This window comes from Trifolium pratense, linkage group LG4 (genome assembly GCF_020283565.1).
Source record: "Trifolium pratense cultivar HEN17-A07 linkage group LG4, ARS_RC_1.1, whole genome shotgun sequence".
Lineage (NCBI taxonomy): Eukaryota > Viridiplantae > Streptophyta > Magnoliopsida > Fabales > Fabaceae > Trifolium > Trifolium pratense.
The window spans coordinates 38,301,593-38,373,681 of NC_060062.1; the positions used below are offsets into that span (position 1 = coordinate 38,301,593).

Sequence of the window (72,089 nt, forward strand, 5' to 3'; positions counted from 1 at the left end):
CATAATAATTTATTTTTAATACCAACAGTATAGTTCTGAATCCCGTGAAATGATATGTTTTGACGGTCTATTGTTTTATAGACTCAATTTGGGTTGATTGGTAATAGTTTATAAAGTTAAGTTAAGTATTGCGGTTTGGTTCAGTTTTCTGAAATGAATGCCGCAAACCAAACCGTGCGGTTTAGAACAAAAATTATTTGTGCGGTTAAAACTAAATACTTTTTTTTGCAGTTTTGGTTTGGATTGGTTCGGTTTACGGTTCTTTGACAAAAACTACATTGGTTTCGTTAGTCGAAATAATCCACGACGTTAGTTTTTGTCAAAGAACAGTTTGTCAGTTTTTGTCATCACTATCAAACGGTTTTTATACAAAAACTAACGTCGTGGATTATTTCGACTATCCAAAATTACATTGAGGAATTTAAAAATGTTTTTTTCAATAATATTTTTTTCAAAAAGTATAAAATAAATAAAAATATACATAATTGTGGAGAAAAAAAAAGAAAACAGTGAAGAACAGCACACAAAAAACAGTATTCCACACAGTAACGCGGAGACAAAGAGAGAGAACCAACCATAGTAAAAGAGATTACTCTCTTGGTTGGTTCGTCCTTTGTTTCGTTATTATTATTATTGTTGTTGTTGTGTTCTTTGTAGAACGTATTATTGATCAGAATCAATGAGTGCACAAGGACAACCACAAGTTCAAGTTCAAGGGATTGAAGAGGCGGTGCTTGATGACATTATCCGGCGACTCACGGAGGTCCGATTAGCCCGACCCGGAAAACAAGTTCAGCTATCTGAGGCTGAGATCAAGCAGCTGTGTACTGCTTCTAGAGATATCTTCCTTCAACAACCTAATTTACTTGAACTTGAAGCCCCTATCAAGATTTGTGGTACATTCATACATATATAAGCCCCCATTTTGATATTGTTTTATTTTTAGGGTTTAAATTAAATTTTTTATGATGTTCATGCTTTTGGGTATTTTTAATTTGTTGCATAGAACCTTTTAGTTTTAGGGTAGATTTGATTTGATTGATTGATTATTAGGGATTGGAGAATAAAATGTGGTTTGAAATATGTTTTTTGGGTTTAAAATACATTTTTTTAGATATTCATGCTATTGGGTATGCTTAATTTGTTGCAAGTTTGAAGCTTTTGTTTTTAGGGTGTATTTCATTGATTGAACAAAAAAATGTGGTTTCAAATATATTTTTAGGGTTTAGAATACAATTTTTAAATGTTCATACTTTTGGGTATCCTTGATTTGTTGCAAGTTTGAAGCTTTTGGTTTTAGGGTGTACTTGATTGATTAGTAAGAAATAAGGATTGTAGAAAAAAATGTGGTTTGCAAATATATTTCGAGGGTTTAAAATACAATATTTAAATGTTCATGCTTTTGGGTATCCATAATTTGTTACAAGTTTGAACCTTTTAGTTTTAGGGTATATTAGATTGGTTGGTAGGGATTGAAAATGATAATGTGGTTTGCCCTTTTAATTGTTAGGGCATATAAAATTTGTAGGTTTGTAAGAAAAATTATGTTTGTGAATTTTTCTCTAAGTGTTTATTGTTTTTTCTATCCTTAATTTGTTGCAAGTTAAAACCTTTTAACGTTAGGGTAGATTTGGTTGATTGGTAGGGGTTGAATAAGAAAATGTGGGCTGCCCTTTTAATTTTAAGTGCATATAAAATTTGAAAGTTTGTGAGAAAAGTTATGTTTATGAACTTTTCTCAAATTGTTGTTTTTCTTTTTGATTTTTAGGGCTTATAAATTTTGTGGGATGCCCTTTTGATTTTTAGGCATGCAATATGCATTGTGTTGTAGATTGCTGATTGTTGTTAAGGTTATTTTGAGCGAGTATGTTTTGGGATTGAATTGAGTTTACTAGTTTATTATTCTGTTATGGTTGAGTTTGAAATTGGTCTTTAAATTTTCAGGTGACATTCATGGGCAGTACAGTGATTTGTTAAGGCTCTTTGAGTATGGAGGTTTGCCTCCTAAAGCTAATTATCTCTTTTTAGGGGACTACGTGGATCGTGGGAAGCAGAGCTTAGAAACCATATGTCTGTTGCTTGCTTATAAAATCAAATATCCTGAAAACTTTTTCCTTTTGAGGGGAAATCACGAGTGCGCTTCCATTAATAGGATATATGGATTTTATGATGAATGTAAGAGAAGGTTTAATGTGAGGCTTTGGAAAGCTTTTACGGACTCTTTTAACTGCCTTCCTGTGGCAGCTCTTATAGATGATAAGATATTGTGCATGCATGGTGGTCTTTCTCCTGACCTCACAAATTTGGATCAAATCAGGATTCTGCCTCGTCCAGTTGCTATTCCCGACACTGGTTTGCTCTGTGATTTGCTTTGGTCTGATCCTGGTAGAGATGTGAAGGGTTGGGGCATGAATGACAGAGGAGTGTCCTACACTTTTGGCCCTGATAAGGTGGCTGAATTTTTAACTAAACATGACTTGGACCTTGTTTGCCGTGCTCATCAGGTCATTATGTTTTTCGCTCCTCCCTCTTTCATGTCATTTTCTTACCTTCTTTGAGAAAGAGTTAACATGCGATGATTTACCAGTAACTGAAACTGTAATCTTTCTTTAGGTTGTAGAAGATGGATATGAATTCTTTGCAGACAGGCAACTTGTGACAATATTTTCGGCTCCAAATTACTGTGGTGAATTTGACAATGCTGGTGCAATGATGAGTGTGGACGAGAACTTAATGTGCTCCTTCCAGATTCTTAAACCTGCAGAGAAAAAAAAGTTCGTGATGTCAAACAAGATGTGATGGTTGGCACATCACTAATCCTTAATTAACTAAGGTATGCTTTTTGTTACATTTGAATTTTATGGTCTTATACAGGTGTTAATCAACATACACCCCAAACTGCAATATATTCGTTGTTGTAGATTTATGGTTTTTGAATGGGATAGTTCAGCTTTCTTTTACAAACGAAGATTGTTTTATCATCTTCGCTAAAATAATTACCCATTTCTATACTATTGAGGTTTTAAATTCTTTTTATTTTAAAACTGTTGATATTATAGAAATCGAAGGTCTACTTAATTTTTCTTTTCCAGCTTTACACTTATTTAACAATTACATGAATAATCATTCCAAGTAGAATTATAGATAGTTTGATGATGTTTGATTTTCAAGAGGTTCTTGTAGTGGATCATTAATGAGTATGTCAGTAATATCATCCGATCATTATCAAATTAGTTTAGTTGAAATCTCTACTTATGGACCATAAGTAGAAAAACCAAGTTTCCATTGTCCATAGTTACCTTGGTAAACCATATAGAACAAGAATTGCAGTAACTTCACATTTTCTTGTCAGCTTTTGAGGTTGAGTTCTCATTCCAATAAGTCTATGACCTCCAATAAGTCTATGTATCTGAAACAAGATGAAATCATGAAGTAATGAAAATTTCATCAATCAATTGTAACTTTTCTTCATTGTGGCTTCCTCATTCTAATCAAATAAAACACTGAACATTTTAAAATATGATATACACTGGTTACAGTCTGTTCTTCTGAAAGGCATAAACCCCTTGTTTCTGGCAAATGATGAAATCCCTGATAGAAACAATAGAGAAGAATTAAGAGGAATTGAACTATTAATCAATCAATCAACTATAACAAACAAATTAAATTTTCATTACACTCTTCTCTCCAACAATAGCATCATTAAGTGCTTCTCTCTCAACAAGAAGCATTGGAACTTGCGGATCTATTCTCATATACGTTCCTTCATAATAATCTCTGATTGAATGGTATAAAGGCTGACAATCACCAGTATCCATTATAGCAGATTCCATACACTCTAAGCACAAGCTTCGCCCGTCCTCGAGTCGATAGTATTTTATATTTCGAGGCTTCAAGGCGAAGATAAAAGTAACAACAAAAAGGGATTCAGATTAAAGTCATTCATTAACAGACGTTAATGATTTGGATTGGCATGCAAGGGGGTTGATATCAGAGGATTTGTTTGACTTGAAAAATTGTAGCGTTTGATATTTAAAAAAAAATTGTAGCGTTTATTATTTTAGCAGAAAATTTCTATTGTAGAAGTCTAGTTAAATTACTCAATTATTCAATTTCTACAGGAAAATGTGAAAGCGTGTGTATTATTTGACGAGTATTCAAGCCTCCATGGTTATTCATAACGAATTATTGACTGAAAACTGTATGAAGTTCCATATTCTTTTCTCATGTATATATGTTTTGAGGGAGGAGCCGAGATTCCTTTTGCATGGATAATTTAATGGTTAGAAATACTAAGTTTTTGTTTCAAGATTTATAATTGAAATTTGTTGATGCACATAAAGTTCTTAACTGAAACCCAATAAAGAGAGACCATTGCAAACACTAGTACAGAACAAGAGTTTGATTATGCATTCAAACCTGTCTACATGAAAACATCACCATCCATCCAACTTCGAAAAGAGAATAGTGTGAGAATAATGTCATGAAAAAAGTGGAATGAAAAACCAGAACTTGCGAACCCTTAGCTTCGTAGTTATCTGGTCTAAGCAGAGTGCAGGGAATCCCCTCAGTCTGCCCTTATTATTTGAATGCTAAAAGATGCTCCTTTATTCTTCTTGTTTTTTAAGTTAACACCCATATGCTCAATTTTAATGCAAGTTACTAACACTTGTCCTTTTGTATTTTGTTTACTCTGGCACAGATGTATTCGTCAGGTTAAATTAAAAATCTGAAGACGTAGATTGCATGGTCCGTTATATCGATTCCAAGGTGATGCTGATCAAATTTAACGCTAAGTCCATCTAATATTCAGGCAGTGGTTGTAGTATACTGGTTATAGGATGTTAAAGCACCAATGATTGGCCATAAAAGCGAAGTTTTTTATTTATTTATTTATCCTTTTATTTAGCTTTTTTAAAAATTATTATTCTACAACACGATATGTATATACATGTGTTGTCGATGACTATGGGAATGACCTACTTTGTTCTCAAAGATAGTCTGATTATTAGACTATCATTTGTTGTGTTGTGATGATTCTCACCGATTTTATTTAGATAAAGATGTCATTGGTGGATTATATAGTTTTCGTACCGGTCTCTACTTTATCTGTCAACGTATCAGGAAACTTCTATGTATGCATGATTCAATACTGTTACTGTATTTTGTTCTTTTAAAAGGTGTGAGAAGTCGAGAAGAAAGAAAATTGATATTTTGTTCCGAAGCAATCTCATGGAGCTTCTATATGGACCGGGAGTGATTTCACTGTGGAAACAAACATGTGCATTGTTTAGTGTGAAGGAAGTTAAAGTCACTTAGATGTGTAGCAGCCGCACTCAGCTTTCATAGTGGTTCCTTAACCAATATGAACATGAGCGTGGCTGGCCAAGAGCACTTTGTTTGTAGTGAGCTCAGTGTCGAGTTCTCCCCAAAACCATTCTTCCAATCCCCACTTATATATCCTGCAATTGTTTCCTCTTTTCTAAATTTTAATCTTAATTCTGCAAACACCTATTCTGACCCTGACCGAAGGGCCAATTGTAGTGCCGGTTTCATGCAAAGAAAATTTTAGGCCGTTTCTTTCAATTTCTGCTAGTTCATGTGTTGCGGTCCTCTTCCATTTTCCACCAAACTAGAACTACCTTAGATTATTTTCTACTTTGAATCTCAAATCTCAATCTGTTTCTTATTTATCTCATTTTCTTGCAATTTCAATTATTAAGTTGAAACATCATTGTCGTGGAACCAACCAATGGTTCTCTTATAAGGAGGATATGACTATAACGTGATGGCCCATTTGCAACGAAAATTGCTCTTTAGCCCCCTTGTATTACTCCCAGGCCCCCCAAACCGATGGCGGAATTGCCCCTAAGGTAATTTAGGAAGTTAGGATCCGAAACTAATACCCCTTTGTTAGATAGGATCTGAAATGCACTTCTTTTTTGTTTTTGACTTTTATGTATAAATGAAACTCTGCTTAGCAAGAAAACATTCTATACTCACTTTCAGCTTCATAATCTAAACTTTCTGTATTTTCATACAGTGCAAAAAGCCAAAAACAACTTCTCTTGAAGCAACTTATTGTTCCAATTGTTCCAATCTTCACACCCTTTTACCTCTTCTTGTTCTTTCATTGATTCAAAGTAAGCATCAAGACCTTGTCTCAAGAAAGAACCAATACTAAGATTCTTCTTAGAGTCCAAGTTTGAAGAAGTTTTTGAAGCCATGTTATAGTACTTAGAAATTTCAATTCACAAACCTCTTCTCCCCTTCACCATAAACTCAATTCATGGAACACAAAAATCTCTTCACCATAAAATCAATTCATGGAACCTCCTCACCTTTGTATAATATGTACTAGCATTTAAACATAGAATTAATGAAAACAAACTCCAATTCAAACTCTTATATGGTATCACGAGCCTATTGTGCATAACAGGAACTGCATAAACAACTACAAGGTGATTTCGGAATGTATATTCCGAAATTAAAGTGATTTCCAAACGTCAGTTTGGGTTTTTAGGGGGTCCGAAAGTAACGAGGGAGGTCTAAATAGCAATTTTCATTTGCAACTATGTGAAACACAAATACTTCAAAGTTGGTCAAGTTGGCGTCTGATGTTTTAACTCTTACGTCGTAGCTCAAATCAATTGAGCTAGCCACCTTCCCTTAAAAATATTTATACTTATACTTTGTCATTACTAATTTACTATTTATGAACTATAAACACAAATGTTGTCTTACTATTTATCGATAATACATAAACATTAAAATTTGTTAACATATATCTTCCTGGTCGTTTGATATTTGAATATTTTAAATTTTTTCATTTCTCCATATTAGCGTTGTTATGTTTTACATATTTGGGTTTCTTAGATTTGCAATTTTACCAAACTTTGAACTTAGTCAACAAACATATTGTGGCATCTCAATCCATCTTCCATAGTGTGAGACATCTTAGATAGTGCTTCACCTTAACCAACCCCATAATGAGAAGAATATTCCACTTTCTCTCCTTTCACTATGTAGAGAAGTTAACTTTTGAAAAATAGTTGACGTTTATCAAAGTAAAAAAGTTTTATACCGGAATAAAATAAATAAACGCGCTTCATTCTAAGGAGTGAAGAGTGAAAATAGGATTCATTGCCATGAACGTTAAAGAATCTTCCGAGGTGCTGATCGGGAGGACGCTAAACGTAATTCTAGAAAGGTGTTACCACAAAAAAATTCTCAGTCTTTACTTGCTTACTTGTTAGAGTTTCTCGATTTAATTTAGCTAATCGTTTGGTAAAGGCTAGGAAAAGGTCCGGCATAAAATTCCTTGTCAGCAAGGGTTAGCCACAAACCTTCTCTTCTCTTCATGGGATAAGGGAATTCAGTCAATCTTTCCCGTATTGTTTACTTTTTTACTAAATTAATCATAATTATTGAACTATAGAACTTTTTACTTCTAAATTTAAACATATGAATGGTTGTGGGTATACATAGCGATGTTTGTCGTTCGATTTGGATTGATTTTGAGACAACAATTTATTCGATTTAAAGATAGAATTGTTCGTGATTTTGTTCAGTTTTAGATGGCTATAATTTTTTTAAAAAAAATCGATCCAACTTAATGCGGTTTAAATTAGATTGGTTTTTGAATATCCAAATTACATTTTTTTAAAAATATTAACATTATGAAGACACGATAAAATAATAGGTTTTATATAAATATAACATAATATATTAAAAAAATATAATTACGGAATGATAATTATCGAATATATTTGAAACATATGAAATAGTAAACATATAATATATTAAAAAATTATGTTTTATGTTTTACTAGCGGGCCAGACAGGCGCGTTCCGTGTCTGCCTGTGTCTAACTTATGTAAAAAAAAATACATGCCTTATGTTATGGTGAATTTGTTAATAAAAGATTTTTATTGCTAAAAGAAATAAGGGTATATTGGTATTATGAAAGTCGACATCAAAAATATTTGTATCATGTTTATATGTTATAGATGTAATATTAAGTTGGTAACCCTTCATGTATAGGCAACTCATTTGCCACTTATTCACATTTTTATGATTTGATTTTTTTAAAAAAAAAAACCAATTAGTTAATGGAAGTTGCGAAACTAATTCAAGGGTAAAATAGGTATAATGAAAAATCCATCTTAAACTCATGTATCCTTTTTATAGATTAGTTAACAGAGCATGATACAATTCTTCTCTCCTTAGATTGGTCTTTACACTCAATAAAGTCTAATCAAAAGTCTTAATTTGATCTCCCGTGAATTAGAATTAAAATAAATAAATAGGAGGTCAATAAACAAAAGAGATGTTACTTAATAAAATATCAAATTGATCACCACGTCGGTATTGTAAATATGCCGTTACAGATAATCCAGCCAAAGTAATAGAAAAACTTCAATCATTTGAGATTGGTTGAAATGAGAAAAGTGGGGGGTAATATAAGTGGTCCACCGTAGACAAGTGGTCTACCGAATATAAATTTTACGAAATTCACTGTTGGATTGAAAGTTTATATCGTATAGATCATCCATAAATTTTTTAAATTTTTTTGAAAATCATTCGATATGTTATTGATAGAGGTGGGAATAGGCTAGGCCGAGCTAGGCTTTGCCAAGCCTGAGCCTGGCCTGTCAAAAAATCGAAGGTCTGAGCCTGGCCTGTGGCCTATCATAGGCTTAAATTCTAGGCCTGAGCCTGGCCTTTTGAAAGTCTGATGTGGCTTGTTAGCCTGTTTAAAAGCCTATTTCATATGAACATATTTAAATAAATAATTATATTTATTTTGAAATATACTTATGAACTAATAAAATAATGTTCCATTTGATATTTTAGAGAATTTGACTATATATGTCATCATATTTCAATTCTAGTTTATAATAATACATTTATATATGTTAAAAACTAATGTAGATTAATAAACTTAAATTACTTAAAAAGTTAATAGATTTATAATTTAATCAAAGTATAAATTTTAATATATAAATAATAATCGTAATAAAAAAATTATTCATGTTAACTTAAATAGGCCGGCCTAGTAGGCCTCAAAGGCTTTTTTAATGGCCTGCGGCCTGGCCTTTTTAGCTAAATAGGCTTATAAAAAAGCATTGGCTTGCTCTATTTAAAGAAATAGGCTGGCCTGGCCTGAGCCTATGTAGGCTAGGCCATGTAGGCCGGCCTGGCCTGTTCCCACCTCTAGTTATTGAGACCCATCAAGATTTACGTTATTTAATAAACCGTTAATCTTGATGTGTCTCAATAACATATCAAATGATTTTTAATTTTTCTAAATTTTTCTATGGATGATCTATATGATATAAACTTTCAATCCAACGGTGGATTTTGTAAAATTCGTATTCGTTATAATGTTATTCACGACTAGTCCACTATTGACCACTTGATGAAGTGATCCATATTAGAATTTACCGTAATATATATCCTAAAATAGGAATCTGAATGACACAATATGATAAGGTACTATAGAATATCTAAAATATTCCACAATTTGTGATTCATCTCAAAATTTCAAATCAAATAAGTCGTATCTTATTCATACTGATAAAAAGAGAAAAAAGAATATGCACAGACAATGTAAAATAATTTTACACCGTCAACCAGTCACAATCATATTTTCCGCCACGTCACCCCACTTTCTTAATATGACATGACAAAATGATAGTTGCTTATTGGATGATCGTGTAAAACTATTTTACACCGTCGATGCATCTCTATTAAACTCTAAATAAATTTATTTATCTCCGAATTTAATAGACATGTTACGTCAGTGTAAAGACTTAACGGGGTGTATTTTTTCTTGAATTGATTTTCATCACCAATTTAATCTGGTTCGAACATCAGTTCTGATATCAAGTGGTTCCGGTTTTTTATTTTTTCGTATGATATTTAAATGAAAGAGTAATGTATAATTCAATTCATAATGGAAATTCAAAAAAAAGAAAAAAGTTAACGGGTAATTGAGAGCTGGGTACCCTTTTACACCCGCTCCCCAACCATATAAAGGCGCTCAATCGCTACATCACCATCGTTCAAAATTTTCAATTCCCAATCTCGAATTTCATTTTCAATCTTAGGGTTTCTAATTTCGTAATTTCTAAATCCATTTTCAAACACTTTCTGTTATAACATTATCGGCAACAAATTTTTCCGATCCGTCATCAATGCCGTTATTGGCCGCCAGTGGCGGCGACACCGTCAAACTATTTGACGCCTCCGACCGGCTTTTCGACTCCTCTGTTAAACCTGGGGATCCTTGTACTCTTAGTTTCACTCCTACTTCCGGTTCTCAAGTGAATTCAGTCAAGTGGAATCACACAAGTTAGTTCATTTCTCTCTAAATTTTGTTCTTTTATTTCTAGGGTTTGAATTTCCCCAAATAGTGATTTGTTAATTGGGAAAAACAAAAATTCAATAAGTGTTGATTGTGGTGAATTGTGTTTTTGAACAGATTTGGTTGTTGCAAGTGCTGGTGATGATAAGAGGATCTCTTTGTGGCGAAAGAATGGACAGAGTATGGGAACTATTCCTGTTGCTGGTAGTGATAGTGTTGACAATATTGAGGTAATTTATGAATTTTGATGTTGGGTTTTGTAATGTGTAATGCATTGTGAGAAAGTTTAAAGCCTTATATGGGATTTAGTGTTGCTTAAACACTTGTTTTCTATGCATTTGTTTGAAGTTGTTGTATTAAGAGTATATGTTAGGATATAGAATGAATGGAAATTAAACTAGTTAAGAGTTGGTATAGAAGTTGGTTAGTTAGTTATCTTAGTTAGTTGGGTTTGTTTGTTAGTTGTCGGTCAGTTAGTTTTCTGTTTTAGGCCAGTTGTTATTGATCTTTGCCCCTCTCCTTGTGTATAGGAATTCTATAAATATAGACTTCCATTTCCTTAGAAAGCATCTTTATGAAAAATATTGTTTTGACTGGTTTCAAACCAGTGTACAGAGAGTATCTTCACTGGTGTATATTTATATTTTTCTTATCAATATTGATATGTTTTTGGAATCCAATTATTGGGTTCCTAACAATATAGGACAGATTAGATGCATTGTTATTAAGCTGTTCAAAAACAAAAGATGCAATGTTATTAATAGAGTTATTTTTGCTTGTGAGATTTTTGGCGTAAATTTTGTAGTTTTTCTTTAAAGTGTTGGAGATAGAAAATGACATTGGAGAATCTCCTTGAACTTCTCCTGTGGGAATTAGTTTGGCTCTTGCTGCTGATAGAATGGGAATAGCTTTCTTAAGCGAATAGGCTTTTAGTTGTTGTCATCTTTCCTTTCTATTTGATTTCCCAAGTTTAATAAAAATAGTCTCCTTTGGTTCAATAAACAGACAGTTGAACTTTGAAAGGCATGAGGGAAAGACTACTATGTTATGTTAGCTTTTTTAGACCAATCAACAAGACACGGAAGCTCATTTGTGTAATACTTATATTTTTTTTTCTTTGGGTATACAATGTTTTCATGATCGAGATCTTGCCTAGGATCAAGAGGAGGTAGCAAGATTGTATAAAGGTTGGTAAGATCCTACCGAAATGATTACCTATGATCGGGTTGAGATAGCAAGATCTTAAAACATAAGATCATAAGAAGTATTGTAAGATCCTGCCAAAATGAAAATTTTAGTAATAATAATTCATGCAAAACATGTCATTTGCATGAGTTCATAGGTAACATACTAACATACAAAGCATGTCACTAGCATGAGTTCATAGGTAACATGCAAAACAACCTAACAAGTCTTAATCCAAAATCACATACCAAACATGAGGCTTTCTAAATTCTAAACATAACACAACCAAGTCCACACAAGAAAATACTCAATGCTTAAACCATGGTAATCAAAATTGTGTGTTGACTTGTCAAATCATACGATATTACGATGGTTAGAGGGCTTTGTGACTCAGATCTCACACATAATTGCGCGTTTTGGCGAAATCGAGCCAAATTGCCACTGAAAATCTAAAAAATGTATGATAGTTCGTTCTTATGTATGCAATAGCTAATGCAAGGTTGGGCAAGAAGGCTGGAAGGAGACCACAAGATTTAATTCTGATGATGATTGGTATGCGGTAATGCGGATGAGGAAGAAAATGCAGGTGTAAGCCTTTTATATCTATGGTTGATCTGAACGATGATTTGAGTCGTATTGAAGAAGCTGATGTAGTGCTACATCAACTGTACCTGTAGATGAATTGGTTGTTCCTAATGTTGAAGAAAGTGACAATGAAGTAGGAGGTGTTGATGGACAAGATTGTGGATATGATGTTGAGATTAATGAAGATAAATATGTTAGTGTTATGGAATATGGAAGATGATATGGTTGGTTGGTGCATTATCAATTTGATCTAGGCTTGAAGTATTTTCTTTTGTGGACTTGGTTGTGTTATGTTAAGCTTTGATTAGTCTCTTTTATGTTTAAACTGGGTTGGTTTATGTTTAAGCTTCAGAAAGCTCTGTGTTTTTGTTTGTGATTTTTGATTTATTAAGACTTGTGAACTAATGCACTATATTAGTATTATTTTCGTTTGGGTAGGTTCTTATGATCCTTGTTACTATCTTTTGTTTTATGATCTTGCTACCCCTTACCGCTGATCCTACACACTTATTTTGGTAGGACTGTTAAAACAAAAAACTTATTTTGGTAGGATCTTTCGTTCCTTGTTACAAGGATCTTTCGTTCCTTGTTACAATCTTACGTGTCAGCATTGGTAATTGAAGTCAGTCAAGTCACCTTGCATAAGAATGTTCTTTTTCTTTCCATTTATTTGCTTCAATTATATGCTCACTCCTTGGTATTAGTGGCACTGATAATTGATGGTTGCATGCTGACTATGTTAGACTATTGTTGTTGCATTGATATGTGGTCAAAGATCAGGGAGATGTTTGCTGGTACTACAAGAATCATGCCCTGTTTTTTGCTTAAAAGTGTCACCCAAAACAAAGTTTTTGATCCAGGCATAAGTTCTCATATTTCACACAATACTCTATCATTGTACTTCAAGTTATGGACAATGGAAGATACTTATTTAATCCATCACCTTGAGGGCAAGGTGAATTTCAAAGGGGGGAGTATTGTTTGACTATTATTATTAAATAAGTATATTTTATAATAGCTCTTGAATTCCTGGAGGGGAGACAACCAAGGCTCTCGAATTTCTTGGGAACCCATTGTAAAATTACTATTAATTTGTATTTTGGTACCAGTTTCTATCAGACTAGTCACTTAATTTTTGTTCTTTTACTTCATGGTTTCATGCTGATTTATTATTTATTGGCAGGAGTCAATATTGGCTATCAGTTTCAGCAATAAAGCATCCAGATATATGTGTTCTGGAGGAAGCGGTCAAGTTGTAAAGATATGGGATTTGCAAAGGAAGCGCTGTATTAAATGGCTAAAGGGTCATACTAATACTGTTACAGGTGTTATGTACAATTGTAAAGATGAACATTTGGCTTCTATTAGCCTCAGTGGGGACCTTATACTTCATAACCTTGCTTCTGGGCAAAGGGCAGCTGAACTCAAAGATCCCAATCAACAGGTATTTCTCATTTTTTGAACTTGAACTTTCTGCTTGGTGACTGGCCTTGCATAAGTGTATATGGACTAATCTTTTATATTTGAAACTGTAAGACCAGATGTTGAGAGTTCTTGATTATTCTCGGGTTAGTCGTCATCTTCTCGTGACAGCTGGTGATGATGGGACAGTACATTTGTGGGATACAACTGGACGCAACCCTAAGGTATGCCATATGCTCACTTATAATTATATACCATACTGCAAAATTCTACAATTTTTATTTTTTTTTTGAAAACTTGGTATCCGGTCTTAGGACCGACTAATCCAAGGGGACCAATCCCACCGCCCACTTGCGGGGGACCCATTTAAAGCAAATTCTACAATTTTTGACTTGGTTGATAGTTGAAACATCTATGCCATCTACATCATTCTTAATCATGTCTTTATCTCGTCTTAATTATAGTTTAAAAACCATGGTTTGTCAATTGTCTGAACTGAAAAGCAACTTTTTTGCATTACCACTTGAGCCATGGTTTGAGACCCAAACTCATGTTCAAACATACCCAGCCATAGTTTTACCAAACATGTTATTTGGGGATGAAACTCTGTTTTGGGTGTGTAAACTACAACCAATCGTATTACTAGTAATCAGTTCAGTATTTTTGTTTTTCAACGAGTTACCTCCTTCTGCAGGAGTTTTCTCTTTCTTTTACCTTTTTTATCTTTATTATTCCAAATAGATATTTTCAAGTTGACAGCAAATATTTTCTGGAAATTATTAAGGTTTCATGGATGAAGCAGCATTCTGCGCCTACTGCTGGAATTGGCTTCTCTCCGTCCAACGACAAGGTTTTTTTTTTCTTTCTTTTTTTCATGGCTTGTTTTACATTTATATATGTAGTGAGGCTGTTTCATCTTGCTGTGAACTTTTTTACCCTTTCTTTAGTTACAATAATTTTGCTTTCTGATTTCTTTTTCCAATTAACAGATCATTGCTAGTGTTGGTCTTGATAAGAAATTATACACTTATGACTCTGGATCTAGAAGACCAACATCTTGCATTTCTTGCGAAGCTCCTTTTTCTTGTTTGGCCTTCAGAGATGATGGTTGGATGCTGGCCGCCGGAACTAGCAATGGGCGTGTCGCTTTCTATGATGTCCGTGGAAAACCACAACCTTTTGGTGTTCTTCATGCTTATGGTAGTTCAGAGGTAATTCTTTTGCTTCATTTACAATTTTTGTCTTGATCTGCATGATTTATTGCACTTAAACCTTCAGTAGGGGATATTAGAGTGTGGCTTGGTGGTTGGGGTGAGGTGAGGGAGTTATGGAGTGGAGTGATAAGGTGGTCAAAGGTTCGATCTCCACCCCTATTATAAAAACTAATTAGTAACATTTTCCATTTCAAAAAAAATAAAATAAAAGATCAGCTGAGTGCAAATCACTCAACCATTTTAGAAATTTCTTTCTCATATTCTATTATGTTCTTCAACTGAAAGCATTAATATCTTGATGCCAGGTTATCGATTTATGTTTCTAGTTAGTGTCCTCTTTATTCTAAATTATTATACCATCCAACAGGCTGTTACAAGCTTATGTTGGCAAAGATCAAAACCAGTTATTGTCGATGAAAGGAATTGCTCTGCTGAGACTGCTCTTATCGGAAATTCTGTGGAAGATTCAATCCTTATGCCCGATCCTTTACCTTCTGCAACTTCATCAAGCATTTCCACATCAGTGTCTAGTACTTGGAATTCTGGTCGGCTGGGTTCTTCCATTGATACATCTTCACTTGCAACATCCAGCAGTGGATTTACAACAAGCCTACAAAATGTGTCTACTGGAGAGGAAACACCACTCCGAAACCATTTATGGCCAGGTGGAACACTGTCCAGGTTGCATGCTCCACGTGGTAGTTATAACTTCAAGGATGACATGGAGGTATTCTCCCCTCTTGTGGATGTTACACCAATAACACCTTCACTGTGGGATTCAGATAGGAAACCTGTGATGTTTCGATCATCCAGTCGAAGATTCCCAAGTTCAGAAGATGCAAGCAGTAACTTACTCAGCGACCATGTAATAGCTGATTGGAAGTCTAGCTCAACTGCCAAGCAGGTTATTGTCTCCGTAATATTGAGTATAACTTCCTGTGAAATGTTGATCTACGAATAAACCTTCAATTCAAGTTGCAACAAATCTTATATCCTGCCAACCATGCTTTACGGAATAGTGTTAATGTGTAGGACATGAAACTATGAGATTTCAAGGCATATTATGTGCAGGAAAACATACTACATAATATCATCTATTAGAACAATTTTTTGAATTCATCCATCAAAGTCAACCCTAGGTTTATTTATTTACGAAGGGTGCTATAGTTTATTTATTTAACATAAAATCAAATGCTAAGTTGCTAACAAATCTGATGACATGATTTCTAAAATTATAGTGCTGATGTTGATGGAATTTATACAATGAAATCAATTCCTATTTTTGAAAATTTCAGACATTACAAATGAAATCTCATTTTTTAACATTTCATATACACTTGATATTTATTTATTACAAACCAAATCCCATTTTTTTAAGATTTCATGCACGTTTGATATTTTTTTTTGACCAGATGGGTAATTTAATCTTCTTTTGACTTATTATACTACCAACTTGCTGTAGGATATCACTAATTCTTCCTTTCCACTTGTGGGGTTAACTCCTCCTCCATCTACAAAGAGTGAAGAGTCTTCCATCACTCCTCCAGAAGCCTGGGGTGGTGAGAAGCTACCTGATAAATATACTTACCCACGTCCGGCTGTAAATGCACCATCTCGTTTTGGGATGTTGGCTTCCAGCGGTCAGACGGCAGGATCAATGCTTTCTGGGTTGCAGGATACATCGTTATCAACTGGTATTGGTTCCTATACAAGTTCAAGCCTAAATTTTTCCAATTTACGCACCAAAGATGTTTCTACTGGCCAGGAGACTTCATTGGGGTTTACTGATCACATGTTCTCTACTTCTATGCCTTTGTCCTCCATCAATACAAAAACCAACCTTGGACAGACAAACATTGACTCCCCAAAATTGTCTGATTCTCCTAAAACGTCAGCCTTTTCTAGAAGAATTTCTAGCTATGCAGAAAGAATTGGCATTGCATCTTCCTTAGCTGATGGAGCATCTCTTTCTGTTGGTTCACCTAAGATTAAGAAATCAGGAGCAGAAACCAGAGAAGAACTTCTAAATAGCTTGCTATTGAAGTCTGATATATCTCTTCCAACAGATTCAGGCTCTCTGACAAATGTATGTTAATAGTTACAACTTAATTAGATCTGTTTATTGAATTGCATGTATTATATTTTGCATTTAAAAGAGAAAAAGATATTTCTATGTTCGCTGATATCTGTTATGGTAGTCTTTAGATATGTTGTTCCTTTAGTTTTCTAATTCTAATGTATTGATTTATGTAATTTGATGATAGGGAACAATACCCCAACAGAAACCATCTCAGTCAGATGCACAAGGATCGTCATTTACACTACAGCTTTTTCAACGGACACTGGACGAAACTCTAGATTCCTTTCAGAAATCCATACACGAGGATGTGAGAAACGTCCATCTTGAAATATTACGACAGTTTCATCTGCAAGAGGTATACATATGGAATAAGTGAAGGCCATATCTGCATTTTTTCATTTCTTCTCTAACTAATTGTCTTCTTCAACAGATTGAAATGTCAACCGCGATGAACTCAATTCTGGAAAACCAAGCTGAGTTGTTGAAAGAAGTGAAGTCTCTGCGTAAGGAAAACGAGCAGCTTAGACGATTGCTTTGATGGACATGTGAATAAGGTCGCAACATTTTTCTTTAACAGAGTGTCTTATCCCGTTGGATCTGTTGTATCTTTTACAGAATAGCAATTTATCTTTTGATTTGTTATAAGCTATTGTGTCTCGGCTTTTAGATGGTGGTGGTTGGAAAACAAAAAAAAAAAATATTACAAGTGAATTGCTTGTTACTGGAATAGGTATTGAAAATGTATAGAGGTGATGATTTTCTAATTATGGAAGCTATTTGTTGGGTGTTGGGGTGATCTATATTTGGAAGATTATATTGTGGTGCCAACATAGTTGGGATGTCAAGTTTCTACAACTGATGCGTTTGCACTGCACTGGCCTTTGTATAAAAAAAATATATTTGGAAGATTATATACTTGAGTTCTTGCTTGGCACAAAACTACCTTTGACATTTCTTTGCAGCTTCTAATGCAAAGAGTAAAGCTCATTTCTAAACTTCCACCAGAACAGAACTACTAATTTCTACCCCAGATGTTCATGGGTCAAGTTGAGATGAATTACACTTGTACTTCACATGGTTTACAATTTTGGTTTGGTCAAAGTTTGTAGTCGTTTTAGACTTAAACCTAAGTTAAGATTCGGAAAAATCTAATGATACTTGAGTTTGGTTAAGATAGTACGCACATACAAAGTTCCAAAAACACAATATATAGTTAGTCAAAAAAAAAAACAATATATAGTGGATATTAATTACCCAGACCCTGTTTGGATTAGCTTATTAGCTTATTTTTAAGCTTATGCAAACAATATAATTTTTATGTATTATTATAAATTTCTCAAGATAGTTTATGATAAAATAACTTATAAAAATACAATTTTCATTAGTGTGAACTTATAAAATAGCATAAAACTTAATTTATATTGCATAAGCTGTTTGCATAAGCTCAAAAATAACCTAATTCAAACGTTTTTCAGACACAAACACATAGATTGTTTTTTCTTATAGATTCTTTTCAACTGAAATAATTTTATTTGAGAGATTGTGTACACCAATTTCCAAATATATAATTATATTGTTTAATTAGAATTCAAACATAACTAAAAGTTGAATTGAGCTCTAAAGCCGTCACTATGTTGAATTGAATATTTGGCTGACCTATAAAAAAAGAGATCGATGTTTAGACCCGTAGATGTTCTAGTGTACGGGTGGATATGAGGCAATCATGCTTGTGTGGACTTGACTAAAGTTTTCCCACTTATGGGATTGAGGATGTGAGATTTTATTGTGGGACAAGCGACCCTCAAAGCTGTTTTAAGCAAAGTGGTCAAACATGAGAAATCGTGTTCTTACAATTAACATGCTTTTTATACCGTTCGTGTTTGACACTTTTGGCTTCCTAGCACAAAATGTTGTTGATATTTTGAAAAGAGTCCAAAAGGTCATGCATAACAATGTTATCTCTCAGAGGTCTATGGATGTAGTTTCCAAAATGATTGCTTTCGCCATTCAGAAAGGATTAACGACGCAACTTATTACCTATTTACCTTTCATTCATGTGTAATTATTTTGAATATTTATAAATATAAATAAAATTATGAATAGATAAATTATTTTTGTTACAACAAATAGTTCTATAGATACATTAATTACTCTGTCAAAAAAAAATAGATACATTAATTAGATAGAATTGAACAAATACGTTATTTAAATAGTCCAATAACAAAAAAATTTACCTGAATTTCGAACACCGACTCTTACTTATATTATATTATGTAATACATTATTTTTTTTTGTATAGTAGAGGGCTAACGCCCGCAATATAATACAATGTATATTTTTTTTGTCAAGTCAGTATAATAATACAATGTTATTACCGGAAAATACTTGTATAAGAACAAATATAAATGAGTAGTGTTAGACACACTCACATAAAGTAAAAAAAATTAAAGTAAAGTAATTAAAGTGATATAAATTGATGTGACAAATTAATTTTTTTTTGTTTTTTGATTTGTGTGAGTGTGACTAAAAATTTGTGCATACCACCACAAAAAACAACTTTTTCTATCCCCTTTTAATCCTTCAACAATCTCGACTCCACCTTCCATTTCCACTCTCCTCTCTACTTCACAATTCATACACAAAACTCTTCCTTTTTCATTCACAGTTCAAACCTCAAAAGCCATGTCTGAACAAGGTATTATTCCCTTATTCATCTCTATTTACACCTTCAAACTTCATTTTTTTTCATTCCTTTTAATCTTATATTCATTCTTTTTCTTCTGGGCTGCTTCAACTCAAATTAAAAATTTGATTTTTAATATTTTTTACCATTTTTTCTTTTGTGGGGTGTTTTCCTTTTTGTAGAAGGTGGTAATGGGTCATCGAAATCGTCATCATTGACTAACTATGAAGAAGCATTAGAGGCTTTGTCATCTTTGATCATTAGACGAACTCGTGCTGATGGTAGCAATTTTGGTGATCAATTTGATGTTTTATTTGTGTACTTAAAGGTAAAATTTTGAAAAGTTTGTGATTTCTCTATGAAACACAGACACAAATAGTAGACATGACATGTAACTTACACATGGACATCGATAATAATTTTAAGTAAATAGAAATAATTGAATATAACCACATGTGTAAGTATTGTGCCGGTGTCAGACATTGACATATGTTGGACACCGGATATACTTAGCCTGTCAATGCTACATAGGCGTGTCGGTGCTACATATGTGAATTGGCCAATTAGGTTTTGAGTATTTGGTGATTTTGTTTGGATGGTTGTTTTTAACATTGAAGTATGATTTTCATAGATGCTAGATTTGGAGGAGCAGATTTCAAATATGAAGATTATCCATGTTGCTGGTACCAAAGGGAAGGTAATTTCTTTTTTACTTTAGTGGCTTTTTGGTTGCGTGTAACTGAAGCCATCATGAGTAGTTCAATTTTGGTTTTTGTATTATTTATATGTAGCTTGTAGTTTATGGCTTCTTGTGGTTAGAGAAACGTGTAGCTGTTGTGGATTTATAACTGGACAGAACTTAGAGATGCAGTACACATTGGAATAGTGTCTATAGTACTTTACCTTAGTTTTGTCCTTTATAATTCTGTGTTTATATTGTAATTAGTAACTATATACACATTGGAATGATGGATATTGTTATTTTGCATTGTGGTGCCATAGGGATCGACATGCACCTTCACAGAATCTATATTACGTAACTGTGGTTTTCGTACTGGACTTTTTACGTCTCCTCACCTAATTGATATCCGAGAAAGATTTCGTTTAAATGGGTGAGTGCATCAAATTTATTTGTTGATTTATTGCCTTTTCCTAATGCATTCATATACTTGTGTGTTTTTTTTGTTTGTGCTCATATTGGATTCATTTTCTGCTTTAAATATGCAGTTTGAATTCTTTGAATTATATTACGTATCTGTCATATGCTTTGTCAAAGGTGCATTCTAATTAAGTTTATGAACTCTGATAATTTTGTTAATGTTGAACTTGTTTAGCCATGAATTTATTCATTAGTATTAGTACTTTTTCAATTTTTGCTAACTTTCGTAGATCAAGGAAAAATACATTTATATTGTACCTTTTGTTGCAGCATTACTTCATTTATTTGATTATTTAGCATTATTTTTGTTGCTTCTGCAGTATAGAAATCTCTCAAGAGAAATTTTTAGCATACTTCTGGTGGTGTTATGATAGACTAAAGGTATGTTTCCATGCATATGGAAGAAAGGAGTCTAGTGTTATTTATTTGAGAAAAAGAATAAAAACATTGCGTGTTTTGAACTTAGAGGTGAACTATTGTGTTCATATGCTTGCTCATGCTATTAAGTAATCAGTTTGTCATTTCAACGGTGCACAGGAAAAAACTGATGATAATGTTCCAATGCCTAACTATTTCCGTTTCCTCGCTTTACTTGCCTTCAAGATATTTGCAGAAGAGCAGGTTTGATCCCTGTGATTTGAATTTCTATAGAATCTTTTGTTTGGTAGATATACTAATTTATATTGGTCTAACGAATAATTTATTTTTAATCTCTGTCTAGGTAGATGTTGCTATCATGGAGGTTGGATTAGGGGGAAAATATGATGCAACAAATGTGGTATGTATAGTTTTTATTTCAGCAGAAGTATATTGGTCTAACATTACATGAATGCATGAATATTGAATCTTGGTATTTGTATCTGTTTTACCTAGAAGTTAATATCTTGGAAAAGGCTCATGTACGTTTGTTTCTATTTCAGGTTAAGGAACCTATTGTGTGTGGAATAACTTCCTTAGGGTATGACCACATGGAGATTCTTGGTTAGTTTTCTATTTTTCAATTCTAGGTAATCACAAATGTAATGCATACTTATATAGGCTTATAGCTATTTATATGTTTTAAAAATTGATATGATATACGCGGAGTATCAGAAAATGGTGAATGTGCATGTTTTGATGCCACTAATTTGTACTAAATTAACAGGAAATACTCTTGGGGAAATTGCCGGTGAGAAGGCTGGTATCTTTAAGGTTTTTTCTTTTATGCATATTATTTTTGGCTTATTTTCAAGAAGAAAAGTTCTTTTTTGATGACTATAAATAATGTGCACTTTCTGATAACTTCCTTGGAATTATTTGTTCATTTGTTCTAGGATCGGATTCCAGCTTTTACAGTGCCACAACCGGAAGAAGCCATGCATGTACTTGAAGATAAGGCTTCTAAGTTAAATGTATGTTCTTTCATGATGATATTTACTACTTTCGAAATAAATCTGAATGAATCGTCACTTGGCATAGTCCTATAATATTGACACGAATATCAAGTAAAAGGGTACAATTTTGCTCCGTGCTTAATTAGGATTAGTAGTTCAATCAGCTAAGCAAATCTTGCAAATTCCAGGTACCTCTTCAAGTTGTACCTCCATTAGACGCCAAATTGCTAAATGGTTTAACACTTGGTCTTGAAGGAGAACATCAATATTTAAATGCTGCTCTTGCCATTGCACTGTGCTCTACATGGCTGAAAAGGACAGGGAATATCGGAGACGCATACTTGGAACGAACGGTATGTTCTTAAAGTAGTTATTTATTTTTATGCCTTTTTTCAGTCCTTTTCTCTGAAGTGGTTCATCTACCTGCATGAAGGATACTTTACCAGAACAATTCATAAAAGGGTTAACAAGTGCAAGTTTGCAAGGAAGGGCTCAGATTGTTTCTGACATGCACTTCAAGAATGACCAATCAAACGAACTTGTTTTCTTTTTAGATGGGGCTCATAGTCCTGAAAGCATGGAAGTATGTGCAAGGTGGTTTTCTCTTGCCATCAAAGATAACAGTCCGGACGAAATGTTATTTCATCGGCAACTTGATAATCCTAAATCCTCACATGATGTAGTAAAGATGCAACATGGAGAAAGAGGAGCGCAGAGAAAATCCGCTCCGGTAGAGTACATAATTAAACCTTTACTTTCTAGATATAAAAAATTATAAACTTGTGAGATAAGAGCAGAACTGCTTCTTCTTTTAATCAGAATTGATGATTCATATTTTAATTGAAGCTCGAGTTAAAGTTGTCGAATGACCTGCAGATATTGCTGTTCAACTGTTTGACTGTCCGAGATCCTCAGTTGCTTCTTCCTCGCCTGATGGAAACATGTGCTGATCATGGTCAGTAGTCCCTGGATTTCGCTAGGACACGGTTATAAAAAAATGGTTTAGTCCAATGATGGTTAAGAACTTCCTACGATTAATAGTTTTTGCAAATCAGTGGCTTTTTCCTCTATTACTTCTCTGATTATTTATGTTTATTATTATTTTTTGGTGAACTTATTTATGTTTATTAGGAGGAAAAGTAATGCAAACTATTTTTTATATCGACAATTCTTCTTCTAAAGAAGGCTTTAGTCGTGCATCAAATAAAGAAACAATTAATTTGAAATTGTAGGAGTTTATTTCAAGAAGGCACTTTTTGTACCAAGTTTATCTGTGTATAACAAAGTTGGATCTCAAGCATCAACAACACTGACTGATTCTCAAGTTGATCTATCGTGGCAGATCGCTCTTCAAAGAGTGTGGGAAAATCTCATGCAAGGCAAAAAAGGTATTGATTCATGACATACAAATTGTGTTGTCAGAACTTAGACTTCTCATTTACTAATTATTTGCGATGATTTTGTCGCTGTGGAATGACATTAGAACCGTATTTGTGATTATTGTATGACCTAACTCTTTGACCCTTGGTTTAGCAGGTACAATTACTGACATTGTTCCTGAAGAACTAAAAGATGATATAGAAATGAGTGCCAGTAATTGTGAACACAGCGCGGTGTTTTCGTCATTGCCAGTAGCAATAAAATGGCTTAGGGACAGAAGTCAACAAAATCAGTCAGTTCGTTTTCAGGTAACATTAATTACGCCAAAGAGTAGCAAAATATCTGATTTCAAATCACAAGATAATATATTTAATGATAGAATAAATTGCATTTTAATGTAATAGATGCTCTTGATACAGATTGTTGTATGTTTCTAACTACACACTCTCTTTTCAACATGATATTTGTATCTGAAATTTACGCGGGTCAATTGTTCGGTATGGTGTGACCTATGAATTTCAAATTGCACTACTTTGTGTATTACTCTAGAAAGTATATACGTCTTGACTTAAAAGTGGTTGCTCTTTGTCAATCTGAATTATAAATTTGTGCTGGGTATCGAGATCTAACATGCAAAATTGTTTGGCTGGTACATCAGGTTCTTGTGACTGGTTCTTTACATCTTGTTGGCGACGTTTTGAAATTAGTCAAGAAGTGATTTGCTGCGCAAATTTGAAATTTCCTTCAAGATGGTTTTCCAAACACATCAAGTGTTGATATTCATGACTTTCTTGAGAAGTCCCAACACATGGCATTCAAGTCAACAGCCCTGGACTCCATTGGTTCATCATCCTTAGGAATTAGGATGGTGACTTTCTACAGAGAAAATTTTGATTCATTTCAAGATGGTTTCGCTGTTGTTTTTTGTTGTATTTATGTTTTTTCTTGAAGAAAAGAAAAAGTAACATTTTCACAATATCGAAGGCTTTGCAATTTGTCCATACTCTTGGGATGTACGTAGCTTACAATATTTCAAAATTTCAGCACTATGATTGGTTCCTTCTGAATGCCCTGTAAAATGACACACTTAAATAATTGTTACACTCTTCACAACAAATATGACTCCTTTACATTAGCTTGTTTTGTTTTAAGGGATGAAACTTGATCTTAAATTAATTAATTTTGATTAGAAGTGAAGCTTAATATAATTTATACTTGGATACGTTTGTATAATGAAGAAATTAAAAACTAGAATTATTTTCTTTTTTTTTTTTTTGGTAGAATTCTTGTATTGTTGTTGTAAACTAGAATTATTTTCTATTCGACAACTTTAAATATGTTAAATATTAATCATGTCAATGTTATCTTGTTAAAATTACTTTTATCTTTCACAAAGATAAATCCAAATATTGACTATAAAAAGTTAAGATAAGTACTATAAAAAAGGGTCAACGATTGTTATAGTGTGCCCATACATTAATACATTATAGCTAAAACAAATTATACGATGAACCATTTTGATAAGTGGTCCACTGTGGACCAGTAATAGATGATCACAATCAATTTACATGTTTATTGGTAGTTTAAAAATAAATGTTGAATAGTACTAAGCGGGCGACAAAATTGGTTCTTTGTGGTGGAGGGACTCAAAAACTGTCATAAATTTACCGGGGAATCATGGGGTAGGCTGGTTTGGCGACAATTTGAGGAAGGAGGTAGGGGAAGGCAAGAATACTAGGTTCTGGTTGGACCCTTGGGTGGATGGTGTTTCATTAAGTCATAATTTTGGTAGATTATTCGAACTGGCATAGACAAGGGAGTAACAGTGGAAGACATGATAGGCGAGGAGGGAGGGGTTAAGTTCGTGAAGTGGAACGGGCGAAGGAGGCTGTTCCGTTGGGAGGAGGAATTATCAGAAGTGTGCAGTTGTTTTGTTCTTGGAGCTATCAATCTGAATGGAGGGGAGGATTGTTGGAAATGAGCAAAGTCGGATTACACTGTTAAAGAAGCTTATACTTGTTTGGGTGAGGATGAGGTTGATACAGTGGGTTGAACTAAATAAGTGTGGAATCCGTTGGTCCCGTTGAAGATGTCAGCTCTAGTTTGGAGGCTTCTTCTAAATAGACTCCCAATTAAGGACAACGTGTTTGGTTGAACTCGTCCTTATTGTGTGTCACCGGCTGTGGTAGGATAGAGACTGCTAGTCACGTATTTTTCAACCGTCTTATCCTTTCCGTTTGCTGGAAAGAGTCATTGAGGTGGTTAGGAGTATCAGCTGCCTTTCTGGAGGGATAGAGCACTTGCGCTGTTTCAAAGGCTTGGTGTCTGGTGGAAACAATGTCGGCGAGAAATTAGGAGCCATTTGGTTTTCCATTGTCTCATATACGTGGAAAGTGCGAAATGGTTGATCTTCAAGTTGGATGGATTCAATTGGGAGAAGGTGGTGGAGGAATATAACGTCTTATCTTGGAGGATTATTAGATATAGATCATAAGTATTTATGTGTAGCTTAAGTCATTGGTTAGTGAATCCTATTGATTGTCTGGAGTTGAAAAACCCTCTTAGGTGCTGTTTCTGCTGGCTGGCCTGTTAATTGATTCTAGGTCCATGTGTTTTGTCCTTGTTTCGAATTGTTTTCTTTTGAACACGGCCAGATTTTGGAGGCGTTCTTGCATTGCTAGCGTAAAATCAAGTTCAGTGCGCGGACCTGCTGTTATGATCTTCGGTGTTGCAGCTGTGGTGTTTTATTTTGCAGAACCTGTTTGCGTGCTGCTTATTCAATGTTGGTGCTGCTGACAGATAGCATTTTCTGCTTTTGTACAGGATGTGCTCTATCAGCTAAGTTGGTTGATCAGTTCATGTGTTTTGGCTGGACAATTTCTTTGGATATTTATCTACAGTTTTAGTTAATATCTTTATTGGCAGGGTCGTTTGTTTTTTGTATAATAAGGGATTGGAGTGTATGAGCTTTTGAGACTTTCTAATGGCTCCTAGTGTTGATTTTGGGGAAATGCACACATTTTTAAAACAAACTCATTTTGGATTGTTGTTCCTTTTGGCTGGTGATGAGGAACATGATTTTGAGGAGAATGTCGGTGTTGTGTTGGGGACAAGATAAATGAAGTAGAAAGTGATGATGATCGTTGGCATTCTGAAGAACTTAGGAGTCCTATAAGTTCTAATGACGAAGAAGATGGAAGTGAAATACTTGTGTTCTATCAATTCAATGAAGCGACAGAGTTTGGTCATAACAGTCTCGAGATTGGTTAAAGGTCTGAGATTCTACTTTCTGATATTAAGGGTGTATAATAATACACAATAGGTGCAATATTTGGACTGTATTTTCTGATTCTTATTGTGTCAATGTACATAATGCAATCTTGATATAGTAGATTTCATTGGAATTTGAATTACTGCATATTGAAATTACTTTTATTTGAATCAAATGGAAGATTTTATTTGAATTCATATTCCTGCAGCATAGCATGATTAGTTCTATAGCCTTTATCAATTGTGATTTTCATTTATACTGAAAATCTCTCCACTTCTGAATAGTTTAATTTCTTCGACAATATTTCCAAACACAGACATAGACAATAATGTCTATGGCCAACTGTAAGGGACTTGTGATGAGACAAATATAAAGAGTGAAATAATTTAAATGAGTATGTCATATTCATATAGACAATTTTCACCCATTTTCCCAATAAGGGAAAAGGAAAATATTTACAAGCGTAAAAGATGCCTGTTGTACAAAATGTCACTACTAATCTATGTCAGCCTCTTGCAGTTGCAGAATTATACACCATTGAAGCGAGAAGTAGTATTCAAAAAAAATCTTCCGTGCACGGAATTGTGAGACCACCCATTGGATGATCATATCCGAATTCTTCTTCTGTTTGATCATATCCGAATTCATATGATGTTACAAGACATTCAAGCGAGAAGCTGTATGTAAGAAGGCATATCTTCATTGCAGGGAATTGTAAGACCACCCATTAGATGACTGTAACCGAATTCCTCTTCAGATTGGCTTAGAAATTCTTGAAATAAAGGCTCGTTCAAGAATGATACTGGAATCAAGAACCTCTTCATTTTATACACTGCAAGATATCCTTTTGGGACTTCCATTTCCTTCCTAATCCAAGTTTAATGGAAATTCAATACACTTAATGGACAATAAAGTGGGAAAATGAAAAACAAAAACTGATTTTGCCCTCAGTGGCTGTCACAGCCGATAGCATGGTCTCGACATGACCAAAATGTGATGTTTTTCAACTTCCCAACTTCAAGTGACTGTTTCTTGACATTATGACTAGGAACCAACTTTGATTTTTATTTATTTTTCACAATTAAGTGTCTTCACTAGTCATAAAACAATATAGTCATATTCGTGAAATTTGCAATTTTATACTATCAACATTGATGTTATGAGTTTATATATCTATCAATTTAAATGAATGAATACCGTTTATTTTTAGAAAGGCATTCCAGCTTCAGAGGCAGGTGAACCAGGTCAGGAAGGACTTTGACTGCCGGGATGGGGTCATGTATTTGTACTATATTATTGTCTAAATACAGCAATTCTAGAATGAATCTAAAAAATGAAATATTTCTTATATATAAAATCGGAGTAAGTAATTAAGATTTTTTTTGCCAAAGTAAATAGATGGATCTTCCGATGTACTACTAAATTTATTTATACTTAAAAACTTTATATATAAAAAATATCCTTGAAAGTTTATAAGAGATATTTGGACTATATTGAATTAAGTGTTTTATTTACTTAATTATATCAATCCATCAATAAATTAAAAATATGGCATTTAAAATTTAAAATAAAGAATAATCATAGATTAATTTTATTGGGTATGTATAATATTACAAAAGAACTAGAGGAACTGTTGTTTGCTGTTACATTTGTTGTATTTAAAATTACATTGGAAGAATATCAACAAACATACATTGAAAGATTATCATCCATCAAAGTGAATACCAAAAGAGTGAAAACACCAAAAGAGAAATAAGTATATTAACAAATTATGTTCAAACTGTGTCCTTCAATCATTGTTCCTTTGTAAGCCGTCAAAAAATTCAACTGTGTTGCTCAAACTTGTTGCTAACAAAGCCTTCAAAAACTCCAACAATAGAACCATGACTAAAAAAGCCCAAGCCATTTGCAAAGAACTAAATACGATTTAATCGTCCCATTTAATATTCTAGATGCCAAACATATTTCAAATATATTAAATGATTGAACACAAAGAACAATCTACAAAATATCCAAATGACTACTGGATTTTGCAAAAAAATATTCATAGCGCAAATGATTATTTCCTATAATGAATATTGTGGTAAATTGGAATGTTATATAGAAAAAATCAAACTAGCCTCAATTATACTATTTTAGCCGTTTAACCTAATTCATGTGTGACCAACCCACTACTTTACCAAATTCTACCTAACAGTTTCGAAAAAGAAAAAAAAAATAGATTGAAATGAGTGTGCGGCATAGTTACTAGTAAACACCTCAATGTAATAATCAAATGGTGGCATTTATCAGCGAAACTTCCAACACTTAATTTTGGCCTCCCATGAATCAGTTAAGCACTAATGAAAACATTCAATCTTACCTGGGATTATGAAGGCCAAAAATCAATAAAAAAAATTACATTAAAAAGACAACTAAAAAATCAGTATTAAGATAATAATCATAATCTCATATTTAAAACAATTAAGGCACATCATCAGGAAGGAAAGTTCATCTCATCCACAACATTTGTTGTGTAGGAAGGTGTCCTAAGATTTATTCCAAACTCATCACATGACCCAACAACATAAAACATCATTACATAACAACATATGATTTATCCTAAGGAGCATGAAACTAAGTAGACAATGTAGATTCAGAAACATAGTAATATATCTTGCATCACTAAATCAGATCAAGTGTTGGATTATATATTTTGATTCATCCTTATCTACAATATATATATAGCATAAATGATACACATTCAAATAATAATAAAATAAATATATTTATAATAAATTGAGAAATTTTGTTCCCCGACGTCCAATTACAGCATTAGAATTGCTGTAGTGGATAGCGAGGGGAACACAATTATAGGCTTCAATAAAACATTGCAAACACATTACAAAAATATGCAAGCATTAATAAATTCATGATTTGAAGCCACTAAAACATATTAACTAATTAACCGTAATATTACAAAAAAATTAAAACAACTTAAATATTAAAATTAAAATTGGGAGAAGAAATAGTTAACTCAGTCCCTTAGATGTTCAATAAATCTGCGATCATAGCCGCAAATCATTACAGGTCTGTGTCTGTATGTGACTCATCACAGTTAACTACCAAAACCCCATTTACTCAAATGATTAATTAAAAACAAAAAACCCATTAATAAAAAAACGATTTTTCACAAAAAAATTTAAAATTTAGTTGTTCTAGCGTGCTCCCAAAACCAAAAAAAGGGATTTTGGAAGTGAATTGAAAGAACAACACATATTACTATTGCTTCAAGGGAACGAGTCTGAATGGGAATTGAAATGATCCACATCGACCAGATAGTGAAGCCTACTACTAATTCCGAATTGCTAAATTATAAACATGCTAAGAAAATAAGAAATTAAGAAAATTGAAAAAAAACCTAATTGAAAACCCTAATTTGAGAAAAGGGGCTAAGAGGAAAAGAAGTGGATGAAGCAGTGTTTTAAAAACCGGACCGGACCGGCCGGTCCGACGGTTTTGAAAAACCAGCGGGTCAACTGCATTTTTTTTTTCTGAACCAAACGACTGTCGTTTTGCTTTTTAGAAAATAACAGTAAGAAAGATTGGAAAATAAAACAGAAACGGCGGATCTTCATCTTCTACGTCCACCGCCGTCGCTTCATCACCGTGCTCAGGGGCGGATCCATGTACAGGTGAGATAAAAACTGAAAAGAAGTGAAGTAAACGTATAACAAGCACTAGAAAAAAGAAGAAGACGGGAAGATGAACTACAGGGAAGATGAACTACAGAGAAGATGAAGTAGAACTTCTCTAGAAAAACTGAAAGTGAGAAAAGAATAAACAAGAAGAAAAATGTGACGGCGGCTAGTTTTCTTCAATTATATTTGACTTAGGGTTATGCATCTATGTATCTCAATGGGCTTGGGTCACTATCATTTTGGGCTAAGAGTGATTTCTTTTGATTTTGGACAATTTGGATCAAGGAAAAATTAAAACGGTGATTTTTTTTTGCCACTACTTGCATTTATATATGCATTGATATAGTGGTGATAAATATTAGGGTCGGCGTACAGACTAAAAATATATTTATCCCTATATATATTATATGTTGGTTGTATAGTTGTTTTCTACTGATTTTTTTTTAACAGTTACTAACTTTATTTTTTATTTCTTTATTTATCCCTTTTTATCTAATCAAATAATTATATTTAATCTCAATTTCCTAATTCATGTCTTATAAATATATTAATGAAGTAAAAATAATCGTTCTTATTAATAGCATCAAATGTGTATCTTTGGGCCTTCACAATAGACAACCTATAATAACTGATAGTTTTTTTTAAAGTCAAGTTCACAAGGACAATAATTGATAGCATCTAATAGAATAGATAAATACCCATTTTTATATTTTTTATGGTTTTTTTCAAAGATCGGGTTATCTTATTCGACCGATTTAATAACTATATAATTTTATTATAGAGACCGGTTCATTCTATCGGTTTAATCCGATTTAATCCGGTTTGTCATGCGATTGAACCAGTGACCCAGTGGTTCGACCAGTGAACCAATGCACTCATCGGTTCAATGTCCGGTCCGATTTTTAAAACACTGGTATTTCTACAAACAACAAAAAAAGGAAAATTATAGTATTCGATCTCATTTTATACATCCATCAGAGGAAAAGGAAACACATTTCTTGTCCTTAATGAGTCATGAAAGAAATTGAATAGCAATAACCATAGTTTTTTTTGTTTTTTTTATTAGCAATAACCATAGTTAAAATATTTAAAACTGCAGTTAAGACACATAGGTGGCGAATCAACGACATACAAACCGGTCAAAAGATATTAATGAAAAGGAAAATGTTAAACAGTGCCCCCAGAGTACTGGTTAAGGGAGTAAAAATAGTAATTTGGCATTAGAGTTTGTGCAGTCAACTTCTCAAAAGTTTAAATAGTGTTATTTTCTATTCAAAACTTTTTTTTTTTGTTTTTTTAACCAGTGCTCCGGGGCACCGGTTAGCATAACCCTAATGAAAATTAAGTTCTCTAATTTTTTGGTATTTCTAATTTTTTTATAAAATCTAATCTTTTGGTCTTGGTCACACCAATTTGATAAAATAAAAATAAGAATTCTAATTAATAAAATATCAATCGTTAGTTGGTCATGTGATGATTGACGCTGAACTTAGTAAATAGGACCACATTTTGATCCCCGTAACTGCGACCGGATGGAGGCCTGATACTGTGGTGAAAAAAATAAAAATGGATATGGTTAGAAATTCATTTAATTTTTTGTACACAAAATAAATAAATAAATAATAAATAGGGTAATAAATCAATCAAATTACTTTGCTCAAAATATTCATGATTACCTGCAGTGGACATCACACACAGTTTCACGCAGTATTGAATATTAATTGTTGATTTGACATCGGACTGTCAAAATTGCACTGTCAAATTATACGATAAAATAATATAAGTCATCGATTTAAATCATAACGATTGAAAGTTTTAACTACATGACACAAAAGATATTAAATGATTAGTAAAAAAAAATATTAAATGCCGGTCAAACATATAAAATAATATGGTACGTATTATAAATCAGGCAACAAATATTTTTTTAATGCAAATAATAAATAAAAAATTAAGGTTTTCCGATTATTACCAACATTTTTTTCCTATAAATAAGTATGCATTGCTCTAACATATCACTCAAAATAAAATATCTGCTTCGTACTTTTTACAAATCAAACTTGATTATAACATAAATTATGTTGATGATGTTCTTGAAGTTTTTGGTGTTTCTTGTTGCTATCGCAGGAGCATTAGTTGGCAATGTACAGGCCTATCGCCAATGTTGTGAAATAGGAGAAATATGTGAACTACCTCCTTGTAAAAGGGGCCAGCGCATATGTTGTGAGCCTCCTTCTACATCATTTGAAAAGAAGCCATAAACTTTTCTAATTTTCTTCTAGTATTTACACCAGTCATGTTGTATTTGAGAAAATACTTTATCATATCTAATAATCGCATTAATAAGATTGGTGAATAAGTTGCTTCAAAAATATTTTATGTACAAATATTTTTATGGGTAAATAGGGTTTTAACCCCTGCAAAATAGGCCATTTTGTGTTACCCCTGTAAAATTTTTTTTGTGTGATTATCCCCGTGTAAAATGAAGATTCCATGATTTTACCCCTCTCAGTCGACAACATGGATGCTGACTGGACAAAATTGATGACGTGGGATGCATTTGTGGCTTTTCATTCATTTTTTATTAATGTTTTTGTGCCACATAGATAAATAACTGATCGCTGTCGTACGCGGTCAAAAATAATTAAAGTTATAAAAATGTAGTAACAAGGTAAGTTAACCTTGGTCGTCTCACAAAGACTCTTTAAATCAATTTAACAATATTATAATCAAGTAAGAATTGTAAAAAGGGGGTTTGATTTTGGTTTCGATGATTAAGAAATAATGAAAATAGTTTGGTTGGAAACAGTTATGACAAACAGATTAATTCTCTTTTGATTATAGAAACGATTAGCAAGTGTATTCAATTCTATATGAATTATATTCCTTTTGTTAGATACCGAATTAAGCAAACGATATAACGAATTAAGCAAACGGTTAAGAACACGTGAATTAACGAATAAGCTAAGTAAAGCATGATTACTTAAGAAATATAAATCAATCAAAAACTAACAACCATGTATATGTATATGAAACTTGCATTAAGCAAACAAAAACAAGGACATAATTGAAAAGAATTAAATAAAACTAAATAATATAAATAACCTCAAGGTCTTGTAGAAATCCCCTTACAACATATCAACCTAGTGGTTTAGCAAGCCATAGAATACTAGAGGCTACAAGAGTTTCTCAGAAACTAGAATGAATAAAATATGAGAATTAAGGCTCTATTTATAGGCTTTTTCTGACTTAATTTTTAAGCTGGATCGGGATGTGTTGGATCGATCGTGGCGCGATTATTGGTACTTGGTCCCCAAGATTGGCAGATTCTATGCAGATTTTCTCCATTCTCATTGTGGTACGATGTAACCCATCGTGGCACGATGTAAACTTCGGAATTTGAATTTCGCTCCAACATGAAAGTTGTAGCTCTTTGTCTTAGCTTTCCAACGCATGGTCACGGGTAGAGGTGGGAACAGGCCAGGCCGGCCTACATGGCCTTAAGGCCTAGCCTACATAGGCTCAGGCCAGGCCAGCCTATTTCTTTAAATAGAGCAGACCAATGCTTTTTTATAAGCCTATTTAGCTAAAAAGGTCAGGCCGCAGGCCATTAAAAAAGCCTTTGAGGCCTACTAGGCCGGCCTATTTAAGTTAACATGAATAATATTTTTATTACGATTATTATTTATATATTAAAATTTATACTTTGATTAAATTATAAATCTATTAACTTTTTAAGTAATTTAAGTTTATTAATCTACGTTAGTTTTTAACATATATAAATGTATTATTATAAACTAGAATTGAAATATGATGACATATATAGTCAAATTCTCTAAAATATCAAATGGAACATTATTTTATTAGTTCATAAGTATATTTCAAAATAAATATAATTATTTATTTAAATATGTTCATATGAAATAGGCTTTTAAACAGGCTAACAGGCCACATCAGACTTTCAAAAGGCCAGACTCAGGCCTAGAATTTAAGCCTATGATAGGCCACAGGCCAGGCTCAGACCTTCGATTTTTTGACAGGCCAGGCTCAGGCTTGGCAAAGCCTAGCTTGGCCTAGCCTATTCCCACCTCTAGTCACGGGCCTTGATCCGACCCACGTAGCTCTAGTTATGACCTACAGAGTGAGAAGAGGTCAAAATGATGTTTATTCATGAAATAAGTACTTAAAACAAATTAAAAGCAAAACTATTCTAAACTTAGGAAACTCATTGAAAACACTAGAAATAAGGGCAGAAATCATATAAATGTCATAGCATAAGATAGAAGAAAGTGCATTAGAAATGCACCGATCAAATACCCCCATACTTATTCTTTTGTTCCCTTGAGCAAAACTCAAGCTTAAAAGCTCAAAATTTATTATTATTATTATTATTATTATTATTATTATTATTACTAGAGGGTCAGACAAGCGCATTCTGCGCCTGCCTGTGTCTAACTTATGTAAAAAAAAAATATGTCTTATCTTATTGTGAGTTTGTTAATAAAAAAAAATTGTTGCTACTAAAAAAATCAAGGGTATTGTTGGTATTATTGTTTAAGTGTTATTTCAAATTATAGTGAAGGGCAAAATGGACCAAAAAAAAGGCAGCCCAAACTTCCCTATCCCCTTTGTATATTGTTATAGATTATTAAGTGATAACAAAGCATGCTACAACGTCATAAGCAATCAACACATTCTAAGATTCAAGCTCAAACCATGGATTGTATTTCAAAGATTTGTATAACTCCTGTATATCAACCGTCAATGATAATTAAGCGTGTGTGTGTACTGCTTATTACCGTCAGCCAAAGTCATGACATGATCCTTCTCGAAAACTACACAGTCAGGATACTAAGCCACCTTCTCTTTCCTACAACTCAGAGTTTGGGTTTAGATTTCAGCTTGAGGGGAAGCTATGCTTTTCTTGTTCTCACTGGCTTTTTGATTTTTATACGCAGGGACACTACTTAAGTTCATTTTAGTTATGCTTTAGGTGTTACTCTACCTTTTCACCTGACGGGATCTCACTTGTAATGAGTCAAACGTGTTACTCTGAATAGAGCACCATACACAACATTTTGTTCCTCCAGTGTTAGGCACAAGAACTCCACATATTCGCTATTGTTCCTCCAGTTTCGGGCACATGAACTTATTCTATTTTTTTATTTTTATTTTTTTTATTTTATTGTTAAATATATATGCCATGTAGGGTCCCACCATTTAATCTAGCCACGATCCTACAATAAAGTAATCCAACTTTCCCCTAACTTAGTCCTAATCATACCTCTTCATCATATTCTATACTCAGACAACTGAGGGAGTTCGTTAAAAGAAACAGTAACCCTCGACCATAAGCTGCTGAAATAAGTGCGGTCGAGGAGGCACAACCCACACCTGTAACACCCAAACCCAATATTAGCCTTATTCTACCTTTAGAATCTTATTTTCAAAAATTACGCAGCGGATCAAATAAAGTCAAAGACTTAAGTCAAAAAGATTGATAAAATATTGGTTCGAGATATTACAAATTACTTCAAAAACCTTATTAATAACATTAATTGGTATAATACGAGTTTAAACCAAATATTTGAATTAAATAAAGTATTATTAATTATACAAAATAATTAAGACTAGAGGACTCTACATATATAAAACTCCTTTTCCCGTGTCACAATTAGAGCGGAGCTTCATCAATACTTGAACACAGGACCTGAGATCCTGGACCCCCAAAGGTCCAGCACATACACAAAACAGAGAGTTAGCAAGATATCCGACTAAGTGCAAGTAACTCGATTACTATCCACACTTGAGTAAATAAAAGTAAGGCATAAATATATATGTTCCTACACAATTCTATCTAATAAGCATACTCATTAACAATATAGCATAGCGAATTAGATAACAAATACACACATAATTATCAAAGAAACACTTATGTTAAATCAATGACAATTATCAAGTATCAAGTACAAATGACACATAATTCCTAAATGTACACTAATGTCAATTAGAAATGTATGTCTCCTAATGCATATCTAATGCATGTGGTACCATTCCTTTTTGGATAAACTTATATCCTTCTGCATCTCTCATTTGCTTACCAAAGCGGTTATGCATTTGACCAATTACATTGGATTTCCAACCTTACCAAAGGCCAATCATACAACATGAGTGCATGAAATATTCACATAGCAATTATATGATATTTACATTTACACATATACCAATATGTATGTACACTATCAATCATAATTAATATTCCAATTAATTATCAACTCCATGATAAATTAACAATTCATATTATGATTCAATCACAAACATCATTGTCACACATAATGCATTTATTCCATCAATCAACAATCCAACTATCATTGAATAGAATACTAGCATATATTCTTAATTGTTCAATCATTTGAATTCATAAAACTCATTTTATTTCCAAATCATGCTTCTAACATAAGAAATTATTAACAAGCAAGCATTATTCCAGAAAACTAACTTCAGATTCGGAATCTACACATAAAACTGTGAAAAATAGGTTCCGGATGTATGAACCATCGAAAAGTCAACAGTCAAACTATCAAACCAACAGTTGCGTCGGTCATAGCGTCGATAAGTTTCGACGCAAGGACCTGTTCATACTGCATAATTATTATGTAGAAGAAGTAGCGACGCCATAGCGTCGACCTATTCGACGCACACACTGTATGTTGCAGATTTCCAGAAAAACGCGTTTTGAACGTGGGTTTGATCCAAAAGTGCTTATTTTCACCAAAATCACTTATTTGAACTTAGGAAAAGCACATACATTTAATACCCAAGATATAACTCATATAAAATAACTTAAACATAAGTTAAAACACCAAATCATCATGATTAATCATTTATCTTCAAATTATTAGATTTTATCATAAATCTCAAAACCCACAATTTTTGCAAAGCTTGAGCAATCAATCAAAAGCAATGACATCATATATGCATCAATAAGGAATATAAACACATTCCCAATTCCCAAATTAACCACAACCCATAGAGATGAAAAAGTTTGGGTATGGAGAAGAAAGGTTCTTCTCCCCTCTTTATGAATCATCTCAAAATGAATAAATTACTACTCTCATACCTTATTGATGTTGGATTCTTTAATCCTTCATCTCCTAGCTCTTCTTCTTCAATATTCCCCTCTACTTAGCTTTCCTCTTCACTTTTTGTTCTTTCTCTTCTTTTCTCTTTATCTATTCTTTCTCGAGAGCTTCTCTCTCTACCTCCATCAAAATCATAATTTATGACAACCTCTCTCTAACTTGGTCCTTATATAGTTAGGTTTACCTGCTTCTTCTTTTACCAAAATACCCCTCTATTAAATGGGCCTAAAACATATTCTAACACATCACTTCCCTCATTCTATTCTTAATGAGTTATTTCTATTAAAAAACACGTAAACCAACAATTAACAGATAATTAACTAATTACATTAAAAACCACAAATAAAATAAATGCAAATAATCAATTAATTACTAATAATTAAATTTGGGTCGTTACAACACCAATCGGGCACAATAACACCAAGCAGGTGGCCATGTGCATATCGCGACCTGAAGACTTTACCATCCCCGACTACTTCGGTGACTCACATTGCTCCCAATTTGAACGAGTGGGAAGATTTTCTGAAGCAATGGTCATATCCGGCGGATTTGACAAACACACAATCTTGAGGAGCTTATCGACGTGTCCTCGAACATGAGCGCCACTCTGGACAAGGCAAAGGGACGCTCAATGCTCTTAGCCTTCAATCTAGAGGAGCTGCCCGGAGGAACGACGAACTTTCAAATTCCTCTCTTCGTTCGAGCATACATGGCCAAATGGATGTTCGTCGAGTCCTGATCGACCTAGGAAGCTCGTGCGACATCATGTACGCCCATCTATCCCAGACTTTGTAGCTCGACGAGACCCACTTGACTCCTTATCTGGGCTCGGACCACACATGGTTCAACAGGGCAACCACAAAGCCATTGGGGTTTGTCGACATCATCGTTACATTTGGCTCTAAAGAAACCGCTAAGTCGATCAAGGTCAAATTCTTGGTCGTAGAATGCTCGTCCCTCTATCAGTGCATCATCGGTAGGACGACCATCGCAGACCTGACTGCTGTCCCGTCAACCGCCCATCTCAAAATGAATCAGATGCTTGCCACGCGATGAGATCACAATGTGACACATAGTATTATACACTTACATGCATTTTACGATAAAGTTGAGAGATAAAGTTTTCCGATATAGTGTTGTTTTGGCACCACACACAAATTTCAGTTTATATTATATTTTTGGTTAACTACACATTTTCTCCTTTATGTTTATTTTAGGTTTCAATTTGGTCCCTTACGTTTAAAAAGTATTAATTTGGTCCTTTACGTTTATTTTAAGTTTCAAGTTAGTCCTTTCCGTCAATTTTGTCACATGTGGCAGCCAATTTGCATATGTGGACTGCCACGTGGCACTTGGACACACTGACACGTGTAATGGTCAAACGGTGTTAGTGGCAAAACTAACGGAAAAGACTAACTTGAAATCTAAAATAAACGTAAGAGACCAAATTGATACTTTTTAAACGTAAGAGATCAAATTGAAACCTAAATAAACGTGTCAGTGTTACAAGTGACTATACCAGTATTCAGTCAAGCAAGGTGACCATTCTTCATCCAATTATTTGCACTTGTACATTTTGAGTTGTAAAACAGGATGCACTTTTGAATTTTCTTGGAGCTTTAGCTTATAAGAAACAGGTCCAATCTGTTCCAAAATCTTGGAAGGCCCAAAATACCTTGGCACCGACTTCTGGTTGATCCTTCGAGCAATTTTGTGCTCTCTCATTGTGGCCAAAAGCTGATGAAAAGAGAAGCATAGCAGGTCTCAACTCAGTTGCAGAATCTGCACACAGACAACCACGAATGTGAACCAGAAAGCGAAAGAGATCTACAGCATATGAAGGCCCAACACCAATCACTAGCCATATACTTTTCTTTTTGTAGAAGTAGAAAATAATGTTTGTGAGTGGACCCGTCTTATCAAAATTAACTGAACATAAATGTAAATAACATCCAGTCCTGTCTTCTTTTTCAAAATCGTTGGATGATGACATGATGGAGACAAAGAAGAAGAAGACACATGCATGATGAGGAGTAGATGTATCTATCTACCTCAAGAATTGATAATCCAAATACTCTTGAGGTTACCTGTTAAGTCTCTCTTACGTTTCAAGTGTGTTTGTAAGTGTTGGTATTATTTTCTCATCTCTCATCCTCATTTTGTAAATTCACATTTTCAAATTACTTCTCCAACACACACTAGTAGAATTTTGTAACAAATTTGATGCAATATGGTAGAAAGAACCATTGGTATTGCATTTCAAAAATCAAAAGTATCATAAAGAAATGCATAATCAATGGAAAAGATTTGGCGTGTTATTGAGTGAATGAAGTATCACAAAACATTTATTATTGTGTATGCATGGGTATGCAAGAATGTATTGTTTGTATGACTACAAAAATCAAATTATACTACAATATCCTTTAGCAGAGGAACACTCTAATGATTAGAAAAGTTAAATTGCCAAACTAACTAATTTCATTACAATATTAGAAGATGAAAATTACCATTAAACCATCGATGAATTTTCATACATAATCCTTGGTAGTTTATATAACTTCCATCTAAGTAATTGTATTTATACAAACTTGCACTCTTGACTCATGTTATTGAAGTATCTCACTACAAGAAAATGTATGATTTGCTACCAGAAGTTTGCTACAAACTACATTTCTAAGTATTAATTGGGAACTAGCTAAGATATTCATTATATTAGTTGCAAATTAGCTAGGAAATTTTTGGTATATGATTTGACGCCCAATCCATGCTACACCCTATACGACAGCTAATTCACAACAAATCTATAGCCAACTCTGTTTTACTAGAGATGAGCTACGAATTAGCTACAAATACCATCGTAGCTAATCCCGTATTTTCTTGTAGTGTCTATACTAATATAAGAAAAGAAGATGTTGTGTAAAATACCAAATTGCCCTTCATATCTCTTAGTTGACAAGTGTCCTAAAATGAATAGTAAAATTTACCACTTTTCATAATTTTAAATTCCCTCTATTTTCTTCATTTTTCTTTTGTTACTAATATTTTTGAGACATTTTCATTGGATATTTTAAAAAAAACATAGTGAAAAATTTAATTTCAACAGTTTTATTATATATTATTATTTTTTTTTTGTAGAAAGATTCTTCTAAAAAACAGTTTTATTTTTTAGATAAAGAACACAATTTTAATATAATTGTAATTTATAATGATATATTGTAATCAAAACACAATTTTAATACAATTGTTTGAAATATTTTTGCACCAATTAAAAATACTTTAAAATATGATATAATGGGGCTATCCGTGACACCCAAATATTTTTAACTTGTTTTATGTGTGCCTTGATATTATTTTTACTTTGTGTAGACTGATAATTAATTTATCCTTTAGACTGCGAATCTAAGAAAAATAATTTTAGAAATCAATTATGAAATATTTCAGTAGGCTGTGATAAAATTTCAGGCTTAAAATTCTACCGAAATTTAGACAGTGCCTTAATCGACAGTATAAAATTATATCACTAAAAAATGAAAGAAAAATATTTTTGGAATCACAAAAATATGTATGTAAAGAGAGTGTCATTAATTTTATCGTTATATTTAAAATAAAAATAGAAATAAAATAAATGATTAATTATGCGTTAAAAATTTCACTGTATGGGATAAGGATCACACCTAATCATATTAGCGTGGCTAATTATTCTTCACAAACTAAAAGCGAAAACGTGTGCTTAAAATTAACCAAGGAGAAGTGGAAGGGAAGACCTATAAATAGGAGTGTAACTTTCATAACTTTTCACACAATTCACTATTAAGAAAACTCTATTAAAATGTTCGAATCTTTCCTTCTTTTTTCTCTAAGTCTAATATTTCCTCTTTTGTTTGTTTGTAGTCTTTTAGTAAACTTGTCTTTTTCATTCATTCTAGAACCTTGGATGCTTTCATTTTCAATAGCTTTCAAGACTTCAATTCATATGTAGCTATCATCATGTTAGAATTTTAACTTACTCAAATGATTAATTCAAGCCACTGATTTTTAACTCCACTTGATCTTATGTCATTATGTTACACTTTTGATCCATATCATATACATTAATTCTTTGAGTATTAACTAAGAGTACATTCAATCACTTCATTAATTAGTTATAAAAGAAAGAAATGAAGAAAAAAATTAAACAGGATAGCAGGATCTGTCATTTTGCAAAGAAAACTTTAGAGTGGTAAACTATCAGACCTATTAATTGCATGATCTCAAAATTTTCTGAACCTATATATACCTAAGAAACAATGATATGTCATTTTAACATCTTACAATAATGACTTTCCATGTTTTATTCTTAGAATATAAGTTCTTGTGACTTATTTTGCATCTCAGTAATGTTAGAATTTTGAGTATAATGATAGTAAGTTAAGAGTAGTTATTTTGATGAGTGGATAAGTAACATAGAAGAAGGAGATTGCACAAGTTATTCTGAAAATCTCAAAGGTAAGGGGTTATACTAATAATAAGTTGGTGACCACAAGAAATGTGGTAATTGTGTATATATTATTAGTTATAATTAGGAAGTTGTGTACTTAAAATTATAATTATAAGGTAACATAGAATGAATTAAATTAAGTTAATATGTTAATATGCATGGGATGATAGTCTCTGTAACATTGAATTGTTGAGAGTTAGAACTCTATCTTTTAATATATGTGGTATGTGAATATAATCTATATATGATCTTAACTCATTTTCTCATACTGTAAAACAATATGTTTAATCAGTTAGAATGATAATTCATGACACATTCTCTATATCTTTGATTTATCTATTGTGTACTATGGGTGTACTTGAAGTTGCTTATGGTAAAAAGTTGAGGTGAACATGAGCTACGGATACTAACTATACCAAATTGACTGATAACAAAATAAATTAAAGTTGAAGAGTTAAATAATTAATCACCTTAGATAGGTGAGGAGCAAAACAGGGTGTTTCTTACACTACTATAATGTATGTAAGACTGAGGATAGGTTCGGTTGGGTCGCCTCAAGACCTACTGGGGGTCACCGACGATTTGAACTCCTACCAATAGTCAGTGATAGCAACTCTGACTGGAGGAAATCATACAACCCGACGTGGTGAAACCTGACTGTGCAGGACTATCTATAATAAGGTGTAGCGCTCATGCCAGAATGGTTGAGACATATTTGATATATGCCTATTGCAAACAACCATGATATGACAGTTGAAACGGCCTTACGCTCATAATAAGAGTCTCCATGGAGTAGGTGTGTCAAAAATAAATACCAAATAAGTTAAGTAATCTAACTTTGGATAATGAATTATGATAAGAAAGTTTCTCTCTGATTATCATTTAAATTCGATGATGACTAACAAATTTTGGGTGGTGGGAATAATTTGACTAAGTTCTATAATGTCTTGAACGTGAATAATGTTAAGTGATGATCCTAATGTATTAAATTATTGATACATGCTTCTGAGATGAACTATTAAATTTAATTTACCATGATACATGCTTCTGTGATTAGCCATCAAATGTTCTGTGATATATGCTTCTGTGATTAACTATTAAATTTTCTGTGATACTGCTTCTGTCATTAACTGATAACATGTGATTCTTTGATTCAACATAATTTAATTTATGTCTAGATATGTATAATAATTAGAAGAAATAAAATGCATGTAAGTGTATAATACTATGTGTAATCTTGTGATCTCATCGCGTGTCAAGCTTGTGTATGAGTATTTCACCCTTACATTACAGATAATGCTGAGGGAGCCACTGAACCACTCGGGAAACCGGAGGATTGAGTGTCAAGCAAGGTGACCATAAATACTCAAAAACAGATTAAAAATTTACAAAAAAAAAAACACTAGAAAAGACTCCCGGGAAGCAACAAACCGCCAAAATCACTCAAATCAACCCTAAAAAAAAGGGAGGGGAAAATCCAGTGTTGGATCTACAATGTGCGATATCCACCTTATTTATAAGACGATAGTTTCTTCTCCCTAAATTGATTAAAATCCTCTCATGTTCTCTTATTTACTAAAAGATATTTTCTATTAGTATAAATTTTATCAAAAGATATCTCTCATTAATATTATTATTTCTTTTGAATAATGTAAGAGGACTAACAACCATTTATTCATAAATAGACTACACCAAGGATCTTGAATTCACAATTACAAGACTAGTCATAAAGTTACCGGTTATAACTAACCTATAAATATATATATATATATATCTTATGATCTTAATTTTAAGAGAAATGCTTCTTATCATGACAAGACCGATCACGAATATATATCACGAATGAGGTGGCCTCTTTGTGGCACCAAATAAAAAAATTGCAATAATGGCTAAAAAATGAAAAATGAAAATAATGGCTAAAAATAAAAAATGAAAATAAAATCAACTAATCAATATATACTATGAAAACTATTGTCTATTGTGTTACAGAATTTTACATAGTTACAGATTTTTTCAACGAAGCAAACTTTTATTTTGTTTTGGTTGCAAAAAGTTGCAAATATTTTACAAAATTTGGCATAGATTGAAATGAAGCAGTTTGCTTGTTTTCTTTTGGGTATATAGATGTATATGATTAACGATTTTAAACTGAAATTGTATATAATAGTCATTCAAAAAGACGATTGAAAAGTATAGGAGGTTGTAAAAGAAAGAAAATGAACTTCAATCTTGCCCACAGAAAAAATTTATAAAAGAAAAAAAAAAGTCTTGAGGGTTTGAGTGGAATTGTCAGACGACAAAAGTATTTATATTTTCAACAAAAAAGTCTCTCAAAATCCATTCCACAAAAGAATCCATCAAAATCGCTATACTTTTGAATACCTAGAGATATTTTTAAAATCATAAGAAATCTCAATTGAATATCGACTGATTTTGTTGCCCAAAAAAAAAATCTTAAACAAGATTTGTTTATATTTTATAAAAGTCTTGATTGAATACCATAAGATTCTTTTTCCACAAAAAAGTCTTTTAAAATCCTTTGAAATCTCAATTCAATACACCCTCTTAAACTTTGATCAATATCACAAGCCATAATTTGAACTGATCGAACATAATTTGATAGAACAAATAGGATAGTTCAATTTCACTACTTTATCCCATAATTATTTAGATTCATTGTAAATTGATGCATCTAGACAATAATATAGTCTAAATACATGCAATGAAATCATTCTTCATTAAGTGCATCGACGGAAAATTATAGTATTTCTACCAACAACAAAAATAGGAAAATTATAGTATTCAATCTCATTTTATACATCCATCAGAGGAAAAAAGGAAACACATTTTTTTTTGTCTTTAATGAGTCACGAAAGAAATTTAATAGCAATAACCATAGTTTTTTGGTGAGCACTCCTGTACACATCTTATGTGGACGTGTACCGGTACACTGTTAAGGTGTATAATTTTAATTGGTCCACATGTAATAATAATTTAACATGTCATTACTTCTTTAAATATAAATTTCCTAAATTACTCTTTTAATTTACAAAAATTTTAAAATGGAAATTAAAGAAATTTCCTAAATTGCCTTTTGTCAAAATAAAAAGATATGTTTTGTAAAAAAACAAAATAAAAATAAAAAGAGATGAAATGTTTTAGATGAGATTTTTAATTTACAAAAATTTCAAAATGGTTTTTTTTTTTTTACAAAAGGTTTTTTTTTTTTTGTGAAATTGACAAAAGGGTTTTAATATGTGTTTTTTTTTTTTTCTTTTCATCAATTTCTATTATTTTTTATACTTATAGCACCACTCGTTTTGAAGCATTTCTTTCAATTTCTCGTAAAGTTCATATTTTTATTTCATATATGCAATTTCGAGGTTTTTCAATTTCCGGCGGTTGGATTTTTTTTTTTAGGTTGTGGGTATCATTCTTCTCTTTCCTGAATAAAAAAATTCTTACTAAATACCCCTTCCGATCCTATATGTAAGAAAAAAATTATTTTTAAATTCAATGTAAAGTTGATGTATCTAGACTCTAATGTTATCTAGATACATCAATTTTACAATGAATCTAAAAAATAAACTTTTTCTTATATATAATATCGGATGGAGTAGCATTTTCCTTTAGGGTATGTTTGGTTCGAAGTAGATGGAGGGAAGGGGAGGTGAGGAAATATTTGTAATAAAGAGTAATTTTGGTAGAAACTCTCAAATATCTCAAATGTTATATACTTTTTAAAAAAACTCTCTCAAATATTATACATACGGTACTTTTTTTTTTTTTTGAAAACTCTCAAATATATATATTTTTTTGTAGAAACTCTCAAATATTTTTTTTTGTACAATATTTGAGATATTTGAGAGTTTCTATCAAAATTACCCTTTACTAAAAATATTCCTTAAATTTTTTTTTAATCAAACAAACTTAACGCCTTTCATTAACTAGTAAATGTTCAATACATAAGGGAATAATCTCAAATCTACGAAAACTAGGTAAAGAATTGGTCGCCCGAGCAAGTGAATGAGCAACCATATTCGCTTGTCTCCTAACAAACTTCACTTCAAAGTTTATACACGATAACATAATTTGGATAATATCAGCAACAATTAAACTAAATTCCGAATTACCACTACGCCTCGTTCGAATAGCTTCAGTCAACACATGTGAGTCGCTTTCAAATTGAACCCTATCAAGACCTCTATTAGGTAAATGAATATTTTTCCCATATATTAGATCATTAAATCATTAGGTAAATGAATATTTTTCCGAAAGAAATCATTTTTTATCATTTAAAATATTATAATAACTAAATACTATTTATCAAAATTATAAAAAAAAAAAAAAAATTATCACTCATCTTAGTCAATATTGATTTTTTTTATGACAAAATGTAAAAACGTTTGTGTATTGCTTATAAAACATTGAAATTGTGTCTTTTCTTATGAAATTATTATCTCTGAAATAAAATAATCGACAAATAATTTTTTAATTTAATAAATAATTATTAATTTATCAATTAATTGATCTAATGTACCGGCAGATTAAATTTTTTCACATGTACCATAGAAGCCCCCTAATAAGTTTGAGGGCTTTTCTTACTTAAGCCCTCAACAAGTTTTATTAGAAAATTGAGGTTTTCATGTAGTGTGTGATTCTTAAAAAAAAAAAACAAAAGTAATTCTACCAACTATAATTAAGGGTGCGTTTGATCTGCTAAAACTTAAGGGACTTGATAGGACAACTTCAGTTGTATTGTACGCATTTGATTTTAATTTTTTTTCTCAAACAATTCAATACCACCTAATTGGAAAGAGACACATGACATTTAAATTTTTAGCAATATAACATTTCGATGTCAACTAATTGGATTACATGTGAATCAAAAACCTAGTTATTAGAAAAGGATTATTAAGTTGCTACAAATTCTACCGATAAGAACTAAAGAAATAAATTGACCAAATTGAAACGTAAAACACTTAAGAATTTAAATGTCAACAATGTAACAGTTCAACATCAACTAGTTAGATTAACTATGACTTAAGAAACGTAATTCATATGAAATGAGTGTTAAGTCTCAACTAATTTTCTCAACTGCGACATAGGGAATCAATTCATCTCCGTTAATCTATTCAACTTGACCTAATTGAAATTATAAACACTTAAAAAGTTGAATTTCAACATTCTAGCTAACAGTTCAATCTCATATTGTTAGACGAATTATTACACCAGACACCTAGTTATTATGAAATGATTGTTAAGTCACAACCAATTAGACTGAAAGGAACTAAGGAGATCAAACATCATCAATCTCACTATTCAACTTGACCAAGTGGGAATGAGAAACACTTAAGAATTCAAATTCTAAAATCAAACTGAAATTCTGGCACACTAGTAACACGATATTGAACACGATGCTCCAACACTGTATGTTTGATCTGATGATCCAACACTGAACTAGACGAACAGTAAGGAAATGTAAAATGCACGAAACAGAATAACACAGTTATTTGTTAACCCAGTTCAGCATAACAGCCTACTCTGGGGGATACCAATCCAGGAGTGAATCCACTATGATAGTATTAGTTCAAAGCCCTCAATAAACGCCCCGTTTATTGACTTCTCACCTAATCACCACCCGTGCTATATTCTACCTAAGTCACACCTAGGTATGAGAACCTCCGCTCAACTCCTCTTAATCACAGCCACTGTGATCGTACACGTTACAGTTTACAGATGAAGACACACTTCTTAAAACAACCACCAATTCCGTACTTCAAAGCTTAGGAATGGTTCATACACACTATCTCCTTGCTTAGAAGCTCCGGAGATATTACAACACAGTAACACACAGTCCTTAATCTTGCATCAAGGTAATACAAGAAGAGGAACACAATTAACAATACTAAAACCCTAAACACATGCTTTGTAAAACTCAATTTCGGCTTCAGTGATTTGCACAAGGGTTCAGTCTTCCTTTATATAGCCTGAGCTAGCACGAGCTAGGTCTTGAATTGGGCTTCAAAAAACGCAGCAGGTCCAGAAGTTACTTCAAGGAATATTCTTGAATCAAATGTTTTGTTTCCATAAATAGTTGATGCATTCTGAAACAAAACTAGGTCATGGCCGCCTTCTAGAACATTAGGAAAGGCGTGCTGCTTGGTGCACATGTAAAAAGGCGAGATTTCCATAAATAGAACTCCACGCGAGATTAAAAACATCAGGCCCGGCCCACTGGATGTGGTATCCAATGTTGAAGCATTCTATCCAACATCTTGCTTGTACCTGATGTTGAAACATTCAGTTCAACATCTAACTTGAATATTTGTTTTAGCAAAATGAGGCCAACATAAAACACCAACACAAACAATTCAACCTCAACTAGTTAGATTTTTTTTTTTTGGTTATATACTAGTTAGATTAACTATGACTTAAAAAAACTTAGTTCAATTGAAATGACTATTAAGTCTCGACTAATAATGCCGATTGTGTCAACCGAAATCAAAAAATTTAGATCAAACCCTTCAACTTGAAACATAGTTCATATATAAACTTAAGTAATTATACTTACTTTATTAAGGAATTCAATTTTTCTCAATCAAGTCGTTCAATATCACTTAATTGGACTAACAATAACTTATGAATTTAAATTTCGACAATCAAGCATGTCTAGAACAATATCAAAAGTTCATTTACAAAACTTTAGTATTTTTTAATATGAGACGAATTAAATATGAATTTTCTAAATCAAAATATCAAGATAAAAGTAACGAATATTTTGACCTCCAAATCAAATTTTGTGCTCCTTACTTTTGGACAAACTTTTTATAATGCAAAATCATCATAAATATACATCAACTTTACAACATGACCAAAATTGCATGCATAAACATTTTGTGGGGATCAAAACATGACATTTTCTTAGGAAGATGAAAAATTAAATTTAGTAATTTTGTATCGATAACAAACTTATTTAACCCTGTAAAATATAACGAATCACTAAAAATTAATAGTATTACAATAAAATATATAAACATATTAAAAAATTTAAGTTTTTTTTTACTAAAAAATAAATATTTTTTAATAACTATATGCACTAATGATTAGGTGGTAAATGAATATTAATCTTTATAAACTAATAATATTAAAAAAAATGAAAGGTAATAATATTGAAATATTAAAATCATAGTTGGATCAATCATATTAATAATTTTAAAAGTTTTTTTTTGTTCGAATAATTAAAAAAGTTATTAAAAACATATTTTAATTTTTAATAAAATTCAAAATAGTAAAATAATATTATTTATAAGATATTAGAATAATATTAAAATATTTGAATTTGTTGAAAATCATATATAAATTGAAAGATATGATGCATGATTTGATTTATTGTGGAAGGATACATTTGCCAATATTAAAAAGTAGTGTTTAATATAAAAAACTTAATAAAGAAACGAAATCTCCATTAATTTTTTTTTTGACAAATCTGCATTAATTACTATATTACTTGTTAACCACATCAGCGATGTACCGGTACACATCCACATAATATGTGTACTGAAGAATTCACCTTTTTTTTATTAGCAATAATCATAGTTAAAAAATATAAAACTGCAGTTAAGACACATAGGTGGCGAATCAACGACATACAAACTGGTCAAAAGATATTAATGAAAAGGAAAATGTTAAACACTGTCTCCGGAGCACTAGTTAAGGGAGTAAAAATAGTAATTTGGCATTAAAGTTTGTGCAGTCAACTTCTCAAAAGTTTAAATAGTGTTATTTTCTATTCAAAACTTTCTTTTTTTGGTTTTTTTAACCAATGCTCCGAGGGTACTGGTGAGCATGACCCAAATGAAAATTAAGTTCTCTAATTTTTTGTATAAAATCTAATCTTTTGGTCTTGGTCACACCAATTAGATAAAATAAAAATAAGAATTCTATTTAATAAAATATCAATCGTTAGTTGGTCATGTAATGATTGACGATGGACTTAGTAAGTAGGACCACATTTTGATTCTCGTAACTGTGAATGGATGGAGGCCTGATACTGTGGTGAAAAAAATAAAAATGGATAAGGTTAGAAATTCATTTAATTTTTTGTACACAAAATAAATAAATAATAAATAGGGTAATAAATCAATCAAATTACTTTGCTCAAAATATGAGATCATGATTATCTGCAGTGGACATTACACACAGTTTCACGCAGAAGTGAATATTAATTGTTGATTTGACATCAGACTGTCAAAATTGCACCGTGAAATTATACGGTAAAATAATATATGTCATCGATTTAAATCATACGGTTGAAAGTTTTAATTACGTGACACAAAAGATATTAAATGCTTAGTAAAAAAAAATATTAAATGCCGGTCAAACATATAAAATAATATGGTACGTATTATAAATAAGGCAACAAATAATTTTTTAATACAAATAATAAATAAAAAATTAAGGTTTTCCGATTATTACCAACATTCTTTTCCTATAAATAAGTATGCATTGCTCTAACATATCATTCAAAATAAAATATCTGCTTCGTACTTTTTACAAATCAAACTTGATTATAACATAAATTATGTTGATGATGTTCTTGAAGTTTTTGGTGTTTCTTGTTGCTATCGCAGGAGCATTAGTTGGCAATGTACAGGCCAATTTTCGCCAATGTTGTGAAAGAGGAGAAATATGTATACTACCTCGTTGTAAAAATGGCAACCGCATATGTTGTGAGCCTCCTTCTACATCATTTGAAAAGAAGCCATAAACTTTTCTAATTTTCTTCTAGTATTTACACCAGTCATGTTGTATTTGAGAAAATAATTTATCATATCTAATAATCACATTAATAAGATTGGTGAATAAGTTGCTTCAAAAATATTTTATGTACAAATATTTTTATGGGTAAATAGGGTTTTAACCCCTGCAAAATAGGCCCTTTTTGTGTTATCCCCTGCAAATATTTTTTTGTGTGATTATCCCCGTATAAAATGAAGATTCCATCATTTTACCCCCCTCAGTCGACAACATGGATGCTGACTGGACAAAATTGATGACGTGGGATGCATTTGTGGCTTTTCATTCATTTTTTATTAATGTTTTTGTGCCACATAGATAAATAACTGATCGCTGTTGCACGCAGTCAAAAATAATTAAAGTTATAAAAATGTAGTAAGGGAAGTTAACCTTGGTCGTCTCACAAGGACTTTTTAAATCAATTTTACAATATTATAATCAAGTAAGAATTGTAAAAAGGGGGTTTGATTTTGGTTTCGATGATTAAGAAATAAAGAAAATAGTTTGGTTGGAAAAAGTTATGAGAAACAGATTAATTCTCTTTTGATTATAGAAACGATTACCAAGCGCATTCAATTCTATATGAATTATATTTCTTTTGTTAGATACCGAATTAAGCAAACGATATACCAAATACAAACCCCTTATTTCGCCTTTTATTGACTTTGAGAACAAAATCTGAGAATTCATTATTTTGAAGAATATTCATGCTCTTCGATTTGCATCATAAGACTCGGGATGGTCTAACCGGTCATGCCAATTATATCCACTTTTCCATATGTAGAACCTTACCATTAGAAAAATATTTTCTCGCAATTTGAATCATTCAGAGATTTTCATATTTTCTCATTTTATCATTATACTTTGATACCAATAGTTAGGTAAAATAAGAGAGTTCAAAGTAAGAGAGTCTCTAAATCGCACTTGAATTCTCAATATGCTTCCCCTCAAGTGTGATTTCCACCATATCATGATAAACATTGTTTTGGGATTTCATTGATCTCTTCCGGAGAATCACCAAACAATTTTGTATACACCATCATGTCCTTCTGGGACAATTTAATCATGTAATTTGATAAAAGATCACAACTTAGATGAAATATTTGCTTCAGGAAATATCTCAATAATACATAAAATTCATCAACCAATTTACAATCAATAATGATTGTGGAATGATGCAGGATAGTGTATCTCATTTTACAAACATAATAACACTATTTGATTGAAAAAATAAATAAACAAATAAATCTTGTTCTATGTTCATTTGTGCTATAAATCTTCTGGATTCTTAGTTAAAGTACACATTACATTATGGCTCGGCTGATAGTTTAAAACTCATTAAATTTCTATTAGCTTTTGAGGAATGTCATGCATTCTTAATATTTACTTAAGTTCCTCTATATAACAATATTTAAGTTCTTCCGGAGCCTTCAATCATTTTTACAGTACTAGATATGGTGTGCACATTTGATTCTTTTATTGCCAAAGATGAGAATTATAATTTATTGTGTGTTGTTGCACAATTAGCGAGATAAACATTTTTCGTATGAAAATCAATAGTCATAGCTTAACAAATACTATATTTTAAGCATCAAATTTCCTTTTGGAACTATTAATGAATCTTCTTGAATCATAGCTCTATTGTATCATACTATGGTTCTTCAGGACTCATAGTTTACTTATATTGTATATAATGAATCTTCCGAATTCATAAATTTTTCAGTATTTCAGCAACTATATTACAAATAATCTTCATAATGATTAAAAATAACATTTGCGCAATACTACCTAAATATATTTAATTTAATGTAATAATGACGTAAATATCCACATAGTTCACCTATATTTTTCCTATAACAACTAAATTAGTTCTCCATAATAGTCCAACTAGTATAACTTACCCGTGCTATCGCCCGGGTTAATGTTCTATGAAAAATATAGATCATTTTTTTTCACACATGAAAAATATGGATTATTAAAATTTTAATATTGTGATTTTTTTAATTATTTGTAAAATTAATTTTATATTTAATGTAATAGTTTATTTAAATATGATAAAATATCCAAATTTTGGAAATTTTAAGGAGAAATGGCAGAATGGAGAGTGATACTCCACTCCGCGTTCCCAACTCACATGTTCATATATTTTTTCTTTTATTTTCATAAAAAAAAGGTCATTATGCAAAAACTAATCTAACGGTTAATATATTTGTTCTTAATCGTCATCTCTCTGCTTTAGACATTTGTTTTCTTCAGGAGTATTTTATCTCATGTCCCCGTGTGAAAAAATTTCACATTTGAGAAGCAAAATTGGGCGATTTTAATTTTAATATTATTTTTTTAAAAGTAATGAACAGTAGAATTGTTTGTCATTTGCTTGACACAAAAAAAATTATATAATTTTTTTAAGCATATCTCATTTGTTAATGTGCAAATTTTAAAAAATGTATCTATTTGTTTTTATTTTTATTTGTTTATTTTACAGTGATGTATGGAGAATAAAAATAAAGTAATACATGATATTATTGCTTTCAATTGATATCATATTTTTTATATAATAAAATCTACAAATGTATGTCTCATCCCGTGTAAGTTATTTTTTGCTTAATACCTCCATGTAGGTTTTTTTTTTTTATCAATACCCCTGTATTTTAATATTTTGTTTGGTACATATCACATTTGCGCAATACTACCTAAATATATTTAATTTAATGTAATAATGACGTAAATATCCACATAGTTCACCTATATTTTTCCTGTAACAACTAAATTAGTTCTCCATAATAGTCCAATGACTCATTTAAAATATATTAAATATGAGGAGGTTATAAAATTGATTGGCAACTAAGACCAAAAAAATTTGATTGGCAACGCATCATAAAAAATTGATTGGCAACAAATTATAAGAAGAAACTTGACTATTAAAATCAATTAAAAAAAATAAATGGGAATAATTACAAATTTAATATAGTAGATATTCCAAAGGCTAAAATTATGGTAAAGGATAAATATAAGTAGTAAGTCAGTGACCATAGTAAAATATAGTTCCGAAATCTTAGTATGCACATGTTTCTTCTTCTTTTATTTATTTATTATTTGTTTATTTATTTTAAGTTTTTGACTGTGTAAAAATCCATCATGGATACCGAATACAATTTGTTCATGGTCAGGAACATAATATATCTCATCTAAGAATTTTTTTTAGATGAAACTACAAGAAAACGGAGATTATGCGATGAATGTGAGTCTTTACCATAAGATATTTCGGGTGTGGTTATGGTGCATAAGCCCAAACTTATGCACCATGCATAAACTTATTTCCTACACCCAAAGTCAGCCCAAGGTCAAAATTAGGCAATCATTACTCGTGCGCCCCCCATATACTACCTCATTACATGCGCGCCCCCCTTTTGCTTAGCGCACCCCCCAGTTTTTTTTTTTCCTTTTTCTCCTAGATTTCTTGTGAGCCCCCCAAATTTTTTTTCCTACCCTAGATTTCTAGCGCGCCCCCAATTTTTTTCCCTCCTCCAAACTTCTAGCGCACCCCCCAAATTTCTAGCGCGCCCCCCGTTTCCAATTAAATAATAACTTTTGTTCCTTTGAAATATATATTATAAAAATCCATTTTTAATTAATTTTCGTCATACACCCCCTCGAAGCGCAACATAATGAATGGCTCATGTATATATAAAGCATACTTGTCAAACATACAATTTAATTTTAAGTTTTATCAATCATAATCACAATATAAATAAAATCTCATACATTAATTACATATATATATATATATATATATATATATATATATATATATATCGATTTTTCTTTACAATATCTCATGCATACTATCCAAAATTTTTTCAACTAAACTAACCCTAATTGCTTTATATGATTTTTTGCTTTATGTAGCATGGTTTTATAAAATGGTTATGTGATGTTTTACTTAATAACAATGGTTTCAGTGTATAACATCTTGGCACTAATGCCCATATGAAACCATTTAACTAAAATAATGGTGTCAGTGTATAACGCTATGAAACCATTTAACTAGACTAATGGTTTCAGTATATAACATCTTGAAACCAAGTAACAAGACTAATGGTTTCAGTGTATAACGCTATGAAACCATTTAACTAGAATAATGGTTTCAGTGTATAACAGTATCAAACCATTTAACCAGACAAATAGTTTCAGTGTATAACATCTTGAAACCAATTAACAAGACTAATGGTTTCAGTGTATAACATCTTGACACTAATGCTCATATAAAACCATTTAACTATAATAATGGTTTCGGTGTATAACGCCATGAAACCATTTAACTAGAATGGTTTCAAAGAGTTGTTCTCCAAAAACATATTTAACCCTTAATAAAAATTGTGGAATAAATTTAAATTTTTAAGACGATATAAAACCGGAGAGAGTGAGGTATCCCCAACTGTTCAAAATAATTCAAAATACCCTAATAAAATTTTGGGAAAATTTTATTAATATCTGATATTTATAAAAGCATATTTACCTCATTTAATTAACTAAAAATAGTTCCAGGTCTCAGAAAAATACCTAACTGGTGCCAAAATTCTCAGAAAATTATTTACTATTTTTCTTTAAAAACAATAAAAAAATTTGGAGTCTCCTTGGCACCGCACGCGCCCCCAGTGAGAGTGGGCATGGAGGCGCGTCACTGTTCATCATCTTCCTCACCCATTTTCTGCAGAAACGGGTCGGGACGACCCGGTTCATCGACCCGGTTCATTCTCCCTCAATAATCAACGAAACTCGACGTTCTTTATACCGTTTTGATCGTCGTTCGATTTTATGAATGTTTCCGGTAATAGTTTTCGAAATCGGTGATCGAATCGCATATAAAATGTGGCCGAAATTGAGCAAGCAAAAATAGAAAGTTCTTCAGTTATGATTATTACACGTGTAAAATCATCTGATGGCTGTGAATGACTTATGCACCATACATAAGAAAAGGCTTATGCATATTAACTATTGCCAGATATTTCATATCTTGTTATTAGTTATTGGCATTAGGGGGAGAGAAACAAAAATTAAGCAGCTCCGAAAAATTTAAATAGAATGCATACAAATACTCGCACACAACAATATGAACCTGAAGTTCAAAATATGCATTCTCTGACCTAGAAGGGATTTCTAAATTCCTTTATGCTGCAAATGTCCTTTTCTATTGAAATTTTATTAGACTAAGGCATGCCTAAAATTGGTTCCAAAGATAAATCTTAGAGAAGGAAGATGGTCTTGTTGGTGAGAAAAACTCTCATGAAAAGTGTAGAGATTGCAAAATGTTTATACCTCCTGAAGAGGTTCATGTACCTGTCATTTATGATATAAAGAGATCTCAATCGATTATATCTCTACCAGTTAAAACAAGGAACCGAGAATTTGAAAAATTGTCGACAAATGAGGTAGCGCTAAATATTATAAGTGCGAAAATATTGAACCCAAATTAAGGGATGTGGTTTGCCAAAATATAAATAAGCAATTATATTGCAAAATATAATGGTTTTTGGACTTGAAGTCTATTCCCAGAGGGTATAAATTCAATCAGGCATATACGAGCCTTCATATTCAAGTGAAATGAGAAATATTCACCTAAAGTGAATTCAAAAACTTCTTTGTAATTAATTAAGTTGAGTAACATATGAAATACTCACTTTATGTGAAAGATGTGTTTTAACGTACTTGAATGACTCATGATGATTATATGAAAATTCCTGAAGGATTTAGTTTTTGTGAGACATATAAATCAAGTTATTGAAGAGATGACTTAATAAACATGAATAAGTCTCCTTATAAACTCGAGCAATAATATATGCATGTTGTATAATATTCCTGTTGAATATTTTCAAATGAGAAATATGTAAAAGACAACTTGTTCATTTTTAAGACAATATTTGCTAATGAATTTGTTATATTTAAAGCTTATGTTGATGATAAAAAATATCACCAGGACTTCTAAAGAGCTTACAAAATATTGTAATACTCTTTTTCCCAATGGATTTTTAATAATAAGGTTTTAATGAGACATATCTTTTATGGACATCTAAGGGGGGTGTTATGAATAATTATAGTGGATGTTCATATTAGTCTTGGCCCATTTTATTGGCCGATGTAATCTCCTATATATATGACTATGCTACAATGTAAATGACATACTTGTAAATAGAATAATACAAGTGTTCTCTCTTCTCTTTCTCTCCTCTTCTCTATTCTTCCTCATGTTTAGATTAGTTTCCTAACATTTTTGGAGTATTTTTATTTTCTGTTTTTGTTTCCATTTTGGTGAAGCCAACAACACAGTTTGCTTTGCAACACCATACATTACTTCTCTAACACTCAATTCCAATTTCCACCTATAGATATAGGGTAAAGTATAAAATACTACAAACTTCCAGAAGATGAAAATAACACAAAACATCAAAATAAGCTTCAAGATATAGACTACATACAATCTAGCATGGTTTGTTTGGTTTGGTGATGTTATAGACTCTTTTTGTCTCCTCTAGTAGTGTCCCTTGCATTTGGGCATTCTCAATGTTATTTTGATCCAAAATTCTTGTACTACACTACACCCCACGGGTTACATCACTAAAGTTGATAACATGTTCATGATAGAACTTCATGATTTCATTATTTGCGAAGAATAAAACTATGATTACAAATTATTAACATTTTAATATGTTAAAAGAAAAATAAACTGGTAGCATTTTTTTCAATGTACAAATACAAATCAGTAACATTTTTGCATGGATGGAAAGAAACCTAAATAAAGGAATAGTATAACTTAAATAACTTTCAATACTAACTTGAAATTCGTCCCAACTAGAAGAGCTGAATCAATGTGTATGTATCCAATTCAAATGGAAGCAAAAACTAATTAAAACATACCAGATCTAACAACAGTAATTACACAAGTCCTGAGAAATTTCATGAACCAACCTCTGCATAGGGAGTTTCCTGATCAGCAGCACGGAAATCTTCTGGTATTTCCTGATGTTCATGCCGCCAGTTTTTTCCTCTGCAAACTTACGTGCATTCCATACCCAAACGGACTAATTATCTCTACTAGTACTACATTAAAAACCTCCACGCTGGACGGATTGACGAAGTCCCTGAAGGGTGAGATTGGTACCTAAGGTGCAACCCACGTTGACGATGAACTTATTGACACTCGACTCTCGAGCATGAACGGAATCGATGTAGCTAACATCGGAAGCGTTCGACAGAATCACCAAAACTTTATGTGAATCTAGGGTTTGCTGCGAATAGAGTTTGAGAGGAAAGGGATTTGAGGGAAAGCAGAGTTTGATAAGAAAATTTTCAAATTTGATCGAGATTCATGGTGTCTGGGAGATAAGAGATTGAGAGGAAAAGAGGTTGAGGATTAGAGAAGTTGCAGGATTTTAGAAAATTTGGGGGGGAAATGGTTTTGGAGGGTTAGAGGAAAAATGGAAAGTGTGGGACAGATGAAAATGGATCGAAGAATTCAGCACCAATTGAATTCCTTATGTACGTGGCTGTGGGACTTTTGCTGTGCCTATTTATGGGGGTTCTAGAACCCCCAGAGTTTAGCTAAATAAATTATCAGAGATTTGAGAAATAAATGTATCAGAGCTTGGAGAAATAAATTTACCAGTTTCCGCTATCTAGTGCATGTTTTGTAGTGTTCGTTGATTCCATACAACATTGAGATAAATGTATCAGAGCTTTAAATCTAAATGATATGCAAACATATATTATATTAACAAAGTATCACGACAAGATCAGGGCATGAAGCACATGTTTGAATCCGCTTCAAAAAATCCATATATGATGATTCAAGGCTATACTTTTTAAATCCAAATATGTGGAATATTAAACTTTAAGCTATATATGCATATATAAAATCCTTTTAAAAATACTCCAACATGTTATTCATAAGTGGATCACCAAGAAGTTCAATAAACTCAGGAACAAATTTTCTTCCTAAACAACAGACGACAAAATAATAGGTTCCTACACAGTAACGACATCCAAAACTTAAAAAACCAACCAAAAATATATTTTATTGTTTAATGTGATTTATTTGTACAATGTCATATGATTCAACTAATCAGTTTAAGCAATTGAACTCAAACTGGAAAATTGGAAATCTCGGCAGTACAGTAATGGATATAGTATATTGGTCTTGTGGTATTGGTTTGGGGACCTGAAAGTGTGCTCCTACTTAAGGTCTCAAGTTCGATTCTCTCTGATACCAATTTGGGTGGGCTAATTTAGCTTCAAAAAAAAGTATTGGATATAGTATAATTAATTAGTTTGAATTAATGAATTGTGTATTCCTTGGAATGACCATGACGATCGGTTCCCATCTCGATTATCTTGCGGCAAATGTGCAGCTTCCTTAACTTCCTCTTTAACCACTTGTGTTGACTCCTCAAGTGATAGTTTTGCTGACTTTCCCTTGTCTTCCTTGTGCTCTGCTCATCAGTAACACATGCACCATTTTTCTCCAAGCTATCAGATGTATCTTGGCATATTGAAGCAAGTACTTCATTGTAATCAACAGTGGTTCTCACTGCTTGCACTAAGTAGGGCTTAGCTTTGGTTTTACAATTTTTTAGGACCGTCTCTCCCAACTTCCGGGCAATCGGTAAAACTTCCTCATTGTCTTTCTTAATGCTGTCCAGGTGCGGAGAAAGTAAATCAAAGGATATATTATCACTTTCCTCTATAACCAATGTCATAATGGTTTCCATGGATGAAAAAACATTACTCGGATGATGTTCCCTTATGGCCTTAAAAAAATGCTGAAACATCTCCAAAATCAGCGCATAGCATTCAAGGTCCAGCATTATCACGCATGATCTGACCTTTGTTTTTCAAATACACTCGGCTTGACTTATCATGTAGTTTTTCAAATGAAGATACAACTTATTGGAATATCTCCTTCATTTGATCATCATCATCATAATAAGTGCAGAGATTCTTGTTATTTCAATGATGCAAGAAGTAACTGCAACTTTGACATCCGGATCCGAATGCCTTAAAAGTTTATCGGCAACCAATGCTTTCAAAGATGGAGAAATTGCAGCTTGCATAGATGGTTTAGGTTCCTGTTCCACCATTGATAAGAAGCCTTCAACTCGAGTTAACAGTTTGAGGAGTTCATTCACCGAAGAAGGAGGATCTGCAAGCTTGTTACCAGCTTCAATAAGTTTATTTTCCAGCAATTTCTCATCAAACGCCATTGATAGTGCTCAATTAGTGACTCACAATGGAAAAAGGGAACTACGTGAAGAGAAAAAGAAGCACATACTAACAAGAAGGGTTCTGACTTCTGAGCACGACCCACAATGGAGAAAGGAAGCCAGTGTGGGTTTAGGTGAGAGAGAGAGAGAGAGAGAGAGAGAGAGAGAGAGAGAGAGAGAGAGAGAGAGAGGGGAACTCTGTCTGAGTGTTAAAGAGAGATAAAGTGAATCAAGCCAGAATAAGAATAATGCTACTTATAGCGACAAATTTGCCCACGAATGCATCACGACAACTTGTGAGCAGTATGTTGAAACTGCCTCTTACTCCCTTTTTTCCATTCTCTACACTTAAATTTCGCATATTGTTTATAATAGAATTTTGATGATTCCAGTATTCCTTCAACATATATAATTCTTAAATAGTTCTCCTAACCCTAATCCACTTAGATCAATCAAATTGTTTCAATTAACCACATTATCTATTTAAATCCAATTAAATCACTCTATAATGCCACATCATTTTTACTTATATTATTATTATTATTATTATTATTATTATTATTATTATTATTATTATTATTATTATTATTATTATTATCTTTATACTTTTCATATTCTACATTTATATACTTATGACTTTTTAATATACACTCACTCAAGTCTTTACTTAGCCTTTACTTTTTTTGGCGAATATAATAACTTTTGCTTACTATATATTATAATAAGGAGAATACGAAAATACACACTAATTAACTTTGTAACTCCTGGTAATATATTTTTCATCTCTTAAGTCACCATTCAATTTTCATCCTTTGGACTCTTTTACCAATATTTTAATATATAGGTTACAATTGTTTTAATTTGTATCCTATTCATATTTTCCTAATTAATCATTACGAATGTTAGAAACAAATATTTTCATTCCCTGATGCTCAATCATGTGCTTAACAAGATTACCATTTGTTTTTTCGGTTGAATGTGAGAATAGATTTTTTCATATCTTATATGTGCAATTCCTCTTTCCATTATCTTGTCTCTTCATCTTTTGTGCATCAGGTATAAATACTTATGTTATTTTATAAAACCATGATTTGTTATAGTTATTTTATTTTTTGGAAAAATTAACTTTTTGCATAACAAATAAAATTAAGAGAATTTGACATTTTTTATTTGTTGCAGATCATACATTCAACTTTTGTGTTGCACACCATTTATAGGTTTAGTTATGCGTGTATTCATATTCTATTATGATACACATTAAATAATATATATACTTTATTTTTAATTGAATTATGTAATAGTTGTTTTACTTTCCTTTCCTTTACTTTTTTATTTATTCAATTTTTTATTGATATACTTATTTTTATAATTTTTTATTTTAGGCTTTGGGTCATCATCTCTTACTCAAAAGAACTGAACTGTGAGGTTAATGCTGTTCACATATGTCCCTTTGGAATATTTTTAAAAGGTATGTACCTTTTAATTTTATTTGTTTTATTTGAGTTTTTCTAATTCTGTCACTATTTATATATGCCAATTGTGTGACTTAGATTTTGTCACATCTCTTTTCATCCAATCCTTTGTGTATTTTGAAATAGATTTATATGTTGTGCGGAGATATATCCTATTACTCCTGTATATATAAATTTTAGATAGTTATTCTGTTACTCATGTAAAGTAAACCATAATCCTTAAACCAATAATATTTCTTCATTTAACCACTCACTTATAATGTCACACCACTTCTCCTTAGAAAATAAATCTTTTGAATCTCGGTAAATAGCATTTTTTATTCTCAAATTTTTTGGGTGATGGAGCATCACAACTACTGGGAAATTTTTTTTTCTACCCCAACAATCTTCACTCTACCCCAACATATTTTTCAAAATACCCAATATACCCTTATAAAAAATTAGTATATTTTAATTATTTTTTTGTCGTATTATATTGTTTCGGTAAGCATTTATTTTACCGGTATATTAATTTTACCGGTACACTTTTTAAAAGTGTTCCGGTATGTTAATTTTACCGGTACACTTTTTAATAAGTGTTCCGGTACACTTGGTTTTATTTCATTGATAACTAGTAGCATAAGTGTTCCGGTATGTTTTTCCACAAGTTTTGAAAAGAACTTCCATACCTGAGATTTGAGGAAAACCAGCAACCTCATAAAACATGTAACAACCTAAAAGTTGAACTCTTGCAGCTATGGTTTTGCCACAAATTTTGTCAGAAAGAACAGGAAGTTTACTAACACAGCTGTAACAATCTGAGTTTGTGAGATCTCCTCTACATTGGAAGATACCTGTTATGCTGTTTTGGCCATTACCAGTTGTTTTGTAGAACTTTGTTTTTGTTGATTGTGAAACTAGTGAACCAAAGAGTGCTGAAAGAGATTGTGAATATGCACCATTTGGATCTGTGAAAGTTTCTTTTGAACAGCCTTTGTAAACTAGTGTTGTGATATCAGAAGAAGATGATGATTCAGAAAGATGGGTTGTGGAGAAGATGAAGAAAAAGAACAAAAGAAGAAAAAGGGTCCTTTTTAGGAAACAAAGTTGATGCTCTGCAGTTATCAACGAACAAAGAGATCAGTCTTTAAATTAAACACACCGGAACACTTATTAAAACCAAGTGTACCGGTAAAATCAACATACCGGAACACTTATTAAAAAGTGTACCGGTAAAATTAACGTACCGGAACACTTATTAAAACCAAGTGTACCGGTAAAATTAATATACCGGAACACTTTTTAAAAAGTGTACCGGTAAAATTAACATACCGGTAAAGATAAATACTTACCGAAACAGTTTTTTGGGAGGATGAAATAGTCTACCGGAATAGTATAATACGACAAAAAAAATTAAAATATACTAATTTTTTATAAGAGTATACTGGGTATTTTGAAAAATATGTTGGGGTAGAGTGAAGATTGTTGGGGTAGAAAAAAAAAATTTCCAACTACTGTGAATAGAGGGAATCCAGTGAATAAAAAATGTTTCAAGTCAAACGGTAAAAGTCAACCATAAGGTAATATAATGACAATTATATTATAATTACTCTCTCCTGCTCAAATATAAGAAAAAATTGATTTTTTAGATTCATTGTAAATTGTTGTATTTAGACAATAATACAGTCTAAATACATACAATAAATCTAAAATGTGAAATATTTCTTATATATAACACCGCATAAAGTATTTTTAAAAGGAGATAATGAAATCATTTTTCATTAAGTGCATTGAAAGAAAATTATAGTATTTCTACCAAAAAAAAACGGAAAATGATAGTATTGGATCTCATTTTATACATCCATCAGAGGAAAAGGAAACACATTTCTTGTCCTTAATGAGTCATGAAAGAAATTGAATAGCAATAACCATAGTTTTTTTTCTTTTTTACTAGCTAGCAAATAACCGTAGTTAAAAAATTTAAAACTGCAGTTAAGACACATAGGTGGTGAATCAACGACATACAAACCGGTCAAAAGATATTAATGAAAAGGAAAATGCTAAACAGTGCCCCCGGGCACTAGTTAAGGATACAAATATATAAATTTTATCTCGTAAATTATGCATTTAATGTTTTAATGATATGAAAAGTTATTCTCTCTCGTCATTAACTTTATCATTTGTTTTCTTTTTTAGTATGCTTAACTAGTGCCCCAGGGGCACTGTTTAGCATGACCCTAATGAAAATTAAGGTCTCTAATTTTTTGGTTTTTTTTTTTTTTCTTTTATAAAATCTAATCTTTTGGTCATGGTCACACCAATTTGATAAAATAAAAATAAGAATTATAATTAATAAAATATCAATCGCTAATTTGGCATGTGATGATTGACGCTGAACTTAATAGAGAGAACCACAATTCGATCTTCGTAACTGCAACCGGATGGGGGTTGAATACTGTGGTGAAAAAAATAAAAATGGATGAGGTTAGAATTTCATTTAATTTTTTGTACAACAAATAAATAAATAATAAATAGGGTAATAAATCAATCAAATTACTTTGCTCAAAATATCAGGATTTTTTTTTTTTTGATAAGCAAATAATGAATTATAAGAAGTACAAGGGGTACTCAACCCTTACAATTCAGAATAGATCACTTTATCAAAATATCAGGATTACCTGCGGTGGACATTACACACAGTTTCATGTAGTAGTGAATATTAATTGTTGATTTGACATCGAATTGTCAAAATTGCACAGTCAAATTATACCGTAAAACAATCTCAGTCGTTAATTTAAATCATACGGATGAAAGTTGTAACTATGGGACACAATTACAATAGAAAATTCATTTCCTAAAAATTAAGGCATTAAAAAGATATTAAATGCTTAGTCAAAAAAATATTAAATGCCGGTCAAACATATTATTCTCTCCGGTCACTATTATAAGCAAAAAAATCACTTTTTAGATTTATTCAAAAAGTAATGTATCTAGTCAATAATATAGACTAGATAAATTATTTTTTCAATGAACCTAAAAGGTTGTTTTTTGTTATAATAGTGACCAGATGGAGTATTATAAATCAGGCAACAAATAATTTTTTTAATGCAAATAATAAATAAAAAATTATTATCAACATTTTTTTGCTATAAATAAGTATGCATTGCTCTAACATATCACTCAAAATAAGATATCACCAAACTTGATTATAATAGAAATTATGTTGATGATGTTCTTGAAGTTTTTTGTGTTTCTTGTTGCTATTGCAGGAGCTTTAGTTGGCAATGTACAGGCCAACAGTTATATCCAATGTTGTGAAAGAGGAGAAATATGTGAACTACCTCCTTGTAAAAGGGGCCAGCGCATATGTTGTGAGCCTCCTTCTACATCATTTGAAATGAAGCCATAAACGTTTCTAGTTTTCTTCTAGTATTTACGCCAATCATGTTGTACTTGAGAAAAAACTTTATCATATCATATATATCTAATAATCGCATTAATAAGATTGGTGAATATTGAATAAGTCTGCTATATTAATCACAAAAATATATGTGCTTAATTCTTTTTTCTTTTCTTTTCTTTGTAAATCATATGTGCACAAAAATGTATGTGCTTAATTCTTTTTTCTTTTCTTTGTACATTATATGTGCTTCATTTTAAATAGGTTTAAATATAAAAATGATCTCTACAAATATGAATAGTTTTGATTTTAGTCTTTGTAAAAATGTTTTTTTCATTGTAGCTCTTGCAAATATATACAAATATATAAGGTTTTGTTTTTTGTCCTTTATATTTTATTTTAGTCCTTGCAAAATATGTTTATGTTCACATTAATTCTTGTAGGATTTGTTTAGTGCACGCGCATAATAGGATCGTGGACATGATAGATTTATGTATCATGTGTTTGTGTAAGAACAAAGAGAGTAGAAACTCTTGATTGTCTGTAACAACTAACAAATTAAAATTAAAATAATAACTGAACAACCCTAGTGTTGAAAAAAAGTGATGACCAAAATCCTGGGAGAAAAAGACGGTGAACAAGATGAAAAAAAAAAAATGGAGAATGTTAACCTGTGTCCTTCACATGTTAAAATGTGGAAAAATTTTATTGAAATTGTGGTGTATTCAAATATCTAAGGATTAAATTTTTTGTATCATTAAATATTACATTTCTATTTTTAGGTAGCTTAACATGTGCCCTTAGGGCACAAGTTAACATGACCTAAAAAAAAAATATAGTGTCCTAACCCTAATCCACTTAGACCAATCAAATTGTTTCATTTAGCCACATCATCCATTTAAATCCAATTAAATGGATTTAAATATTATTATTATATTATTATTATTATCATCCCAATACTTTTAATATTCTACATTTATATACTTATTGCTTTTTAATATACACTCACTCAAGCCTTTACTTTTTTTTGGCGAATATAATAACTTTTGCTTACTATATTATAATAAGGAGAATACAAAAATACACACTAATTAACTTTGTAACTCCCGATAATATATTTTTCATCTCTTAAGTCACAATTTAATTTTCATCCCTTGGGCTCTTCTATCAATATTTTAATATATAGTTTATAATAACTTTTGCTTACTATATTATAATAAGGAGAATACAAAAATACACGCTAATTAACTTTGTAACTCCCGGTAATATATTTTTCATCTCTTAAGTCACCATTCAATTTTCATCCATTGGACTCTTCTACCAATATTTTAATATATAAGTTACAATTGTTTTAATTTGTATCCTATTCATATTTTTCTAACTAACCATTACGAATATTATAAACAAATATTTTCATCCTCTGATGCTCAATCATGTGCTTAACAAGATTACCATTTGTTTTTTCGGTTGAATGTGAGAATAGATTTTTTCATATCTTATATGTGCAATTTCTCTTTCCATTATCTTGCCTCTTCATCTTTTGTTCATCAGGTATAAATACTTATGTTATTTTCTAAAACCATGATTTGTTGTAGTTATTTTATTTTTTGCAAAAATTAACTTTTTGCATAACAAATAAAATTAAGAGAATTTGACATTTTTTTGTTTATTCCAGATCATACATACATTCAACTTTTGTGTTGCACATCATTTATAGGTTTAGTTAAGTGCTACTGTATATGTGTATTCATATTCTATTGTGATACAAATTAAATAATATATACTTTATTTTTAATTGAATAATCTAATAGTTGTTTTACTTTCCTTTCCTTTACTTATTTCTTTGTTCATTTTTTTTTATTGATATACTTATTTTTATAATTTTTGATTTTAGTCTTTGGGTCATCATCTCTTACTCAAAAGAACTAAAAACTGTGAGGTTGATGTTCTTCACATATGTCCCTTTGGAATATTTTTAAAAGGTATGTACCCTTTAATTTTATTTGTTTTATTTGAGTTTTTCTAATTCTGTCACTATTTATATGCCAATTATGTGACTTAGATTTTGTCACATCTCTTTTCATCCAATCCTTTGTGTGTTTTGAAATAGATTCATATGTTGTGCGGAGATATATCATATTACTCTTATATATATAAATTTTAAATAGTTATTCTGTTACTCATGTAAAGTAAACCATAATCCTTAAACTAATAATATTTATTCATTTAACCACATCAGTCACTTACAATGTCACATCACTTCTCCTTAGAAAATAAATCTTTTGAATATTGGATTCTCAATTTTATTATTATTATTATTATTATTATTTTGATAATATTTAATGTTTCAGTTTTATGCAATTGTAAAATAAAAACAATCGCATCACACCCGTGCATCGCACGGGTAATTATTCCTAGATAGTTCTCCTAACCCTAATCCAATTAAACCAATCAAATTGTTTCATTTAGCCATGTCATCCATTTAAATCCAATTAAATTACTATACAATGCCACATCATTTCTACTTATATTATTATTATTATTATTATTATTATTATTATTATTATTATTATTATTGTCATCTCTATACTTTTCATATTCTACATTTATATACTTATGACTTTTTAATATACACTCACTCAAGCTTTTACTTAGCCTTTAATTTTTTTGGCGAATATAATAACTTTTGCATACTATATTATAATAAGGAGAATATAAAAATACATTATTATCAAAAAAAAAAATATAAAAATACACATTAATTAACTTTGTAACTCCCGGTAATATATTTTTCATCTCTTAAGTCACCATTCAATTTTCATCCATTGGAGTCTTCTACCAATATTTTAATATATAGGTTACAATTGTTTTAATTTGTATCCTATTCATATTTTCCTAACTAATCATTACGAATGTTAGAAACAAATATTTTCGTCCCCTGATGCTCAATCATGTGCTTAAAAAGATTACCATTTATTTTTTCGGTTGAATGTGAGAATAGATTTTTTCATGTCTTATATGTGCAATTTCTCTTTCCATTATCTTGCCTCTTCATATTTTGTACATCAGGTATAAATACTTATGTTATTTTCTAAAACCATGATTTGTTGTAGTTATTTTATTTTTTGCAAAAATTAACTTTTTTGCATAACAAATAAAATTAAGAGAATTTGACATTTTTTGTTTGTTGCACATCATACATTCAACTTTTGTGTTGCACATCATTTATAGGTTTAGTTAAGTGCTACTGTATATGTGTATTCATATTCTATTATGATACAAATTAAATAATATATATCTTATTTTTAATTGAATTATGTAATAGTTGTTTTACTTTCGTTTACTTTACTTTTTTATTTGTTCATTTTTTTTTAATGATATACTTATTGTTATAATTTTTGATTTTAGGCTTTGGGTCATCATCTCTTACTCAAAAGAACTGAACTGTGAGGTTGATGCTCTTCACACATATCCCTTTGGAATATTTTTAAAAGGTATGTACCCTTTAATTTTATTTGTTTTATTTGAGTTTTTCTAATTCTGTCACTATTTATATGTCAATTGTGTGACTTAGATTTTGCCACATCTCTTTTCATCCGATCATTTGTGTGTTTTGAAATAGATTTATATGTTGTGCGGAGATATATCCTATTACTCCTATATATATATATACATATATATATATATATATATATATATATATATATATATATATATATATATATATATATATATATATATATATATATATATATATATATATATATATTAGATAGTTATTCTGTTACCCCATGTAAAGTAAACCATAATCCTTAAACCAATAATATTTTTTCATTTAACCACATCAGGTCACTTACAATGCCACGTCTCTTCTCCTTAGAAAGTAAATCTTTTGAATATCGGATTCTCTATTTTATTATTATTTTGAAAATATTTAATGTTTCAGTTTTATGCAATTGTAAAATAAAAACAATCGCATCACATCCGTGCATCGCACGGGTAAGGGTCTAGTCCCACACCCGTGCGATGCACAGGTGTTATGTAATATTTTATATTTTAATGTTGAAAAATTATTCGTATAAATTGTAACAATAAGTATTATAAAATGAAAATTATAATAATAATAATAATATAAAAGTGATGTACTTATCACTTCCTCCAACCAATATATATACCTATATGTATAGAGAATGAGTACAGACCATCAAAATTGAATGAAATATGATAATGCTAATGGTTATTATATATTTCAATCTCATAACCTAACTTTTTGCATAACCTTCACTCTTCTCTAAAATTATAATGTAATTAAGTCAATAATGTATACACTCTTCGTATTTTTTTTTTGTAACTAAATTATAAACTCTTTGTTGTTTCTATGAAAACGGTTGACATTTAAATGGGATAAATGTTGAAAGAGAATCCAACTATGTTCATCTTCATTGTCACTAAGAAATGTTATAATAATGTAGAAGAGTGTAACATCTTGTGACATCAATTTTTGGATAATTGGAGAGGTAGAATTCAATAATAATGTAGAAAATTGTAACATCTTGTGACATCAATTTTTGGATAATTGGAGAATCATAATTCTTTATTATTTATTATGAGATTGATATAATATAAAAAAAAATAGAGATGAGAATGATATAATATAAGGAAGTGATGTGGAAAAAAAAAGAGATGAAAATGATATAATATAAGAAAGTGATGTGGCATTATTGTGTGATTTAATTGGATGTAAATGGGTAATGTGGATTAGGGTTAAGATGGATAGTAGGAGAGTGTTTTCTAAATTTATTTCTTGAAAGAATTCAATGTGTTGTAATTATTGCAATTAAGTATAATTATGTTTGTAATTATTTTCCATTAAGTGTAATTATTTTATATTCTATCGCTTCTAGCAACCAATAGTACGGATTACCAGGTATAAAAGAACAAAATAAGTTAATACGCGGCCAGCCAATTATACTATAATTGGAATGTGTTATTAAAGAGAAGAAGATCATAGAGGGAAACCAAGAAATGAAGAACAAGGAAAAGAAGAAGGACGTCTGTTATTAAAATGGAGGAAAAATTTTTTGAAGAGGGAAGTATTTTAGAGTTGAGGGAAGCGGCTGCTTGTTTCCATCAAGTAGTAACAGCTGGTTTATTTTTTATTTTTTATTTTTATAATTGTAATAGGTTTAGTTTTTGAGTGATGTTAAAAAAAAATATTTAAGTATAATTATTGTGAGTAAAATTATTTTGCCACCTGATTTGTTGAATGTGACATGTTTTGTGTTTTAAAATACATTATATGAGATGATGTTAATATATTATTGAATGCCCGTGAAAAAGATCAATTGAAGCGGCCCGAATGAAGAAAAAAAATATGAATGATTTTATTTTATTTTTTTGTTACATATGACTTGTTTTTCTACATGTTCACTTAATTAATATAGTTTTCTTCAAGAAAAAAAAAAGTGAGGTTTACTCTACCCTTTCATAAATTGAGGGTATATTTTCATCAACTAATAAGAACAAGTCACGTGAGTGAATTTATATGTTGTACTTACAAGAAACTTGTAACAAATTTTTGAATTTGTACACGTGGACTTACATATAGCTTGTTCTTATTGGTGGATGGGTAAATACCCTCAATTTATGAAAATGTAGATTAGAAAAAAACAATAAAAATATATTAAAAAAAAGAAATTACAACAATTATTCAAAAAAAAAAAAGAAATTACAACAAGGTGGGTGATAAAAACTTCACGCACCATCCACACAAAAGTATAATAGTCAACCTAAAATGGGTACCTAATAGAATGAGTATCAATCTACACAAAGGTGGTATACAAATACAATACACAACCGAACCAAAATCTAATAAAAGCACCAAATGTGAAGCAGATAAATACACATTAAACACAATCCAACAAACACATGCAATTTCTTTTTTATCAATAAAAAACGCACTATTTGTTATGAATAATTTGGTGGATGTCCATTAGGCATTGACCCATTCCACTGGCCCATTATATTGTCCTATAAATAGGACTTGTATTGTCATGTAAACAGACACCTTGATGAGAATAATACAATCTATATTATTTCTCTCTTCTCTTCTTCTCTCCTCTATACTTATATATTATTACTATTACTTATATTTCATAACACGTTATCAGCACGATGCTCTAACCAACTGAGGTACGCAATTCTTATTCTATGAAATCACAAGTAGTTTTTATTTTTGATTATTATATGATTATGAATCATTTGAACCTTGTATACTTATAAAGATCAAATAATAATAATTAAAATTAAATAAATAAATAAGCATCATTTCTTTATGTATTTAATTGATTCAATGTTGTTTACGCTTCGTGATATCCGACATTTGTATGGTGAAGCATAACACTTTGATCATTAATATTACATAAAATGTTGATCAACTATTTATTTATTTATAATATGTATCTTGGATGTTTGATATTGTTTGAGTTTCGTGACCGACAATAGTCTGGTGAAACATCATTATGCTTCGTGACCGACACCTGTATGGTGAAACATCGACACTTCGATCATCCAAAAGAACATAAACATATTTAAGAATTCATAATCTTGGTTCCTGAAGAACCTAGAAAGTTAATACATGAATTCCCGAAGAATTCATAATCTTGGTTCCTAAAGAACCTATTCTTAGTTCCTGAAGAACTTAGACATTTAATACATGAATTCCCGAAGAATTCATAATCTTAGTTCCCGAAGAACTTAGAAAAAATTAATTTTGTTCCTGAAGAACTTACGAAATATCACCATTTATCACCATGCATCCCTAATGGATTGCACATCAAAAATATTTTTATGTGTTATATAGTTCCTGAAGAACTAATAAAACAACTTCTTTTTCTCTTCAATGAATTCTAGATGAATTCAATATTCATACATCCTTGAAGGATTGTAAATTGATAGTGATTTATTATATAGTTCCTGAAGAACTCAATGGATAAAATTGTAAAATTCAATTGCTAAGTAAATTTCACAAAAGCATGTAGCATGAATCGCACTGTTTTTGCGGCCATACAGATTTAATTTATGAATTCCCGAAGAATTCAAAAGCATAGTTCCTGAAGAACTCATATTATTCTCTATGAATTCCTAAGAATTCAAAAGGGTAG

The 72,089-nt window shown here is 31.5% G+C and overlaps 4 protein-coding genes and 4 non-coding genes across 15 annotated transcripts; 3 read left to right on the forward strand and 5 right to left on the reverse strand.

Moving 5' to 3' along the window:
• The first annotated feature begins 485 nt into the window (after positions 1-485).
• Positions 486-5,080, forward strand: LOC123882191 (serine/threonine-protein phosphatase PP1 isozyme 4). The gene is made up of 4 exons (XM_045930997.1): positions 486-896; positions 1,945-2,504; positions 2,614-2,833; positions 4,703-5,080. Exons 1-3 carry the CDS (start codon positions 680-682, stop codon positions 2,797-2,799), a joined length of 963 nt encoding a protein of 320 aa, XP_045786953.1. The 5' UTR covers positions 486-679; the 3' UTR covers positions 2,800-2,833; positions 4,703-5,080.
• Positions 5,081-9,949: 4,869 nt separating this feature from the next.
• LOC123882192 (protein NEDD1-like) lies at positions 9,950-17,709 on the forward strand. 2 transcript variants are annotated; one of them, XM_045930998.1, is made up of 10 exons: positions 9,950-10,355; positions 10,486-10,598; positions 13,322-13,582; positions 13,680-13,784; positions 14,345-14,410; positions 14,550-14,771; positions 15,142-15,678; positions 16,237-16,860; positions 17,039-17,209; positions 17,285-17,709. In XM_045930998.1, the coding sequence occupies exons 1-10, from the start codon at positions 10,199-10,201 to the stop codon at positions 17,390-17,392; spliced, it is 2,364 nt and encodes a 787-aa protein (XP_045786954.1). In that variant the 5' UTR covers positions 9,950-10,198; the 3' UTR covers positions 17,393-17,709. The 2 variants fall into 2 exon arrangements, with proteins under 2 accessions (XP_045786954.1, XP_045786955.1); XM_045930999.1 differs by lacking the exons at positions 9,950-10,355; positions 10,486-10,598 and adding an exon at positions 12,974-13,093.
• A 1,653-nt stretch (positions 17,710-19,362) lies between these two features.
• LOC123882193 (folylpolyglutamate synthase-like) lies at positions 19,363-24,544 on the forward strand. 7 transcript variants are annotated; one of them, XM_045931000.1, is made up of 16 exons: positions 19,363-19,549; positions 19,720-19,865; positions 20,169-20,234; positions 20,540-20,649; positions 21,017-21,077; positions 21,234-21,317; positions 21,418-21,474; positions 21,617-21,677; positions 21,841-21,887; positions 22,010-22,087; positions 22,258-22,422; positions 22,503-22,799; positions 22,946-23,024; positions 23,302-23,457; positions 23,603-23,757; positions 24,108-24,544. In XM_045931000.1, the coding sequence occupies exons 1-16, from the start codon at positions 19,537-19,539 to the stop codon at positions 24,165-24,167; spliced, it is 1,635 nt and encodes a 544-aa protein (XP_045786956.1). In that variant the 5' UTR covers positions 19,363-19,536; the 3' UTR covers positions 24,168-24,544. The 7 variants fall into 7 exon arrangements, with proteins under 7 accessions (XP_045786956.1, XP_045786958.1, XP_045786959.1 ...); XM_045931002.1 differs by having other exon boundaries at positions 19,389-19,549; positions 23,606-23,757; XM_045931003.1 differs by having other exon boundaries at positions 19,389-19,549; positions 23,412-23,456.
• Positions 24,545-28,949: 4,405 nt separating this feature from the next.
• Positions 28,950-29,089, reverse strand: LOC123882570. The gene has a single exon (XR_006799894.1). It is a non-coding gene; the product is annotated as a small nucleolar RNA snoR83 (small nucleolar RNA).
• Positions 29,090-29,349: 260 nt separating this feature from the next.
• On the reverse strand, positions 29,350-29,433 carry LOC123882579. Its single transcript, XR_006799902.1, has one exon. It is a non-coding gene; the product is annotated as a small nucleolar RNA snoR31 (small nucleolar RNA).
• Positions 29,434-29,503: 70 nt separating this feature from the next.
• LOC123882609 lies at positions 29,504-29,646 on the reverse strand. The gene has a single exon (XR_006799925.1). It is a non-coding gene; the product is annotated as a small nucleolar RNA snoR136 (small nucleolar RNA).
• Positions 29,647-29,730: 84 nt separating this feature from the next.
• Positions 29,731-29,822, reverse strand: LOC123882655. Its single transcript, XR_006799965.1, has one exon. It is a non-coding gene; the product is annotated as a small nucleolar RNA SNORD25 (small nucleolar RNA).
• Positions 29,823-62,147: 32,325 nt separating this feature from the next.
• LOC123922634 (plasmodesmata-located protein 2-like) lies at positions 62,148-64,217 on the reverse strand. The gene is made up of 2 exons (XM_045975333.1): positions 64,205-64,217; positions 62,148-62,641 (listed from the first exon to the last, which is right to left on the reverse strand). Exons 1-2 carry the CDS (start codon positions 64,215-64,217, stop codon positions 62,148-62,150), a joined length of 507 nt encoding a protein of 168 aa, XP_045831289.1.
• Between the last annotated feature and the right edge of the window lie 7,872 nt (positions 64,218-72,089).

Bases quoted from the DNA above. Each gene is read 5' to 3' on its own strand.
- LOC123882193 (XM_045931000.1), top strand. The intron at 19,866-20,168 runs GTAAAATTTTGA...TGATTTTCATAG, and splicing joins TTTTATTTGTGTACTTAAAG to ATGCTAGATTTGGAGGAGCA. The intron at 21,888-22,009 runs GTTTTTTCTTTT...CATTTGTTCTAG, and splicing joins AGAAGGCTGGTATCTTTAAG to GATCGGATTCCAGCTTTTAC.
- LOC123882192 (XM_045930998.1), top strand. From the start codon at position 10,199: ATGCCGTTATTGGCCGCCAGTGGCGGCGACACCGTCAAACTATTTGAC. The intron at 10,356-10,485 runs GTTAGTTCATTT...GTTTTTGAACAG, and splicing joins AGTCAAGTGGAATCACACAA to ATTTGGTTGTTGCAAGTGCT. The intron at 14,411-14,549 runs GTTTTTTTTTTC...TCCAATTAACAG, and splicing joins TCTCTCCGTCCAACGACAAG to ATCATTGCTAGTGTTGGTCT.
- LOC123882191 (XM_045930997.1), top strand. From the start codon at position 680: ATGAGTGCACAAGGACAACCACAAGTTCAAGTTCAAGGGATTGAAGAG. The intron at 897-1,944 runs GTACATTCATAC...TTAAATTTTCAG, and splicing joins AGCCCCTATCAAGATTTGTG to GTGACATTCATGGGCAGTAC. The intron at 2,505-2,613 runs GTCATTATGTTT...ATCTTTCTTTAG, and splicing joins TTGTTTGCCGTGCTCATCAG to GTTGTAGAAGATGGATATGA.